Source organism: Capsicum annuum, chromosome 10 (genome assembly GCF_002878395.1).
Source record: "Capsicum annuum cultivar UCD-10X-F1 chromosome 10, UCD10Xv1.1, whole genome shotgun sequence".
Lineage (NCBI taxonomy): Eukaryota > Viridiplantae > Streptophyta > Magnoliopsida > Solanales > Solanaceae > Capsicum > Capsicum annuum.
In genome coordinates, this window is record NC_061120.1 from 109,045,575 (window position 1) to 109,117,663 (window position 72,089).

Sequence of the window (72,089 nt, forward strand, 5' to 3'; positions counted from 1 at the left end):
TCAAGGAGGTCTTTCAACTCGTCCTTAAGCTCCTTCAACTCCGCCAGAGCCATTCTATAAGGAAGGATGGAAATATGATAAGTGTCTAGAGTAAGGTCAATCCCAAAGTTAATTTTTCTATCTGAAGGGATACCAGGAAGATCTTCGGGAAAACCGCAAGGAATTAATTAACCGCAGGAACATATTATAAGGAAGGACCCTCCGAGTTAGAATCTTTAACCTGGACTAAATCGTAAAGGTATCTATCCCTTGGAAATTAATTTTTAGCCTCTAAGATATGATATTAATCTTCCCTTAGGCTTTAGGGAACCCCCTTCCCACTCAATCACCAGATCATTAGGGAATTTAAACATGACCTCAAGGGTTTGACAATCAAAAGAGGCATAGCACGAGTGTAACTAGTCCATCCCTAATATGACATCAAAATAAACCTTGTCTAACTCTATTAGATCCACCTGAGTTCCTCTGCCACCAACAGATACCACACAACCCCTATAGACTCTTCTAGTAACCATAGAGTCTCCTACCTGAGTAGAAATAGAAAAGGGATCTGGAATACACCCAGGACCAAAACCAAAATGAATATCCACATATGGGATCACATAAGAAAGAGTGGATCCTGGATCAAGTAAGCAATATATATCACGGGGATAGAGTTTCAACATACCAGTAATGACATTCGGAGAAGCTTCAGAGTCCTGATGAGAAGTAAGAGCATACCAGAGATTCTGCCAAGTACTGGTACCAAAAGAAGAACAAGCACTATTTGGTACAGGAGTTCCTAAAGAGGCAAAAGGAACCTTATTTGCACCCAAACAACATTTTCTAAAGGGAATTTCTCTAAAATGGACAATCTGTCCATATCTAAAACACCTATTCTTTCCTTCATAAAAAAAACCATGGTGCAATCACCTATAAAATCTGCAAGGATGATGGGATTGAGCCCACTGAGCCTACCAGTCTAAGGATGGGCGTATATTTCCCTAGAACCATCGCCACTCAGAAAACATCAGTCATTGGAGAGACTTTGGGTAAATAGTATTATCCGTAGAGAAGGAACTAGAACTCCCCCACTTTTTCATAGACCACTTTCCATCATACCTTCCATTTTGTTGCTGACCTCCTCTCTGATTAGAAAATTAAAACTTTTTACTCTGCCTCCATTATCTCTGTATGCTTCTGCTTCTCCTCCCCAACCTGTTCCATATATAAAACCAATCTGGAGATGTCCATGTCCTTGTTCAACAAGGTAGCCTTACTCTCTATAATTAAATCACGGGATAACCCAGATGCAATTTTCCTTATTGTGTCCCTCATGCTAGACAATAATTTAGGAGCATACCAGGACAGGTGATGAAATTTCAAGGCATACTCCTTGACCATCAACCTGCCTTGCTTCAGATTAACAGATTTTTTTGCTTTTGCCTCCCTCAGCTCTTGAGAAAAGAAGCAGTCTACAAAGCCACTAGAGAAATCACCCTATGGTATAGATTCAAACTCTCCTTCCCTAGACTATTATCATTCCTCATACTATTGGTACGCTATATCCTTTAATTAATAAGCTACGAACTCCACATCCTTAAAATCTGAAGTATCCATAACCCAAAAAATCTTCTCAATCTCATCAATAAAACCTTAAGGATCCTTCTCAACCTTAACACTAGTAAAAGATGGAGGACTCAACTTCATATAGTATCCAACCTATATGGCCTCAAAAGATAGAGCACTACACTTAGAATAAGAAGCTACCAACTTTGCAAATATATGAATAGACTAATAAAATTAAATATTCGACACATAAATTTGAGGAGCTCAAGAAGGACTAGAGGGGACTGGTGGAACTCTAGAATGGAAATCAGGAACTAGACCCCTAGACCAGGTCTATACCCTTTAAGTGGGGCGAGTCCCATCAATACTGCCCTCAAGTGGGAAAGTGAAGTTTTCATGAGCTTCAGATCATCTAGGAGGCATGATCTGAAAAGTGAGCAAAAAAAATTTAGAGTAATCCTAGACCTTAGACTTTATTTCTCGAAATAAGACAACAATAAAGGGAAATATTCCTAAATGTCTCATAGCCTTCCTCTTATAAGTGTGTCAAGCTACACACCCATAGATGAGACTCTATTCGACACATATTTAAGGACACCTAACTGACCATCAACCTAGAGCTCTGATACCATCTTTTCACAGCCCAACTAGGGCCTGGACATGATGGGTATCTCAAGTCCAACAAGGACTAGAGAACAACTTGAAATACCTAAAACATCTGACTACCTAACACCTCTTTTTGAATGAATTTCAAACATGCAACAAGATAAGAGAAATCAATTTTAAATACATTATGATAAGTCTACAACCAAAACCGACCAAACCAAACCATCCAAACCAAACCATCCAAACTAAACTATCCCAACTCAACAGTAGGTAAAACACAGCCTCTAACAAATATGTACCAACAAAGTGTCAGTACATGCCCCTGAATCTTATAATGAAAATTATAATGATCATGTGAACTCTTCAATTCTAGATTATAAAAAGAAATTGATGAAATAACTAAGTCTTCTGGAGGAATAAAAGCTCACCACATCACCACTAAAGACCAAAAAACCAGGCTGATCTACCTAACTCTGGGCAAGAAAAGTATAAGTTGCTCTACCGCCTACATCGCATGGGAATCTAGTGTCCGAAGATGGTTGGTAAGGTAAATACTAGCATATACCCAGGAATAAAGATAAAGTAATATCATCAATTCAAAACCAAGTTAAATCAATGCATATAACCATATGCAAGTACATTACATAGGTATCTCATACCAGGATAGGGATAAATTTTAATCATGAAGTAAAATTTTGAAATTGGACTTTATAGCTCAACCATCATAACAAGAACCCATGGGATATATGGGTTCAACTCCCCTTACTAAAAAGGACCCAGTACATGTTAGCCGCATGTACCTTAGAAAAATTATGGAAAGCTAAGCCATACATGCAATTAGTCGTCCCCAAATATATCAAGTATGACTCACACACATAGGTTATCAAGACGAAACCTCATGTCGGAAAACACGAGTTTCTAGTACAAGTCATTCAAGACCTACACCTTCACGACTTCTCTACATAACCTCGATAAAGCCTAATTTAAAACAAGTTGCACATAATCCTAATTATTGATCAATGAACCAACCATTAAGGCATACATAGGTATCGTCATAACCTTCACTTTCAAGTTTAACTCCATGCCATAACAATCATGTTTAAGTTGGGGGAACGCTCCTTTTTAGTTCATAAAATCAATTTTGAGGAATACCTCAGCCTCCTTTAGTTCATTAAAGAAATAGTTTGTGAAATCACAATCCCATAGGATTCAATTTAACACCATAATAAAATAATTCAAATTCCCACATTCCTCATAACTAAAAGTAAGCTTCATGATACGGGGTTAGGGCTATAACCACTTCAAAAGTCACAAGTTTAAGAAATCACAATTCCCAAGTTTATTCACCATACCCATGTACCTACATGTTCAAAACCATATTTAAAGCATGAATAACGATAATTAAACCATGGGAAAATATTGTAAAAAAAAGCATTCAAAACCCCCAACCCTTGTTTCAAACCAACATCAATATCTTATGAACAATACTTTAAATCATATACGTTTACAAAAAATTAATAATGAGGGGAAAGTAACATGCCTTAATCACCAATAAGTATGGAGAGTAATCACCCTTGGAAGCCCTAATTGATTAGTCACTTGAAAATCCTAAGTGTTCATGACCTTGAGGATTTGGGAATGTTTGAGAGGTTATTTGAGTTGTTTATGAGGGATAAAGATACCCTAAAAATGTTATAAGATGTGATTTTCAAGTTGGGCAGAAGGGAAAATTTCCATAATGCTCTCAACTTAAAAGCTAAAAAAGTGTCACATTTGACTATGAGTCAACTACTGACTCATAGACACTCCTCATGACTCGTAACCATAAGTCATAATAAGGACAGTGATTAGGACCCCCATACACTGTTAACTTTAGTACTCAACAATCTTACTCATATCTAGATCTTATGACTCATCGAGTCTAGTTGTAGGAAACACAGAACCCAAATAGGTTAAATATTAGACATCCTATGATTTGAACATATAACTCATAACTAGTCCTTGTGACTCTTGGTATGCCACTTGGACTTAGAGTAGAACCTTTCTACTATGTTTCTAATTTGGTTATGACGAGGGTCCCTACAACTCGTAGTCACATCTCTCAACTCATCATCACGAGTTGTGACCAAGGCAGTGAGCCGAAAGATCAAGAATTTTCAAGGTCCAAAATCTTGGGGTGTTAAGAATGCATTGATAAAATTACATATCCCTGGAGATAGTAACCCCTAGGAATTTTATAGATTTGGATGCCTGAGGAAAATGAACACTAACTAGCCTTAGGAAAAGGGAATTACCTCTTTTTATTTTTTAACAATAAGTATTGGATAGAATTCTAAGTAATGGGAGTTTAGGGTCTTATTAACCCCAATAACGACCCTTGAAAATACCAAAATAATGCAACTTTTAATTTATAAGAGTGGGAAAACACTAATATGTCCCTTAAAATTTCATAACTATAAACTATAGAAAGGAACATACGATACCTTCCCATGATTGTGGGAAAAACTAATGTTTTTGGTTGAGGTTGGGACCTGGATGTGAACTCTTTGAACATGATCATCTGACCCTTGGTACAATTGTTGATCTACCTATAGTTGTACCTTGGTTTGTCTGTTTGTCTGTTTGTCAGTTTAGGGGCATCTGTGGGAATCACGATCATGTATGAGGATCGTGGTTTGAAACCATAATTATGGTTCCTTTTTTTGGAATGAGGGTAAACTTTGACAACTTTTAAAATTTGGGGTTCTCTCAATGAAATAAGACAATTTTACGGTCATAAAATGTAACCATAATTGTCGTTGGACTTTTGGTATCTCACTATAGAGTAGTGCTTTGCTGAAAAGGACAAAACTTCATAGTTTGCTGTTAGAATAAGTCAAAGATGGATGAATTAGAAAGGTAATTCAAATGCCTATTAATTGGTGGGCCTGGACACAAAAATTCATCATAATCTTGAAGTTATACTTATTTGAAGTTGATTATTACTTTAGGAATCAATTTATAAGAGAGGTTTTGGCTTGTTTATAGGCTAGAGGTTTATTTTGGCCTTGGAACATGGACAAATATCCTTTTATTCTATCAAAATATTAAGGATTTACCTTATATGTATGTAATACCCTAATTCTTGAGCTTTAGACTCTCTAAGAGTTGAGTAATTAATTAGCCATGTTATGGAAGTGATGTATAAAAATCTAGTTATAATAGCCCTAACTATGACTTATTATGATGCATAATAAGTCATTAGGAAAGACTCTTTCTCATAATAGAAGGTTAACTATAAGTTCATCCCCTGACCACAAGTCCTTATCACGACTTTTAATGTCAAATAATGAGTCATTATGAGATACTCATCATAATAGTAGTGGATGACAAGATTTTTTATCCTGAGGTAATGGATCTAGGATATAAGACATAGTAAGACATTACGAGTCGTTACCGAAGTCGTGATGATTATACCTGATTTTCTGTAATATTTTAATTAGGGTCATTTTGACTTTTTTCTTTCTTCACACTCTATTCAATGACTTAAAATCTTTTAAATGACCTCTTTGTCTTTATTTATTAAGATTAAACTTACTCCTTTCCTCTTTAACTCCCAAGGTAAAAGATAGCAAGGTTTTATAAGGAAATATAACATTCAAGCTCCAAACTTCAAATTCCCTTCAATTTCCTCTATGTTGCTCATCTCTAAATCATATTTTTACATTATGGAACTTGTTTTACTCAATATTCATGTGTTTTTAATGATGAGTTTGAAATTGGGTTGAGGGATTTTATTGTGATTACTTGAATTACTTCTCCCATTTATTAAATTTATTATTCATGCTTTAGTTGATGGTTTTTAGGGTTTAATGGATGAATGGTTATAATTATTAGAATAAAGAACATGGGTTTTCCCAAATTGATCATTTTTGTTTTTGCTTAGAAATGATATTAACCTCAACCTACCTTTATAACTTTTGTTTTAAACATGGAATTTGCATGATTTAACTTACTTTTGGAATATTGTATCATATTAAAGGGGTAATAGATAATAAAAGTAGTTCTAGAATGCCTTTGCTGGCAATGGTTTTAATTTTAAAAAGAACTTGGGAGTCTGTGGTTAAATAGACTAGTCTGGCATAATTGAATGGCTTAAAAGCAAATTGGTATGAAGATACCATGCTGGAAAATGTCTTACTAAACACTCCTTGATAAATAGTTTGATTTATATGTAAATTGTTTTAGTTTGGGCATAAAGAGAATTTTGTAGCTCACCGTAAAAATATAGTCTCGGGAGGGTCGGTACTAGAATCCATGTTTGCTGACGTAGGGGTTCTTGAGACCCTGTACTTGGTGCACACTTTATATTTTTGATGGATATTTCTTTTGTGTCTTTACCTTTTCTCAATTTCCTCAATACATATGGCTAACATGCACTCAGGCCATTCTGGTAGGGGGAGTCAGACCTATATAGATCATGGGTGCTTTTAGGATGGAGCGAGCTATATGGTTCAAGTTAATATTTTGAAATCTCATGCTCATATACCTTGTCCCTGCCTTAGAATTCTATATATGTCGGTATAAATATTATGCATATGGTTTTGACTGGTTTCAGGCAATAGCATTATTTTATAACTTTTTCTTTAGTTACATGACAATGCTTGTCCCACTGACCATCATTGAATGCTATATCATTTCATGATGTAGGCTCCAAAGAATATTCTATTACTCTTGTACAATGTTAGTTGGTATTGTATGTTGGTCTAGTTGTTGTAAAGTGGTGAGCCTCCATCTTTCAAAAAGACCTGCCTTTTTATTAGGTTTTTTTCAAATTTTGGGAATTATGTATATTTGTTTGTCATGATTGGGGACATGTCACAACCTAGTTTAGTATTTTTGGTTTAGAAGCTTTCATGGAAAGTGTTAGGATATTACTATCATTGTTTTATGGCTCTTAGAACTTGATTGGACTTATTTATATTTATTATATATATTTTTGTTGGCTTGCATTTTCTAATGTTTTTATGGTCTGTATGTTAGGCTAAGGGGGTGGTCTCTAACCCATGGTGGGCATGAGATTCCTTTCATGTCTAGGCCCTAGTTTGGGTCATTACCAGCTTGTTATTAGATTTAGCTTTTGGGTCTTTGGGTGTCTACAAAGTCATGTCAAGTAGAGTCCCTTTTATTTGTGTTTATCAGGCCACACTTAAAATAGTGAGGATACGAGGGATTTAGGATTATTTTCCATTTTTGTGTTTTATTTTGGGATATAATGTCTAGTTACCTTTAATTTTCCCTAACTCCTAGCTTACTCGCATTTAATATCATGCCTTCTTAAAGATCTGATGATCATAGAAACTCTATTGGGATCCTCTATCCCACTTATGAATTTGTAGAGGGAATTCTCTATGTTTATAGAGTGTAGACCCAATCTAGGGTCCCTACTTCAAATTGTACTACTCCACATAGGGTTCTATCGGTCCCTACTAGTCCTCTTCAGGCTTTCAAGGTAGTGATGCTTATGCTAAGTCCTCTTAGGAAGATATTTCTAATATGGAGTTCCATTAGTCTATTCATAATCTTGCTCAATTATTGAAATCACAGTCTCGTCAATCTTATTATGTTGGTCCTCCTGTTAGTTTATCTGAGGTTACCCAGGTTGGATAGTTTATGAGGTTTAATCCCCTTAATTTTATAGGATCTAAGGTTAAGAAGGATCCTCAGGTTATTATTAATTGAATGGTAAAGATTTTTAGGGTTATCATGCTAGTTATTTAGCGGGTGTGGAGTTTGTTATCTATCAGTTAAAGGATGTAGCTTAGTAGTGGCATAAGGAGTGGTAACTGACTAGGGGTGATAACTCTAAGGCACAGGGTTCCCAGTCTCAATCCAGTAGAGCTTAGTTGGCCCATATTACTCTCCTTGTCAATTTTAGAGGCCACTTTATCTTGGTTATTATGAAAAGAAGAGAAACTTATGTTTTAATTATGGTCAGACTGGTCATATAAACCAAAATTATCATATAGCCAAAGTTGCCACTGGGGCTAATAAGGTTCTAGTCGCTACTTCAGGTACCGGTACTACCCAAAATTGTCACTATGATCTTGCTACTCATCAAGAATTTGAGGCATCCCTTGATATTGTCACTAGTATGTTACAACTCTTCTCTCGTGATGTTTACTCTTTGATTGATTGAAGTTCTACCCTACTATATGTGACCCCTTATGTGTCTTTACACTTTGGTTTTGGTGTTGAAAATATTTTTGACCCCTTTTCTATCTCTACTCCAATGGGTGAATTTATTATTGCTAGAAAAAACTATAGGGTTTGTATGGTGTCTATCTTTTATTGGGAGACATTGGTGTATTTAATAAAACTCGAGATGATTGATTTTGATATAATCTTGGGGGTGGAATTGATTCATTCATGCTATGCTTCTATGGACCGTAGGACCTGAAAGGCAGTTTCTATTTTTCTAGTGAGGCAGTGAGTAGATTAGGGGGGAGTTCCTTAGTACCTAAAGGGAGGTTTATTTCCTATCATAGAGCTTAAAATTTGATATCCAAAGGGTGTCTGTATCATGTAGTTCAGGTTAAGGATTCTAATTCTGAAAGTCCCTCCTTGCAGTCTATCCCTACGGTTAATGAATTTGTTGAAATATTTCTCGATGATCTTTCTGGGATTCTTCCCAATATGGAAATAGGTTTTAGGATTAATCTTTTATTAGATACCCATCTTATTTCCATTTCTCTTTATAAGATGGCTATGGCTAAACTAAAAGAGCTAATGGAGTAGTTTAAGGATCTTTTTTATAAGGGTTTCATTCGGCCTAGTGTTTCTTCATGAGGTGCTCCCATACTTTTCATATTAAAGAAAGATGGGTTGCTTCAAATATGAATAGACTATCAACAATTTAATAATGTCACTGTGAAAAATTAAGTACCCCCTCCCTTGGATTGACGATCTTTTTGACCAACTTCTGGGTGCTAGGTGTTTTTCTAAGATTGATCAATGTTTGAGCTATCACCAGTTGAAAATTTGGGAATTTCATATTCCTAAGACTACTTTTTAAACCCAGTACGGCCATTATGAGCTCTTGGTTATGTCATTTGGGTTGACTAATGCTCTAGCTACTTTCATATATCTAATAAATCAGGTATTCATACAGTTTCTCGCCCACTGAGCCATCCCTGGATACTGCATCATTTCATAATATTGGCTTTGAGGGCTTTTCTGTTACTCTTTGTACAGAATTAGGTAGTATGGTGCATTAGTCAAGTTGCTGTGAAGTATTGAGCCTTCATATTTTAGAAAGCCTTTCTATTTCATTAGGTTTCTTTCCAGTTTTGGGAACTATGAATTCTCTTTTGTCATTATTGGGGGCATGTCCGAACTTGGTTTGGGATGTTTGGGTCATTGAGTTATGTCTCTTAGAACTTTATTAGACTTATCTATCTTTATTATTTTTACTTTGGTTGGCTTTCGCTATTTACTTTTATTGTTCTCTGGAGGTTAGGCTAAGGCAATGGTCTCCGTCCCATGATGGGTTTGAGATACTTGTCATGACTAAGCCTAGTTTGGGTCGTGACAATGTACTTGAAGCATGGTTCAAGTCTATGCTTGGATTTTTTGGGGTGTTAGAGATATTAAATAGACTTGAGATTGACTCTAATTTATAGAATTCCTATAATTTTATCGTAGTAGTTCCAGTTTGATTCCAGCACTCGAGATATTATTATGATTTATTTCCAGTATTTACTATCAATTTATTCTCAGATTTGGTTAGAGTTTGGTTTTTTTTACCTTAAATACTACTAATTCAGGTTTGGAAATCCACTGTATATTGGTAAGATTTATGATTATGGTTGGGAAGGAGTGTTAGGTAGACATATTACCCATGTTGGCTCATGATACATTCATTATTCTTATCATCTTGTCCTTAGATTAGTTTTACTCTATGTTTGTACCCACTGTGCTTATGGGGGATCAATTGGGCTTATTTCTTCTTGTTTGTGCCTTCTAGGATTATTGGCTCCAATTAGGTTATAGCTAGGCTATTATTATCGCTTGGAATTAATTGTTTTCCAGTTTTCCCATTTTCCTAATATAGCATATTATTTCCTTTTTTGCCCATTTACTAATAAATTAGGCTTACATTCCCGTACTTTATTCATGTTTTTACTATAACTTATCTCAGTCGACCTATGATGCCTACTGTGTACCGGTGGTTTTGGTACTAATGCCATATTTTTACATCTTTTTCCTTAATGCAGATCTGAGTATAAGTTACCACTATTGAAGACATCCTTAGGTTTTGTTATTGTTTAGAGATGGGGTGAGATTTTAGATCCGGGAGTTGATCCTCCTTCTTCTGCTATTTTTGATATTCTTATTTTGTATATTCAGAGACTAATGAATATTCAAATAGTGTCTAGTACTTATTTTGTCTTAGTGGTCTTGTATTGACCTTACCAAGTATTAAGGGAACTTATTTTGGTGTTTTTGTCCTCTTGCCCTTTTGTATAACATGCATATGTATGTATATATATATATATACATATTTTCTTATCTATTATTACTGTAGTTATATTGTTATTTTTTTCTACTACCCATTATCCCTAACTGTCAAATTCAGTTATAGTACGAAACTCAGATAGTTCCACTAGATTCAAGGCTGTCAGACACAGTAGCTCATGTATTAGAACTACAATTTTAGTCATGTCAATTATCAGTAAACCATGTATTAGCATACAGATCTAGATAGCACGTACTCACGGTCTTAGTTATTATGCATGTATGTTTGTACTCTTATGTTCATATCAGTCAGTCAGTTAGCATTGTTTATGCATGTAAACCCTTTGCATTTAGCCTACCTCACTCGTATACTAAGTACACCAGTTGTACTGACGCATTTCCGCTATGGTGCTTTCTTTTCATGTTACACCATAGGTTCAGAGACATGAGTTCCAGAACAATAGTAGCAGTTACAATCCAGTATACAGAGTTGCAATGAGTCCTCCTTATTCGAGGACTATATGATCTGATTCACTTACTATTTCAGTTAGTTTTTTTTGTTTATGGAGTTAGTTGGAGACATGTTCCTTCAACTCCTTATTCAGAAAATACTTAGAGGCTTTCCTATTTAGTTCATATTTATTTTAGACTTCAGTTGTCTTGGGTATTTTTCACCCACACGGATGTTATGTTTTGACAGATCCTTTATTCAGTTGAACCTTATGGCCTACATGTTCAGGTTTTCCGTATTATTACATGTATATTATACAGTGTACAGGTACAAATATCAGTCATGGGTTAGCTTGTGGTCCTTTGGGGTCATAAGCACCGTGTAGCATTCTGGTTCAAAAAAATTTGGGTGTTACAGGGAAACACCAATAAGGGTTTTGAAAGCTGTTTGATATACCCATAATACATAATCAAACTTCCTTACCCAACCCATACTATTGACATTTGTGGTATTCACTAGAATAAACTTGATATCTCAATTGGAGACCTCATCTTTCCCGATTGTTTGGGATGATAAGGCATATCTACCTTGTGTCTCACATGATATTTCTCAAGTAAGGCCTTGAATAGATGACGGAAAAAATGGAATCCTCCATCGCTAATAGGTGTCCCATGTCTGGAGAATATGTTCTTTTTCAAGATAGCTGTGATGTTTTTCCTTCAACGTTGGGAAGTGCAACTTCCCCCACCCACTTTAATACATAGTAATAACCACCAATATATACTTCATTCGATGCGAGCTTACAAATGGCTCCAAAAAGTGAATACCCGAAACTCCAAATAATGTGAGCTTAAGGATATGTCTTCGCGAGATGTTCCTTTGCCTTTGACATTGGTTGCACGCCTTTCCATAATCATAGGAAATTTTGTTAATAGTGGGCCAGTAATATATAGGTTACAAGATATTGTGTGCAGTCTGTGTACCTCCATAATAACCCCCAACTACTGAGGAGTGATATGCCATTAAAATACACGTTATCTCTACCTCCAGAACACATCTTCGAATCATCCCATCTACACAAACCTAAAACAAGAACTACTCATCCCAAAAGTGCTTGCTCACCTCATGCATGAACCTCTTTATCTTCTCAAATGACATATCTTCGGGGACTAGTTCAATTGCCAAATAGTTGGTAGAATCTTCTAACTTAGGGATTAAGTCTTATGATGCTTCCAAGAGTTGCTCTTAATTTTAGCATTGCCTCCTCCTCAAGGAGTGATAAATGGTCGGCTACCTGAATTTTAGTTTTTTGATTATTAACCTCAAAGTTCAATTCCTACAATAGCAGTGCCCATCTAATCAACCTTTCTTTACATCTATACTTTCTATAAGATATCTACGTGTTGTAGGATAAGTATTCATAAAAATTTTTGTGCTAATAAAGTAAGACCAAAATTTCTCGAATGCAAACACAATAGCGACCAACCTTCGTTCAGTCACTGTGTAATATTCTTCTGGGTAACATTAAGTTCCTTGAAAGCATAGTAGATGGAATGTAAGTTCTTTTCTCACCTTTGACATAGGAAAGAACCTAGCATAACCCAACTAGAATTGCACTTAACCTTAAATGGCAAAGACCAATCGGAGACACTATGGTGGGTACTGAAATCAACTTCTCTTTTAGACACTCTAACACTTTTAGACAAGCTTAATCAAATACAAAATTTAAATCTTTATCCTATAAATTCCACAAAGGATTCATAATTTTTGTAAAACCTTGATGAATCATCTTTAGAACACTTTATGACTCAAAAATTATGAATAACCTTAATTGAAATTGGTGGAAATAATCTATCAACCGCCTCAATCTTTGCCTTGCTGACTTCAATCCCCTTCATAGATATTTAAATGTTGTGTCCCAAGAATATTCCATTCTTAACCATCATTAAATTGTACTTCTTCAAGTTTAGCACCAAGATACATTCTTCTAATCTCCTCAAGTCATTGGCAAGATATGCCAACGATTAATCAAATAAGTCACACACAGCTTAAATTTCATCCATGAAAACCTCAATAGTGTCCTTCATTATGTTATAAAAGATAGACATCATACAATGTAGAAAAGTGGTAAGAGTGTTACACATACCAAAGGACATCATTTAAAATGCAAATGTCCCATATGGAAAATTGAAAGTGGACTTATCTCGGTCATTGGGGGAGATAGAAATTTTATTGTACCCCAAATAACCATATATAAAATCATAACATCCATTAACAATAATAAATCAACTTCCTATAGTACATACAAACTCACTATTTGGTGACTAGTATTATAGGAACTAGCTCGTTCATCTTATTGGGAACCATAGTGTTTTCATGGCACATATTGAACTGATTAACCCATTTGATATCAAATGTTGAATAAGCCAGTACTGCATCTAACTACTTAATGATCTCTATCTCCATAACCTATAGCATGGGTCGAGTTAATATCATTGGTTATCAATGTTATGTATCAAATTTGGATCAAGTCGAATCTTATAAGTATAAATCCTAAGTTGAATTCCAATAATGCCCATAATAGACCAACTAGTGAACCTTCTGAAATTATGAACAATATATACCAAGGCCTCAACTTGCAACTCTAATAAATTAGCTGCAATGGTGACTTGGAAGGTATTTTTCGCTGATAAAAACACATAATGTATATGAGAGGGGGGTATTGAGCTCCCAAATAGGAAGCTCCTTAATATATAGTTTAGCTGGAGGGCTCACTCTATTCATTAGATCAAGATCTAACTTTTTAGGTGCATAAATGTATGAGCCCCTACCAACAAGTGTGCTCACTATCTCAGCATACTACTCCATACCATTATTATAAAAATTCATTATTATTGATGTAGGTGCATCAACAATGAGTCTTTCCTTTTTAAGGACTACCAAATCATCATTATCTATGGTATCTATCACAGAGATCACATGCATATCTTTTGGATGCTTCATGTATATTCATATATTAAAAGTAACTTACTCATTATTCAACCAAAACTTTATCAGTGCTATTTCCATGTCACCTAATACACCACTAATCATGAGGAAAGGTCTTCCAAATATGATGGGAAACTTAAAGTCAACCTCACAATCAAGAATCACATAGTCATCAAAAATATGAAATATGCTACCTTTACCAACATATCACACAAGATTTCCACTCGCTTCTTCATAGTGCAATTCACCATTAGAAGTTTCATAGAAGTCGTTTTAGGCTATCCCAACCCCAACTGTTTGTAAATGACAAATAGCATCAGGTTAATACTAATATCCAAGTCACATACTACCTTTGTAAAATTCAATGACCTTATAGTACAAAGAATTGTGAAGGATCTTGGATCTTCCTTCTTCTCAACTAAAGAGGAAGAAACAATTGCACTACAATGGTGCACATTATCCACAGGCTCAAAAGTAACTTTCCCCATCTTGGTCACCAAGTCCTCCATACATATTACAAAGCCAAACATTTGTTCTAGAGTCTCCCTAAGAGGAATGTTCATTAATAACTCATTAAGGATGGAAATAAACTTTTTATATTTTCCCTATTTGGCTTTTTTCTTTAATATTTAGGGAAAAGAAAGAGGAGGCCATAGAATGGGATTTAATACTGGTATGACCTCATTATACTTACCTTGGTAAACTTTTTATATTTTCCCTATTTGGATTTTTTCTTTAATATTTAGGGAAAAGAAAGAGGAGGCCATAGAATGGGATTTAATACTGGTATGACCTCATTATACTTACCTTGGACCCTTTTCAGCAAATAGAGCCTTTTCAAATGCGTCTTCAGTCACCACTAAATTCTCTATTTGACTATCCTCCACATCATCAATGATCACTGGGTCATTTCTTTTGTTATAAACCACAGAAGTAGGTGGATCGGTGGTAGCCTTAACGCTAATAGATATCATTCTTAGGGTTTTGGGTGGCATTTCTGAAAAGTGTGCTTGATTAAAGCTAGATCCAGCAGCGAATGTCTCCCTAAATTATTTCTCAAGCGGCTTAATAGAGGTCGTATGAGATAACTTTTTAACTAATCCTTGAAATTTTGTCCCTAATCTCTTTAAGGAAATTCTTTTAACTCTTCAGCACCTTAACAAGTTTTGTGAAAAGATTCCATCCTTGAATTTAATGATGTAGCATCATAGTTTCCTGGTGGCACGTACAATCCACCCTTATCTTTATAAGAATCTTTCATCTTCCAATCACCATCTCTATCCCTACTCCTATATCTATATCTATACCTATTGTGGTTGTGTTCATAATAGCTCATACCTTGATTTCATTGACTAGAGTTAAAATTGTATCAATTTGAGCCTTGGCCCTTGGCTCGGCTACCCACCACCTCTCTTTCAAGATATTTTTCTTCTTTCTCAGAATCTGAATCTTTATATCTAGAAGCCTTTCCTCATGCACCCATTACATTGTCCTTTTCTACTCCAGCTGCTATGACTTTCTAAGTAAGAAACCCAATCTCTATCCTTAGTTGTGACACCTCATGAATCACTACGTCATCTAGTTCTCTTTGCTTATTTGAGGCTTTAAAAGAATAAGTACCAACTGACTTAGCTGCCTCCGGAGTATGCCACCCTTGGTAGATTTTTATGATTTACTCGAGGATCTCTGAAGTATGTTCCCATCATAGACTCATGAACGCACCATCTCTAATACTGTCTACTACAACCTTAGTATTAGAATTAAAGTCTCTATAGATAATCTCTAACCAGTTTCAGCCAATAATCATATGATTTGGCACATTCTATAGCATCTTCTTAAAGCTCAGCCAATTCTTGTATAGTGCCTCTGAATGTAATTAACAGAAGTTATAAATCTCATCTTTCATTTGTAATATTCTAAAGAGTACAAAAAATTGCTCTAAGGAAAAAGTCCTCAACTCGATCCAAGTAGTAATGGATCCCTGAGGAAACTCACCTAACCATAGAGTAGCTACTCCCATTAGAGATAATTGAAATAATAACAGTCGTATAGTCTCTTTAATTACTCCATATACACTATATAAAGTGCAGATCCCTACAAAATTCATAATATACATGTTTGAATAATCCTTAGGAAGGCCAATACATACAGTTCATATTCAAAATTTGGATCATCACACTCATGATGACAAGCTTAATTCCTTAAGTCAATTCTTATGGAATGATTGCACATGTCTAAATCCGCTCAAGATATCCCAAAGCTTTCTCTAGATATTGTAAATAGTCAAATAATATTGGATGGAATGTTGTCCCTAATTTTGTACAATCTATCCCTCTCATCAAGTGCAGCTAGGAGATTAACTGTGCAGTGACTTGTTCGGTAGTTTACGGAACCTCATTCTTAAGTGGCTAATTTAAAGAGGCTGGTTCATCACGAACCCTCTCAAGTAGGGATCCATAATGATGAACTCCTTTCTTTATTCATAGATGTTGTCTTGGAGTTTTCTCAAGTTCAAGATCAAATGAAATTAGTGAGTTTCCTTAACTCTGAGAATGGAGAATAACTGTTGTTTCCCTAGAAATAGTAGAAAAGTAAAATCAGCAAAAAAAACAAACCATCAAACATAATCAATCAACTCCGTAGTTGTATTCCCCAGCAACGAAATCGAAATTTGATGTTTCCCAAATTACACCGCACAAAAAGTAAAAGCTATTGTTAAATAAATATAGAACCTAAAAAGGTTGGGTTCGAACTAACTCAACCTGACCAGGGGCCTTTTCATAATGGGTATACCAAGTTTAACCAGTACCGAGGACCACCCTCAATACCCAACCCAACAGTCCAATGCATATCCTGAGTCAGATTAATTCTTAACTATAACAAGATAATGTTATTACATAATCCAAGACTCTAGGATAGGTCGATATCCATAACTTTCCTAAACAAGTACAACCATCCCAAACCAATTGATAACCATAACCAGACTGTAAAGTAAATTGAAATAATAACCAAACCAAGTTCAATAACATAATATAAAAGGATAGAAAAACAAATAATATAGTCAACAGGTATAATCCCAAATACAAATACAAATACCAACGCTAAAACCGCTACCATTCCTGCCTATACCAACCCATAGAAGTTCCACGAAAGCCACTAACCAAAAGAAAATCAATATTTGGTTGGGACATACCCCAAACAAAGCCAAAAAAAATATAAATAAATTAACCAAAGTATATGAACATGTCCATAAAATGAAATAGAGCCTTTTGGAAAGATGGAAGCTAACCACTTCAATTCAATAATTGATCCCGAAGTTAGATCGTTAAGCAGTAGGAGTATAACGGACATTTTTTGTATTGCTTAGGGATATAGCAACCCGGAGATGGGTTAGTGGATGGATGCTAGAAAGAACTCAGGATAAGGATAAAATAATGTCAACAAGTAAAACCAAGTAAACTAACTATATGCATACAAACCATACATATATATAACTATGCCGTGAAAGGCAATCGGGTTTAGCATTCATTTGAAGCCATTAACCTGGGTATGTGTAGATTATCCGTCCATAACCACATACAGGATATATGGGTCCAGCATAGTGAACTAGCCCTTATGTGTATAGCCGCACAAACAGGAGATACCATTAGAGTTAGGGATTCTCATGTACCTTTAACCTCCATGATACATATCTAAAGTGTGGTTAGAGGATTCTTATATACCTCATAGTATCATATAAGGATGCCATAACCTACCTCTCATGTTAGCAACTATGAGTTTCAAGTGTTCATTCATTGAATTCCCACCTTCACTGTTGTTAGCTATGATACCCATCCAGTATTGCCTAATTGAAATAATTTCCAACTAACAAAACCTTTATTATTGACCAAGTGTATATTTATTGGTACAGTATTAATGAATATAACTTGAAAGTATTGTCCTTAGCTGATCTTCTAAGGTAAAGAGATTCACGTGTACCCCTTTATCAAGTTAACCTGGGGGAGTCTTATGTACCACACAAGTGTTCCATTACTATGATTGCTTGGGAGATTCCATTTTACCCCAGAAGAATGATTGATAAACCCAAAACCATTCCATTTTCACCATTCCAAACAATTTAATCATTTAGAGTTCCATTACCAAGTTTAAACCATGCATAAGTTCCATTAAAAATCCAACAATGTACTGAAAACATTCTCATAGACATTTTATCAAACATATTAGGGGCATAGTATTTCAAAAACCAAACCAATTTCCAAATACACATTCCAATGCATCCAATTTTCCAAAAACACCACTAAAGCATATAAAAAACATAATAAAAACATGGGAAAACCATAACCAAGCATTAAAGCCAAAAACCCCAAATTATATTTGAAAACCCAAAAGTTATACAATATCTAAACCATGAAAACATTATATAAAACCATGCCTCTGTTGGAACTAACAATGAGGGAAGTGAACGTGTCTTTACTGAGAAAATGATGGAGAGAAATAATTCACACAAGCCCCAAATTAATCCTTAAGCTGAAGTCCTAGCTTTGTTTATCCTAGAACTTTTGAGAGCGTTAGAGACTATTTTCTAAGTTTTAAAGAATAGAATAATAGGGCACATAAACTTCCAACTTAGTTAAAAATCGTGGGTCCTTATTAGGTTAATTAGGGAAATGTCAAAATTTTCCTCGCATAAACTACACCAAAATCCCATTAGAGGGAAACAACTATCCATACCAGTCGTACCCTCCAATACGAGTGGTACCCACCGCTCGTACCTAAGGCCATCTCCCATAGACCTAATAATGTCTAAGGTACAACTCACCGTAACCTATGTCATATCCATGCATACGACTGGTACCCATGATCCGAACCCCTGGCAGAATAAAATCTAAAGAGGATTGAACACTACCCTACATACTAGTTCATGGTATGACTCGTACCCTGTCTTACAGCTCATGATGAGCCACTCATACTCAAATCCAACTTACTCTTCAAAGTCTAAGATTAAATGATTGAAAGACCCAAACTTAACAACCCTTTTCCATTGATTGGACTTGTACTACCCAAGTTATATTCATTCCAGAAACCTAATCCAACCTACTAACCAATACCGATCTACATACGACTAACCCATACCACTCGTATCTTAGTGTATAAGTCATTTCACTAGTCGTATCCTGTCCAGAGACCATATATACAAGAAAATTTTTTTAGGGCTAGAAACCCAGGGTGTTTCAGTCTACCCCACTAGGAACACTCTTTTGCGAATGACGGATAATGTAGGTTAAACACAAGCACGATTCATTTGCATTATCAAATATCAATAAAACCTTTAACCAAGTTAGAAAATAAAGATGTAAAGATATTAACCTTTTCTTTAAAAAAGTTCGAAAACAAAAGTATGTTAAAGAGAACATACCTTCCACACGAATCGCAGGAGGAAAAATAGATGAGGATATTTAGACTTTATATCCTCTTTCGCTTTCCATGTTGCCTCTTCCACCTTGTGGTTTACCTATAGAACCTTAATCGAGGCCACATCCTTGGTCCATAGATAACAAACCTGCTGATCTAATATCTCAATCAAGATCTCACCAAAAGAAAGAGAATCCGAGTTACCTAAGCTCTCCAAAGAAACCACCGAATAGGGATCACCAAGACATTTCCCCAACATAGATATATAAAATATCGAATGAATGGAGCTCAAACTAGAAGCCAACTATAATTCATAAGACATATTACCAACTCTCCATAAAATCTCATAAGGACCAATAAACTGGGGACTGAGCTTCCCTTTCTAACCACACCACATTACTCCCTTTATGGGAGATACCTTTAGAAATATCTTATCCCTAAATACAAACTTCAAGTTTCTATAACTTACATCTATGTAGGACTTTTAGCGACTATGAGAGGCCTTAATCCTATCCTAAGTCACCATCACCTTTTCCATAGCCTTATAAATAGATATCGAGCAGAAAATATCTTCCTTACTAAACTCAAACCACCCAATATGAGATCTACAGCTTATACCATACAACGCCACAAGAGGGGTAATTCCAATACTAGAATATTAACTATTATTATTAAAAAACTATATAAGAGGTTGATGCTCAGCCCAATTACTATCATAGTCAATTACACATGCCTAAAGCATATCCTTCAATGTCTAAATAGCTTTCTTTGCTTGCCCAACCATCTGTAGATTAAAAGAAGTACTCAAACTCACCTTAGTACCCAATCCCTTCTTAAAAGACCGCCAAAACTAAGATGAAAACTACAAACCATGATCAGAGTAAACTAAAATAGGTACCCCATACATCTTTACTATCTCACAAAGATACAACCTCGCGTTGATTTTCGTTAAAAAGGTAGTCCTCACTGGCAATAAGTAAGCAATATTGGTCATTCTATCCACAATGACCCAAATCAAATAAAATTAATTGCAAGATTGAGGAAGACTTGTAATGAAATCCATATTGCTTACCTCGTATTTCCATTTGGGTAACTCAATTTCTTGATATAACCCAGCAGGCATCATGTATTGTAATTTGACTTGTTGTCACACTATACACTTTGGCTAAAAAGTTAGCCATATTCCTCTTCATACCATTCAACTAATACACCTCCTTGAGATTATGATACATTTTAGTAGAAATGAGATGAATAACATAGCGCGATACATGCGCCTTAGAAAATACCCTTTCATGCAAACCATCCACATTAGGAACACAGAACCTCTCTTTGTACCTCAATATACCATCAGCACTGATACCGAATGCTATTACCTTTTGCCCACCTACATCAAACTTAATTTTCTTTAAGATAGGATCCAGCATTTGTTTTTTCTTGATTTTCACACGAAGATTGAACCGTTTCCTAAACTAAAATACCACCATCCTTGGAGTTTAGAAGATCAACTCCAATATTAGCAAATCAGTGAATATCCTTCACCAATTCCCACTTCTTATTTTCCATATGAAATAAACTCCCTATAGATAACCTGTTAAGAGCATCCGCAACAACATTATCTTTACTTGGGTGGCATTGAAGACTCATATCATAGTCCTTGAGAAGCTTGACAATGCTTTACTTACTCACACTATTAAGGGTTGAGGCACATATTTTCAATAATGTAACTGAAGTTGGAGTCGAATCCACAAGGAGCGAATTATAAATTTCAAGTCCTATGGGTGCTCTAATTACTAAAATATTATGCGGAATGCTAACAAACATGACCTATAAAATAAAATGAGGGGATTTAATTGTAACAATTTTTTAGTAACAATGCACGTATTTGACACTTCTTTTTATTTAAAATCAATATTTGAGGAGATCTTAGGATTGTGTCTACCTAAAGATTAGCGTGTGGGAAGATGATAGTTTAACATGAAACTTAGTTACTAGCTAAAGGATAGGCAACGTAAAAAGTCATTGTGATCAATCTTTCAGTAAAACCACAATGATTTTACCCATTGGCTCTTTCAAGCACCTAACAAGTGTGTAATTTATAATCAACCAAACCAACAATCAAGCATCCAAATTTCTAGGATGATGCTCTAGACATGATTTACACACCAAATACACTTATTTCTAAAATTGAAAAAGGTACTAAACCATAGGGTCAATTGTCCACCATTGCATTGTCCCAGTATAACCCTTTTTCAAGGATGTTATGGGTTACCTCAAGTTTACCTTCATCCCCTTTTCAAGGATGATGAAGGGTTTCTAGAGTTTGGGGTTTACACCCATCAAACCTTTTTCGATATTGGGGGTTTTAACCAACTAATTCTAACTCAAAAATTCCAACAATAGTGGAATCCATACTCAACAACTAGAAATTCTACAAACATAACAACATGCACAGTCAATTACACTTTAGATCAACATAATTCCAAGACTAATTTACTTAGCTAATAATAAAGTAGGTAAAGAAATATGTACCATAAGGATTATCCAAAGCATTCATTCTTCACAAAATACTAAGAAGTTAAGCATCCATAATTAGTTACATACTTGTCCAATTAAGGTTTCTTGCTTTGAATTCCAAAATATCTATGAGGTAAGCAATACCCAATAAACAAAGAGTTTTCCCTATATATGGTTTGGTATTCGTCTATATGATTTTACAAAATTTCCCTAGGTCATATTCCCACTGAACTATATTGCACAGGTTTGACCGCAATCATGGTTGCGCTCTACGATCGCATTATGCTAACTATCATTACTTAATGCAACCTAAGGACTATTATGGTAACTGAGGGTGAACTACTTCAGGTCTCCAGCTACACTTTGTTTCCTTCTATTTGATACCTTTTTGAGCTTCAATCCACATCATTTTTCCTTCTTAACTAGATACCTACAAAATATAGATATTAGAGTACTTAAATCATGTTGATGTGTCATCTTGTAACCCAAAACATGGTAGTGTGCATAAATGTTTGATGCAAATGAGTGGTAAAATAACCACACATCAACACCCCAAACTTAAAACTTTGCTTTCCCTCAAGCAACACCACTCTTTTCTATGAGACAATTTCACATGTATGCCCTCATTCTATAACCCAATGATCATGATGACTTAAACTTGATTGCTACCACAAAAAGCTCTTCGCACATGGCCAAAATGTTTTCAAATACACCCCTCAATAAAATAAAATATTTGAAAGTTGCATTAGACTTTGGGGAGCAACCATGTAACAACTACTAACACTCTACAAATTACTCGTTTGTTGACTACAACCATGATATACTTCTTTTTATCTCATTGTGCAGAAGATGATAAAATCACCAACGTCAACTTGTTCACATGCCTCCTCACAAGAAAGAATATTTCATACACCTAGATACTAATCATGAAATAAGGAATTTTAAGTGAAAACTCTCTCTATCAAGTAGTAATCAATGTTAACAAGTACCATGCCATAGGCTTGCACCTATTTTCAATCGCCACTATAATGACCACACTCGGTTGGGAATCACAAAGAAATTTTTATCTTGTAATGTAGGTTTAGGGCAGAGTAGGTTATCAACTTAGGAAATTAGGACTAAACCCTCCTTTAACTTCTACATCATATTGTTTTCACTTCTTGCAACTGAACCACTACATTTTCTTTTACTATTTTGCATTTTCTTAGTTTTCCCACTTTTCCCTTTTTCTCTTTTTTTTTGTGCATAGATAATGCCTTTCTTTACTTTGTGGGATTATTTCTTTCTTTATCATAGGAACTTTGTTATGAATTCGTGGCACAACTGCATCTCTTTCCATTTCCACCACCCCTAACTTGGACTTTTAGCCTCAACTTGTATTCTAAAGTTTAAGGAGGGCAAGGTTTAAAAGAGGACAAATATAGGGGTCACGGTTTGTAATATATTTGCAAAAGAAAATTCCAAAGGCTCAAAGAAGGTTACTAGGGGTAACTCCTATGTATTCCTAGGCTTTTTAGGCTAAAGAGGGCTTCCAATATCAAAAAATGTCCTATGATCATTTTACAAACCAAGCAAAATCAAAATTTATCTTTGATAGACTAAAGGGGCATGTTCTAGATGGTACGAGTACACCTGAGATGTAGACAATTAAGCTCTCACACATTTCATACGAATCTTGTAAAAGAGGGTTCAATTGTTCCTCCCACTTGAGACAAAGATGGAGTATTCACTATTTTCTAAAGTAAATTTTTAGAGTCATTGAAAGAGGAAATGTTTTATCACAAGGTTGCTCACGTTCATGCCCTCAAATTTTGCAAAAATTTTGGACGAAAGAGGTTGTATGTTTTACATCCATAGTATGCATAATTTACTAATCATGGAAACAACGTATGTTAGTGTCTCATATTGTGGCTCTAATACAGACGGACCACTAACAGGGCTACTCAGATTTTGCCAATGGGTATGAATGCAATCCCAATTTATAAATACCATAGGTACTCAGAATTCCCTTGCATTTATGACCCTAATGCCATGGGTACTCAGACATCCCCTGTATCCATGGATAAAAAGCCAACCACGATGATTTCACCTTAAGAATTTCTTCACTCAATCTAACGTAGGGAAAAGCACATTGATTAAAATAAAACTAAAGTTACAAACTAAAAAGAGTAATTAATCAATGCAAATATGGGCACCATTAGAGTGGCCGAATGTTACAACCCAAATGAAAATATCAATCATCCAAAACAGCAGAAAAATATGTAAAAATTTCAATAATACAAGCCCAAATTGAAAGAATAAGAAATCACCCCCAACTTAAAAGGTAGCAGTGTCCCCACAGCATAAATTATCAAGGATAAAAGAGGTAAGGGTTCTCCCTGAAACTGCATCATGGGCAGATTTTACTCTCAAATTTTGTATTATCATAACTCTCTTTAAGATGAGTCCCTTCGAATGGGGCCTTATCATCAATTTCCACCAAAGAGAAAGGAAGTCTATTTCGGGGTTTTAGCACCTTCAATAGGACATTCACCCCCTTCTACATCTTGATAAAGAACTCATTCCTATACTTCTCTCTTGTAACCATTTTTTATGTGCAATCTAGAGGTCTCGGTATGACTCCACCAAAGAGAAGTAGGCTTTCTCAAGCTTATCAAGGGTAACTTATTGTGTTTTTTGGTCCTCACTAGACTTCTCATAATCGCAACATGACACATATGAATAATGGGTGGTGGAAGTCTCTCCCGGTCCTTGGGTAAAACTAGACACAAGCTGCCTGATGGCTATAATATCAACTCAATCTCATCAAGAGGTATGATAGTGGTTGGCCTATGAGACTGAGACTCTATACATGCCAACTTTTCTAAGTCGATCTTTCTCTATTTTTGTTTTTTAAGGTGCGCCCTCTCTTTGATTCATCAAGAGGTAGATGGGAGCACTAGGATGCACCTATGTATCACTAGCATACTCTTCAACCCCTTCTCTCCTACAAAGCTCATTAATTAAAGAGAAAAAAAAGAGATGCATACCATTGTGGTTCTTGTAGCGGTCTATTTTATTGACCACAAGCCGACAAACATTGAAAGAGATGCCCTTTAGAATGCAAGTAACCATTTGAGCATGCGGATCTAGGAATGGTGTCATATGGGTGCAAGGAGAGACTTGCCTACAAATAATGTGCAACCATATTAAACCCTCAGAACTGAAGTCATTCATGGAGATGTTGCTTTTAGTCTTTGCCCAAGACACTACCTTTTCGAGGCATAGCCGTTGTGCCAACCAATTCCACATTTTACACCCTTTGGTTTTGAATTCACCCTTGTCTAGATATTGGATCCCATAAACACCATTGATTTTCTTAGCCCTAACTTTCATCGATTTTCCTCGAATCTTAATAGTCACATTGAATGGGTCTGAGAAGGACACTTAACTGATGTTGCAATAAAATTCACTAACCAATTGTTCATTTGCAACACAGGGATCCAGGATGAAGCACTGCCACCTTGTGGCTTTAATTTTGTCATGAAATACCGGTAGTTTCTCCGACATATTCTCCAAGAAAATACCTCTTTCTAGGAACAACTTTTTCCTCGAAAGATCATTGTAGTAGTGCGTGTGGAACTCCGGTGCCATGAAAAGGATGTGATCAGACTTTTCTTAAAAACACTAAGCACACATCATATTAACCAATGACATTTTATCAAGCAATGGTACCTCATTATTCACTAAAGCTCATTGAAATGGTGCTTGATGAATCTACGATAAAATTTTTGGAGTGAAAGATTTTTGTCATAGTAGTGAACTTGCTTTGGTTACCGTGATCACGTGCCATGATCGCGATCACGTTGTTGTGATAATGGATTATGAACGTGATTGCAATACCTAAGGTTGGTTTCGTGCCAGCTCCCCATGTTAAAATCTTTTCCAAGTTTTTAGGAAACTATCATTCTCTACAATGTTGATTTACATGAAGATCAGTTGAACAATGTGAATAAGCGTTTGAATATGCCCTTTCAAATAAAAATATCACTATTTAAAGTTCATTTGGGAAAAGTGTCAAACACTTGGTATGCACATATCATTTGTTAAAATTTTTCATACATTATTGGTTACTTAAGATTTCACCACTTGTGTGTACACCTTATTCAAGAATCCAACACCAAACCAACACCAAGTATGACAATATGGAAAGCATAACAATCTAAACTTTAGACCCTCTCTTAATCATGCATTTTAGGGCCTATTTTATAAAAAATCATGGATTCATGATATGTACCGGAGTTGTGATATAAGAGGGATGCAAGGATGCTACTTGAGAGCTGACAAACTCAGCCAAAATCTAGCCCAAATTAAAGAGTATCATCATGAAAGAGAGTGTGAGGGAAATAAGGAAAAATTAGGGATTGAGTAGCTGAAGTGATCGCGACCACAGTTAGGTAGTCACGATCGAAGATATGTGGGTGACCATGATCGCACTTGGGGACCACGATCACTGTAATAGAGTGCAATTCTGCCCCCCGATATTTCCCTGTTTATCTCTTTGATGAATGTTTACCAATTTTTCCCTTGTTCTGTTTTCAATGCAAAATTACATACTTCCCCCTTTCCAATCTCATCCAATACACTCCATCATGCCAAAAATGGATGAGTTATTCATATTCAGAAGATAACATCAATACTATAAAAACATGAAAAAATGGTTACGAGCAACTTCCGTAGCATTTGTGTGTTGCCTCCTACATACCTCATTAGTTATCGTTGTGGCACAACGTCGTTCTTCTCCAACCTCAAGGTGGGTCATTAAGCCCCTCCTCATTAACTCTCTCACTTTCAACATAAACCATGAATACCACTTGAAACTCTTAGCTTGTACTACCTTAAGTGACTCATACAACTAGGGTACTCTTGGTAATTTAGGTGACCAAATATGCCTTACAAAATTGGGGTTGTCACATAAACGAACAGCGGTTCATTTTCTAGCTTAGGAAAGTGCGGGGCATTACAATATCACCCCCTTGGGGATATTCTTCCTCAAATGTGGACAATTAACAGAAAACACAGTGGAATATTAATCTTCAGGATATCATGTGTAACTGATAGAACTGAATCACTGGATCTCATGAATAATGAGCTACTGAACTGGTCTGCAAGTGGATGAATCCTCAAGAAAAATAACTATATGGCTAAGATAGAAATGAGAGTGTTAACTTATGTGTAACCATTACTTTGCACTAGATCTGATCTCATGAGAAAGGATAAGAGGTTTATAACATGAAAACTCGGGGTATTACAACATCCCCCTCTTGGGATCATTCGTCCCCGAATGATAATAATTTGAAGAAAATACTAGGAAGAGACTGTGATACTACCCAGGATACTTACGAATTGAATCATGACTTAATATCTTAAACTGAAACTGATGCATGAACTGACCTGAATTCACAATTTAATTAGACAGAAACACATTGCCTCTTGGAATATACATACGTATAAGACTGCGGATAGTAAGACTAGTTGGAAAATTAAGAATCTATAGGAGCTTATCTCCTTGCTTGCTAAACTAGATTACAAGCTATATGGATTGGATCATACTGACTACCCATACTCAAATAGAGTATTTCTTTAGCACTTTTCTACGAAATTCTATTGGCATTAGGGAGCAAAGAATTTTGGGCACACTCTGGACAAGATATTTACCTAAGGAATTACAACATCAGCATAACTCTATAGCATGGAATATAATTATATAACTCATAAACTAGGATAGGATTGCTAGGTCGTAGGCAATGCAACTTCTTACTTTCAATCTTTGCATCACTTCCTAAATGATCTCTCAACTATATTATTCCCCTTAAATACCATACTCATTTGATTCAACGTATAATTCTCATATTGGCACTGCGAAATATTTCTACTATGGTCCAAACTAAACTAAGTTCTCTCACCATGATCAAGACTAACACTAAATCACAAGGTACAACATGCCAAACCACAATACTAGTCTAAATCACAAGGATCAATATTCTATATCTTCTTAGAGCTTACACCCTATTGACTAGTTTAAAACTGTTGATTTGGATTCACTAGTGCATATTGCATTGATCATCTTACACCCAACATGACATTCAAGCCTATCATTAAAAATAACATATAACTTTAAGGCAAATACCCCTAAAGGGATACTTGGCATATTCTCTAAACCTTTATCAACAACAATTTTCTTGCACTAATCTTAAAAACATACACACAATTTCTATCTAACCATGACATGTATCAAAGACTTGGCCTTAATCTTACTTCACACTTTAGCCTTAGATAGAAAAGCATAAATAATCTTTCTTAATGAGGGTCATCAACTCTCTCACATATAAACCATTACTTATCCACTATCATCACCACTATCTTAATATAGGAAAAGGTCACCAAAGGGCTAACACATATGAACCAAAAGCACAAAAACTACAATACATAACATTAACACTTATCTTTGTCCTGACGAATAAAATATCAATGCCATGGATTCATTAAAGAAATCGACGCTGAGGACATGCATGATATAATGCGAACTTCACTAGTATCATGAGTTTAAAATCTGGTCATACTTTGAAACATGAGTTTATACTTATCATAAGCTATTCAACATAAGACTGGAGTTCATAGATTCATAAGAGATAACTCGAATCACAGAGTGATGTTGTTACATGCTTACTAGAAGCTGAGAATGGGCTTGAGCACACATGATAGTCATAAGCATAGGCATGCGGCATGGATTTGTCAAGAAAGTGATGAATTCTGTGTTGTAATGACTGAAATCCAAGGAATACTCTAGAGTAAGAAAGGATCACTATCTCATCATAACTCATTATTGACATGTATCACAATCTAATTCTCAAAACTCGGTTTGGTTCTTCACTAACCATCTCCCCCTTAGGTCAAAGCTGGTATTCTAACTATGATGGTCTACTCCATATCCTCGATATTAAGCCATAATTTCATCATTCTATTATCTACACATAAATGCTAAACTCACAAGAATAAACTAATTTCAAACTTACCAACTTCATTCTTGAACAACCTATCCATATGCTATCCTTACTTCCTAGCTTCAATAATCATCATCAAAGACTTACACTATCATTTGCAACTATATCTATATCTCTAATCACATAATCATAGCCTACCAAGATCACACTTCTATACTTATATTTTTTCTCAAACCATGAGGATAAAATCATACTAAAAAGACTCAACATCTTCAATCATAACTCCTTAGCTTAGCTATCAAGAACAACATAAATTATCTAACTAGCCTTTCTCCACCTAGAAACTCAATGTTACTACTAACCACACAATATGCAATAATCCTTAAAAAAATAATGCAGCCTCATAGCACCTTGGGTACACCTCTACACCATACTTAATTACGAACACAAAATCTTATAATGTTACATACACTATTCAGGCCTACTAGATCACCTCCATAAAACTATCATCAATAACCGAACCATCATCTATTTAAACTTAACATCTAGAGATAAATATGATTTACAACCCAATCTCACAGACAATTTTCACTTCAAAATTATAGAACATAGCATTTAAGGAAAAACTAGTACACAATGACAATCGATCATAACCATATGGCCTATCTTATTCATAATCTGTTAACACATCCTTCTTCTTCACATCATTACTATTTACCAATCTTCATACCTAAATTACTTTCATAGCTCTATAAATTTCAACTAAACTTCCTCTTGCAATCTCAGGAAAGCCTAAATGTACAATACTCAACTACCAAGTACTTTCATCAAAACCTATACTTTCCTTGCACAACAAATACCATCAATAACTCTTTTCATACTTCAAGCAAACAACAATCCACCTTAACTAATAATCTCCTTCTCTAACTTTCACTAAACTAACAAAAAAAGATATATCACTTCATTGCTAACTTAATCATATGCAAAAAGAAGATTTAGTTGTACATACACTTAATAAATTACCCATACCACATTTCTTGTCACTACATTTCTAAACCGAAACTTCCAACCAGCAGAAAAAGAGCAAGATAAACAACAAGTTACCAGTGAATCAAAATAGGCCTCACACGGCTTCAGTAGACTTCGGTTTTGTGTTTTGATTAAGAAAATTATATGAATAACAAAGAAACTATGCCAGTGAATCGAAATAGGAGTCAGACAGCTTCACTTGACTTTGATTTTTCATAAACATAATGACAACAAGATTACATAATACAAGAGATAGAAACTTGACACACCACTTTTAATGATCTAAGAATACACCTTACTCTATCTTAATGGAATAACTCGTAAGAATTAGGGAATAACTTGAAATTTGAGGGACTTGTTTAACACTAAAAGGCTCCTCTCAAGCTGCTTTATAACTTCTGAAACTTTTACTAGCAAATATAAGAGCATTATCTGGAGAGGAACTGGAACTTGTTGATTATGCTGTCTCAAGAATAATACATAGATAAGGAAGTATAGATTATCATTATGGATTCTGAGGAGAAATTTTAAAGCATATCTAACTTGGGATTAGTTCACGATTTCTACAGGCTAGATAAAGAACTTTAGTTTTCAAAACTGAAAAGTACTATTAGGATACTTTTGTAGAACTCTTACAATTCCATAACTATCTGTGGAGAATTAAGATCAACTATTTCTGATACCTTGTAAATAAGGTAGAGATGGGCTGACTAGGGTAAGATGAGAATCTATATAAGTTTCTTGGAGAACTTTTCTATAGTACGATTTAAGACTTGAAAGAATGGAGACATTTCCTAATTGCCTTGTAGCCTCTCAAAGAAAAGTACAGACGTCTCCATACCATTCCGCAAGAGTCTACTAGACACGACTTCATAGATACCCTAGGTCACTTGAACTCTGTGCTTTGATACAAAGTTTGTAATGCCCCGAAATTAGGTCCCGAGATGTCACACGGTGCTTAGGATCACAAGTGACCCCAAGCTAACCCTTCTACTGGTATAACTCATAAGCAACTGAACAAAAAGTATAAATCTATACAAATCTATGGAAAATAACTCTTTTCTGAATATGATATATACAAAACTAAATTTACAAGATTACAACTCTTCTTTTACAACCAAAACTGAAATGAAATACATTAAGTTCTAGTGACTGTCTATGAAGCCTCTACTAGTATTGACCGTAGCTAGCTGGGTCAGGACCTCCGACAATCCTAACTCAATACGGATGGATAAATAAAATACAACACTTCTCGAACTGTCTAACTAACTCAAGCCCTCTAATTAAAAGGACTCATCACCTATTGATTGGATGCCGTGAACTGACTAGATCTGAAGATGTACACTATACCTTGTACCTACATTCACAGAAAATATAGCCCACATATGAATATGTGGGTCAGTACCATAGAAATGTACCGAGCACATGGGGTGCAATGTATATATAAAATAATATCTTAATATCATCACAGTTTATAAAGTTATGCATGCTAATATAAATGACTCACTTAGCTCAAATTAAAATCATCATAATCATAAGAGAGTAAAATATATTGGGTGAAACATGTGAGTCATCATAATAAATCTCAATTTACTTTCATATCGATTCCAAATCATCAAAGATATAAAATGTAATAACAATTCTCTTTGGAATATATGTTCATTAAATCATTCAAAAACAATGACTTTCTCAAACTCAGTCTTTCAAACAAATACGTTTTCATCTCAGATAGAAGAATAAGACTTTTCTTATTAGATAGGAGAATACACACACACACATTGGGAGTGTCTTACAACCGACATAATCTATATGAGCTACATGTATTCCAATGTCCAAACCATATTGGGGAGAGTTGTTCTATCCTTATCATTGGAGTAGGACCTTAATCTTTTGTTCACTAGTGATCACTAGATCAATTAGCCTTAGGCTCACATCCTATGGGGGCACGTAGTTTTAGGGAAGTACCAATCATAGCTATATCTCCTACTCGGTGCTAAAGACTACTCTCAAACTGAGCTCAGATCATTTCAAAAGAAAATCCACTACAACGCAATTCAACAATTCATATCGGGAGCTATAGTGCTACCCCTTTTTCATAATAAATCAACATCTGGATTTCTTTTCTCATTCGAGTTAAAAAATAACTCTTTCATGACCAAAAGGTCAAATAATTCTAATATCAAGGTGTGTATAACATATTACTTCACCAAAGATCATAATCTCAAAGAGGGTTTAAATCCCATATATCAACACTTGAGTAAAACATTTAAAGATTCATACTTTATATAGCAAACAAGTATAACTCATATGAAAATCTGAAATTCAACTTGAAACATGATATTAACCTCAAAACTCAAGGAATTTATCTTTAAGACATCACAAAAATATCATAGTTTCTTGAACAAGAATATAGGATAATAGTTTCCATCTCAAATTCATAATTAAAACAAGTAAAATCATGTATCTTCATGAATTTATTCAAATTTTTGGGCACAAGAATGAAATGATGTTCTTATTGAAATCCCCACATACCTTTATGGTAATGGATTTGTTGAAAGATTGGACCCTCAATGTTAATTGTGTAACCCTAGTTATTTTTCTACTTTCGTGCTCTTGGATGATGAACTTAGACTGATAATAGGGTTATGATGTGTTTAGAATCTATTAAATTCATAATGTTAAGTTTAGGGGTGTGTAAGGAGTGCCAAAAGAATTAATTGCCCTTAAAATAACCCAAAAATGGAGCGTTTAAGTCACTTGAAACCATAAGATATTCGCCACATATGATATCGCATATATTTACATAGGCTCCGCATATGATATCACCTATATTTATATAGGATCCGCATATGATATCACCAATATTTACATAGGCGCCACATATGCTTTCCAGTGGCCATCTACAATTGGTTAGGTGACGCAATCTAATTTGTATAATCATAACTCCTAGCTCGGGTGTCGGATTTTGGTGAAATTGGTATCATTGGAAATCTAATTCGATTCTCTATAATTTTGTGGGTATAAATATGCAGAAATACCATATATTTATCAAGTTATGCTCATTCAAAGATGACCCTTGCAAATTCAAACACGAAAACTTGATACATTTTGAAACTCTTAGCTTGTACTACCTTAAGTGACTCATATAACCACACTTGACACATCATAAGCTCTCTTATAACTAGGATACTCTTGGTAATTTAGGTACCCAAATATGGCTTACAAAATTAGGGTTTTCACATAAATGAACAACGGTTCGTTTTCTAGCTTAGGAAAGTATGGGGCATTACACCTGGTCTAATGATATTTCATCCCTAATCATCACGCATGTATAAAAAGAACATGCTTCTTTATTAAATGGTTTTTGAAAAATACAAAGAGTCAAGCGAGGAAGAAAAAAACCCATTTCAATACTACTCATGTTCTTAGCTTTTTATGTATGCTTAAATAAAAATTGTTCTTGAGTGAGTTTTAATTTGAAAATGAATTACACATGTTATAAAACTAATGAAATTTTATCTTTTAGTAGAGAGTACTTACATAGAGTTGCCTAAGTTTGATACTTATTAGAGTTAATCAGTGTAGAGGGTCCTTGGCAGAGTTGTCAAGTTAAGCTTTTAGTAGACTTATTACAAGCGAAAGGAGCCTAGAGTTAGGTTTATTGAATACTGTAATCAAGATTGTATTTTGGACATCTTGTGATGGTAAGCCGTAGTTTTTTATTTCTTTATGCAATGGAGTTTACTCATTGAAATCTTGTGTTTTTACTCTTCCTTCACTGTCTTTCAATTCTTGGATACTTTTCTATATTTTCCCTGTGATTGACTTTGAGGGACCAAATACCTCAGGGTTTCAAGAAGTAATAATTGTTTTTTTGTTGGATTTGTAGTCAATATGTGTAAGAAACTAGGATTGTGTTCCCTAATAACATCATAACTCCATATCTCTCCATACTCTAGTGATTTCTTTTCGTATTTCGGATGATGAATAAATAGGTTATGTATCCACCAATCAAATAGATTTTTCCCCTTGTAGATGACTATCCCCAAGCATAAATATTCATGTGTTATGTATGTTGCATTATTGATACCCTATGTATGATCCCAATAGAGTCATTTTTATTTACTGACTCAAGGCTAGTTAAATAAAGATAATTTCTAAAGTTATTTTTTATTCACTATTCCTATCCAATTACGGTTGCTAAATTCTATGATGCTGATAGGACTAGTTCTAATATGAGTAATCATTAGAACGCAACCAAAGTTAAAGAAATAACAATACATGCCCCACCAACCGTAGAGAATCACTTTGTATTTTGAACACTATGTTATTAATTCGTAATGATTCGTGTGACCCTAGCTATGGTGATCAACTTCTAATAATTGTAAGCACACAAGAAGAATTGATAATTCTCAACTCACTCCTATATTTGAGTGGTGAGGCGGTCATTGTCAAGTAACCCAATGAAAATTAGGGTCGAATCTCAAGGATTGAATGCTATAGACTTCCAACCTATGGGTACTCAAGTTACTACAAGGATACATGAAATATTAAATGGAAATAACATGTATAAGCAAATGGGGGGAACTGGTCAAAAATTCTTCACACAAACGTTAACCAATATGGGATAAATGCTATCTTTGGTCAAAAATCAAGGTTTTAGAGGAATCTTGGGATTATGTCTCCTTATAGGTAAAGTATGTCGGATAATGTTGGTTTATCACGGGTTTTAGTTGTTAATAAGTAGATAGACTAGGTCAAATATCTGTAAGGTCAATCTTTTCATAAAACCACAATAATTTCACCCATTGGCTCTTTCAAGCACCTAATAAGTTTGGAGTTTATATAGCTACCCAAAACCTCAACCAAGCATCCCTATTTCTAGGATAATGCTATTGACATGAACTAGAAGCCCTAAATTCTTGCTTCTAAGATTGAAAAAGGTAGTAACCCATAGTCTTAGTTATTCACCATGGCCTTGTCGGCCGATAACCCTTTTTCGAGGATGTTATAGGATACCTAATATTCACCTGAGTCTCTCTTTTGAGAATGACAAAGGGTTTCTAGATCTTGGACCTTTCACCCATCAAATCCCAACTCATAATCTCAAGTAATGATGAAATCCATACTAAACAACTAAAATCAAGGCAAACAAAAAAATACCCACACACAATTACACAATAATTAAACATAATACCAAGAATAAATTACTTAGCTACTCATGATGAAATTAAACAGAGATATACCATGTGGGTCAACCAAAGCATTCATTCTTCAGCTAGATAATAAGAAATTTGAGTCTCCAAAGTTGATTACATTCATACCCAATCAGGGTTTCAAGCTTTGAACTTCAAACTATATTATGAGATAAGCATTACCTAATAAAGAAATGGTTTTTGCTTATATATGATACGGGATTCGTCCATAACATTTTACTATTCTACCCTTGGGCCAATTCACGCAGATCTGCAATCGTATGTATTATACCACTACTGCCGATAAGTGATCACAATTAGGTTCCATGACCGTTCTTTGCTGACTGCCTAGACTAGCGGCGACCATAATCCTGATACAGTGGTCACATTAACCGAGGCTGACTTTTACAGGTTTCCAACTGCACCTCTTCTACTTTGATTTTCTGCATTATCTCCATTCCATATAGGCTCACCTTTTTAACATTATACCTATAAAATATGGGTGTTACTCCACTTAAATCCGTATAATGTCCCATTTTCTAATACAAAATATGGTAATGTGTATGTGAAATTAGTATTAATTAGTAATAGGATTAGCACTCATTAAAATTCCTAACTTAGATTGGCTTGCCCTCAAGTAACACTCTCTCTTACCAAAGAGCTTTTTCATGTGTGCCCTTATTTTTGTTCCCAATAACCACGAAGACTCCAACTTGGTTGTTACCTCAATAAGCTTTTCACTCATGTATAGAAAAATATTAATAGTGCCCCTCATCATAAAATGGAGTGATAAATGATACAATGGATCTTCGGGGTTGACTATGTGACAATTACTAAAACATCAGAAGTAACTCACAAGTAAAACTCAATTATGTTATACATCCACTAATCTCATTGAGCGGAAATTGACAAAATCACCCACCTAAACTAACTCACATGCCCCCTCACAAGAAATAAAGGTTAACACACCTAGTTACCAATTATGAATTAAGGAAAATTAAGTGCAATCACTCGCTCTCTCAAGAAACTCTCTATGTTACAAGTTTCATGCCATAGGCTTGCCCCTAATTTCAATCATCACTACAATGGCCATACTAGGTTAAAAATCGCAAAGGTCTTTTTGAGCTTGTAATGCAGGGTAGGATAAAAATTTTGGATATTAAGGCTATACCCTCCTTGAACTGCTACATCAAATTTTCATCACTTTTTTTTATTGCTCCACTCCTTTTTCACTCTACTACTTTGCGTACCATTTCTTTTTCTTGGCTTTCTATTTTTTCTCTTTTTTTAATACAACCTCCTTTTTTATATACATATAGCTAAAGCCTTTCTTTCTTTCATGGGATCATTTCTTTATTCAAATCCAAAAAGCTTCACCTTCTCAACATTATATGGACTTTCTTAAGACTTCGTGGCCTAACTATACTTCTCTCTTTTAACCACCCCAACTTAGGATTTTTGCCTCAATTTGTATTATCAAGTTTAAGGAGGATAATGTTCAAGAGCAGATGAATAGATGGATCACCACTTGTAATGCATTTGCCAACAAAAGATCCAAAGGCTCGAAGAGGATGGCTAGGGGTAACTCTTACGTATTGGTATGCTCTTTAGGCTAAAGTGCACTTCTAAAATCAAAATACGACCTATCATCATTTTACCAACCAAGCATAGTTAAAAATTATCTTTGAAAAAATAAGGAGGCAAGTTCTAGATAGTGCAAGTACACATGAGATGGAGATAATTAATCTCACATCTGTGGCATGCGAATGTCATCACGGGGATTCAATTGTTCTACTAGCTCGAGAAAAAGATGGAGCATTCACTATTTTTTCAAAGTTAACTTTCAGAGTAATAGGAAGATAGAAAATTTTGTCACAAAGTTGCTCGCATTTATGCCTTTGAATTTTTACAAGGAAAAAAAAATCCGGGCCAAGAGGGGTGTTTGATTTGTACCCAAACCATGCATAATTTTCTAGTCATGGAAACAACCCAAGAAATCATCTTACATTGCAAAATATAGTATGGGTGAAATTCTTCATGGTTACTAAGATTTCACAAATGGTGTGAATATGAGTCCCAATCATTTATGCCATAGGTACTAAGATTTCCCTTGCATCTATAGTTAGAAACTAAAACCACAAATCAAAAAAACAAGAACTAAATAACTAGTCCATGTAGGTGTAGGAACCATCGGAATGCCCAAATATTATAATTCATTAAAAAAAATCAGAATTATCCAAAAGAGCAAAAAAGTATGTAGAATATCAATAATACAGGTCCAAATCAAATAAATAAAGAGACACCCCCAACTGAAAAGGTAGCAGCGTCCCCACTGCAGAGATAGTTAAGGATTAAAGAGATAAGGGTACTTCTTGAGTCTACATCAAGGGTTGCTATCACTCTCAAACCCTACATCATTACCATCCACCTCAAGATCTGACCACTCAGCCGTGGCCTCTTTATCAGTGTCCACCCAAGAACTAGGAAGCATACTTTGGGGTTTCATGACCATCTATAGACCCTTCACACCTTTTCGTATCTGGGAAAAGAATTCGTCCCTCTTTCTCTCTATAGTGATCATCTTTTCATGTGTGCTCTGGAGGTCCCGATGTTATGCCTCCAAAGAGGAGTAGGCTTCCTTAAGTCGATCATTAGTAGCTTTTTTCTTCTTTTGGTCCTCCTTGTAATTATCATAATCATCACATGACACATATGTGAGATGGGTACAAGAGGGCTCTGATGGCTCTTGAGTTATGCTAGCCTCAATCTCTTTAATGGTTGCAATATTAACTCTAATATCTTTAAGAGGTCCCAATGTGGTTGGCCTATGAGTTTTAGTTTGGCTACATGTTGGCTCTTCAAAGTTGATCTTTCTTTTCTTGATTTTTCCAGGTGGGCCCTCCTCTCAAATTGTCAATAGGTTGATGGGGGTGCTAGGACGCACTAATGTATCACTAGTATACTACTCCACCCTTTTTCTCTTGCAATGCTCAGTAATCGAGGAGGGGTAAAAAAGATTTGTACCACATTGGTTTTTGAAATGATTTATTTCATTAACCAAAAGTTGACCAATATTTAATTGAATGTCGTCTAAAATACAAGAAACCATAAGAGCACTTAATTCAGGGACTGTTGCCATGTGAGTTCAAGGATACACTCCGATACAAATGATGTTCAACCAGATTCAAGCCTCAGAAGTGAAATTATTCATGGAAATATTTCTTTTAGTTTTGGTCTACGAGACTTCCTTTGTGGGACATAGCCGTTATGCCTACTAATTCCCTGACTACACCCCTTTATATTGAATTCACCCATGTCTGCCTGCTTAAGCCCATAAACTTCATTGATTTTCTTGGCCCCAACTTTCACCAGCTTTTCTCAAATCTTTACAATCATATTGAGTGAGTCCGAGAAAGATACCTCACTAATATTGGCGTAAAATTCCTAGACCCACTATTCATTTTTAAGGCATGGATCTAAGGAAAAACATCTACACCCGGTGGCTTTAAGTTTGTCGTGAAAGGATGGTAGTTTCTCCAGTACATTCTCTAAGCAAATTGCACTTTCCAGAATCAACTTTGTCTTCAAAAGATCTTGAAGTGGTAAGTGTGGTACTCTGGTTCCATAAACCGAATGTGATCATACTTCTCTATGAAGTTTTCCTGGAAGCACTAAGCACCCATTTTATCATTCAATAACATTTTAATCATATAAGATGTTCTATATTGATTATTAAAGTTCAGCGCATTAGGTACTTGTGTTTGCATAGGCCAAAATTTGGAAGCAAAGGATTTTTGGCATGGCAGGAACATGTCCTCAATTACTGAGATCGCTGGTTAGGATTGTGTTCTTGTTACCATAGTTATGGTCTTTGAGCGCAATTGTGACACTAGAGGCTTGTTCCATACCAGCTCTGCATGTTTGACTTCCTCCTAGTTTCAGACTACTAGCATGTTCTCCAATATGGGTGCAAATGAAGATCAGGTGAACAATGCTACAAGAGAGGGAATCCACCCTTCAATAGGACAACATTACAATTGAAAGTTTATTTGAGCAATTTATCAAAGACTAGGTATGCACATCTATCTTTCTACTTTTTCCACATACTATTGGGTACTTAATATTTCTCTTCTTGTGTGCACACCTAAATCAAGAAACCAACACCACAACCATAATAATTAAGACCATATGTAAAGAATAACCCTCACAAATTTTAGGCCCTTTCATAACCATGCACTCAATGGCCTAATTTCAAAAAAGAAAGTAAGGGTTCATTTCACTTATTGAAGTTGTGATGCAAGAGAGATGTGCACAGAGGCTGTTCACGAGCTTATAACTTGGCCAACAATGTAGCTTAGATTTGAGAGTATAATCTTAAAAAAGGAGGTTGAGTTAAATAAAGGAGTCTAGGGGTTAAATTACAAAAATGACAGCGGCCGCAGTCAGGTGCCGCAACCGCAGGCAATCGTATAACTGCTATTATGCACGGCGGCTACGATCACGATAATTGAAAGCATTTTTTGCTCCCCTATTTTCACCTGTTTATCATTTTACTCAATATTCACAAAATTTTCCTGCTCGGATTTTCAAAGTAATCCTTCATACATAACCCTTTTCAAAGATCATATAATACAATCCAAAGTACCACAAATGCATGGGTTATTCAAATGAAAAAGATAACATCAACATTCCAAGAAGATAACAAAAAAGGATACGAGATACTATCATGGCATTTGTGGTTTTCCTCCCACCTAGCGCCTTATTTATCATCATGGCACGACGTCTTTCTTCTTCCAATCTCATGGAGAATTCTCAAAACCCTCATCTTTCACTATCTCATTTTATACATCCAGAATGGATACTACCTGGAGCTCCATGGTATTCTTCTTTGACATGTAAATTTTGAACCATACCTCATGTTGTTTCACTCGAAATTTCATTTCCCTCAACTTTAGATCAATAATTGCTCTCCCATTAGCCAAAAAAGGATGACCAAGAATGATAGGCCCCTCTTAATCCATTTCACAATCTGATACAATTAAAATCCATAGGGAGAATGAATTTTTCCACCTTTACAAAGAGATCAAATAATATACCCACCGACCTTTTTATGGACCGGTACGCTATCAAAAGTTACATCGTGGTTTGTGGAGTGTCAAAGCCAAGTTTCTTACAGATGACGTACGTTATTGGGTTGATTCTTGCACCAAGGTCATAAAATTATTTTGAAATCTCATGAGTCCCAATGGTGCAAGGGATAGTGAAGGCTCCGAGGTCATTTTTCTTTTCTGCAACTTTCCTATCCATGATAGCACTACACCCATGAGTAAATTTTATGGTGTCACCTTCAATGAGCTTCTTCTTGGACTTTAACTTCTTCATTAACTTATCATATCCCAGAATCTCATGAATTGCTTATAGTAGTGGGTTATTTATTGAAAGATTGCTAAGTTTTGTCATAAATTTTCTAAATTTCTCACTCTCTTCCTTTTTGTGGAACCGTTGAGGTAATGGAGGAGGAACATGGATGGTTGCCTTTGCTTCTCCTTGGGCTTTTCAACTTTAACCACTTTATCATCACTTTCATCTATCTCTTTCTCATCATTTTCTTTTCTTCTTAGAGGTGTAACATCCTTTGTCTTGGACTTGTACATGGACATATTTTCACTCGCATCCACTCTAAAGGGCTCTTCAAGTGCTTTCTCACTTCTAGTGACAATTTCTAGGACTTTTGTTTTATTTTTTGGGTTAGCAATTGTGTCGCTTGGAAGTCCACCTCTAGCCCTTGCATTTAGTTAAGTAGAGATTTGCCCTACTTGGGTTTATAATTGTTTGATAGAGGCGGAGTGAGACACCACCATTTTGGAAAGTACGGAGAAGTCACCATTCAAATCATGGACCATTTTATTCGTACCTTCAACTTTACTTATGATTTGTGCCAAAACATCTTTGGTATTGAACTTGTTGGGGTCAATGACATTTAAATCCATGTCCTTAGCCCTATCATTTGGAGGAACATAGCTATCATAGTTACATTTCCTATCTCTCCAATCTCTAACTCGGTCTTAATCTATTAAAGCTTGACTCCCACCTTTCCTTTGATAGGTGAGGCGGGAACCCCTCGAGTAGTTTACCAAGTTCTGAGTTTCTTCATCCAAATTCTTTGCATCATTATTGTCTTCATAATTCTTTGATGTTATAGGGTTTACCCCTTTCGCGGGTACTCGTATAACATGTTTCGTTAGAAGATCAAGCTGGGTCATCATTGTGGTCATATTTTCCTCCTTCTCCACTTCTCATTTTCTTTGTTGATTGTTCACCATAAGGGTAGTAGAAGGGGTCTTAGGAGCATCGGTATCACGGTTGTGCCACCCCCGATTTTGTTTGGATACTTCACCAATCAATTGGGAAGCTGCAAGATGATACAATTTTAGAATAGAGCCACCCGCCGCGTTATCCACAACCTTTTTATTCAATGGGTCAAGATAACACTCTTTTGAGGATGTTATAGGTTACCTAATATTCACCTAAGTCCCTCTTTTGAGAATGACAAAGGATTTCTATATATTGGATATTTAACCCATCAAACCCATTCGAAAATTTTGATTTTTCACTCATCAAATCCCAACTCATAAGCTCAAGCAATGGTGAAATCCTTAGTCAACAACTAAAATCCATGCAAACCAAACAATACCCATGCACATTTACACAATAATAAAACATAATCCCAAGGTTAAATTATTTAGCTACTCTCAAAGATAGTAAAGAGAGATATACCATGTGGGTCAACCAAAACATTCATTATTCAAAAAAAACTAAGAAATTTGAGTCTCCAAATTTGATTACACACTTACCCAATCAGGATTTCAAGCATATAATTTAAAACTATATTATGAGACACACATTACCAAAATAAGAAATGGTTTTTGCTTATAAATGATTTGGAATTTGCTCATAACATTTTACAATTCTGCCCTTGGGCCAGGTCCTGCTGATCCATGATCACTTGTGTTTGACTACTACCATGGCTAGACGACCATGATTAGGTTTTGCTACAGCACTTTGCTAACCGCCTAGACAAGTGGCATTCACGGTCCATAGACAGAGCTTGCGGTAAATGAGGTTGACTGCTTCAGGTTTCCCATACTATATTTTTGTTTCTATTTGCTCCCTTTTTATCTCCATTTGACATATGTTTACATTCTACCATGTATACCAGGAAAATGTAGGTGTTAATCCACTTAAATCCAAATAATGCCTCATTTTTTAATACAAAATATGGTAGTTTGTGTGTAGAATTTGTATGAATGAGTGGTACGATTATTGATACACCCAAATTACAACTCTCTTACGAGAGAGTAAGCAGTCGCTGTCAAATATAGAACACAACCAGGTTGGGTGTCAAATCCCATAGGGAATACTGTGTTACTAAGTATTGTAGTTGTTACTGGACTGTTGGTCAGAGGTTCCTTAATGGGGGTTTTGATTTAAATTTGAAATGATAGTTACAATATAACAATGAAGCAATATGTGTATTAATATTTGATCAGAGAGAATGACAAGTTAGGGTTATGTCCACCTTGTAGCTTTTACTTCTCTATTAACTATGAGTAATAAGGATTTATACATGCATGTACTTATAGGGAGATGTATTCTAATTCTAAATCCAAGGGTTTCTAAACCATCAAGAATTTATTCACCTTAGTTCTCTCGAATCCAAAGTGTCTCGAATCCAAAGTGTATAGCCAATCATACGAACTCTCCAAGTAGTTAATCCTGCTAAGGTATAAATGTGTAAAATAGAGGTTGGAAACTCTATTTTCTTGTCACCACTCTCTTTTAAAAATAGTAATGTTTCTATTGAACAAGTTATTGCAATAATGGCACATTTCCTATGTTTGCAACCACGAGAATTCAATCATAATAAAGAGAGTAATGATAATTGGATTAACACATCATAAATTCAAAAATCCATAGCAATAGAGAGTATACTACAAGGTTTCTATAACCCTAACAAATAAACTTAGCTACTCATGAATAAAACGAAAATTACAAAAGAAATATTCATCATACCAAAACATAGAATGATCTTGGTGGAGAAGATGAATAGCGAAAAAAAACAGAGAAAAACATTTCTCTCTCTCTCCTCAAGCTAAGCCGCTTTCTCTTGTTTTCAAAATAATACAGAATGTGAATCCTCAATAAAAATTCAGCAACAAGCCTATTAATAGCCTTCTATATCATAATTTCCTTCTAAGTCCTCAACTTATTGTAAATGACAAATTTTCCCGGGAGAAAGTTCCCATGCATCACATTTGGTCCAGATTGTAGTTTCTAGGCACCACATTTGGTCCAGGTTGCTACTCACTCTTGTGTCATATGCCATCCGCATTCCATAGTCCCATAATGTCTTCATCTACTTCATTAACACCTGAAATCATGCTAATCACACCGGTTAGCTCAATTACATAGAAGTAGAGTAAAAACATAATAAACTAGGCACTTTGATCTCTAAACATAGCTAAAATATGGACAAATTATGGTTTTTAGGCATATAAATACACCCAAAAATCTCACAATATAATTTTGTAAAATATAAAGCAATGTGTAGCCTCCTTAATATTAATAAAAGTATTTATAGAAAAAAAAATCCTATCATAAACAAAATAGGAAATCTAGATTTGTAGTATCAAAGAACAATAACATATGATCGTGGTTAGAACCCACGATCGTCTTTTGGTGTTCGCTGTTTGAATCATGGATTTTCATATTAAAATCATCATTGGTACGTTTCTCAGTATGGGTCTATGTTTTAGACCTATGACTATACTATGTTATTGTCTGATCATACTTTGCAACTCTTAGTCTCCTACCCATGACCTCATGTTACGATCGTTACTTCAATGTATGATCATGGGATGCTTCCTTCTGATCTTCTTTTTCTTGAACTTAAAAAATCCTATTTTTTAATCTTCCTTCCTATGATTAGATGATAAAATTGTATTATTACGTATGATCAGGGAAACTTCTTATCTGATCACTTTCTGGGAGTCCTCCTCGAACTCTACTAAAGATAGCCTTTGTCGACTGCTGTCAAATCTCATGATCGTGCCTTCATTCATTTGATCTTTTTTAAATCCAAATTTCAAAACCTTCCTTCCCTGTGCCTTTTTATTCTACAAACACTATAAAACCATTAAATCCATTAAAATTCCCTCGTACTTTCAATTATTAATAATTTTAAGCATCTTAAGTGTCGTAAATTCATGAAAAAGCAATACTTACAACTAATCATGGATTATAAAATTACCCTTGTAATATCAAACATATACCAATGTCTTTCAACTGGAAGAAACACTTCTTGGTTAATTCTCTCAAATATTAGCTAGTGCCAACACATAAGGTTCTAGTCTATGATTACACTTGAAATTTTACCATTTCTAGTATAAAATTCATTAGATGGTTCATAAGTCCAAAATCATGCTAAATTAACCTTTCCCAATCTCAATTAGCTATTTCAAGCATTATTCAAAGTCGGTGAACATTTACCACTCTAATTACCTTTATCAAGCTCAATTAAAGAAGAAATCAATAAAGCATGAAATTAATTTAAACAAGCCAAACCCATTTATTCTCAATTATCTATTTCAAGCATTAATCAAAGTCGGTGGATAAGTACGACTCTAGTTACCTTTATCAAGCTCAAATCAATTAGAAATCAATAAAGCATGAAATTAATTTAAACAAGCCAAACCCATTTATAAATCAAGAGTAATAAGAAATCAATAAAGCATGACATTAATTTACACTAGTCAAACCCATTTTTGGGGTTCCTTTTGGAAAGGTTTGGGATTAAACTTATATACTATCTAAAATATAAGTTCAATCAAAATACTAAATCCTAAAGGAATTCTAAATGTACAACATATTAAACAACACTAATCTTAAAACTAAATATATTATGTCAAAATAGTCATTATTGAAGAAAATTGAGTTGTCCTAATTTGGTGAGTTTTTTACAACTGACATACTTACTATTAGATAATGATGTCCAACATTAAAACATTTGAGAGGGGCTACTGTCTGCCTTGTTCAGGAATAGAGCATATCTATCTGTCTATGAATCAACTATAAGACTCTTTGGATGGAATGACTCACCCAACTTTTGAGCAATTCTTAAACCCACGCTGGCAACATAGATATGGGACAAGTTTTATGTAAACCCATTTCCTCTAGATGCTAAATAATTCACATAAAACTAATTTTATAATGATTTATTATCATAAAATATCATGAAAAACTTTGAAGCCATATGGTGAGTGTTTGCTCAAAATTTGATATACATCTATTCAACTATGAATGTATGCTCACTTTTATGAACTCCACAAGTTAATTCTAAATATTAAAGTAATTTAAAATTTCCTTAAAACATATTTACAAAATAATCATGAAATAATTCGTAAAGAACATCACACAAACTTTAAGAAAGTTATAAATTAAATCTTCAGTGTTAATAAATAGTCTAACATGAATTACAAACCTAGGGTTTACCAAATTTCATAATATGCTATCGATTTTCATGGCTAAATAATAGTAAGATCAATCGATGAAGAAGAATAGGTGAAATTATAGACATGAGGTTAAAACATTAACTTCAAACATCTGTTCATCAATTTTCATAGAGTATTTTAATACTCTTGGAAAATCATTCATAACATAGTACAAGACATAATATTAAAATAAGGAGATTGAAATCCTAACATTAAATTCAAGTAGCATAACTTTTTAAATCATGGTGTGAGGATCAGTTGGTTATCCTTATAAAATTCTTACGTACCTAAACTAATGTTAAACAATTGAGGAGGAAATCAAACATTGAGGAAGATCTTTCGAGAATTCAGTTCATGAAATCTTTGTTAATCTTTCTTGAAAACCTTAAGATTAAGGCAAAAAATTCACTATGACTTTGTATCCAATTGATGAAACTAAGTAGGATTATTCTATTAACTAAGATCAAGACTCAGTTAAAAGTTTATCATAACCAAACTAGCTAACTATCTATCAATGAAGCCTCTACAACATGTTAAGTAATGTTCACTTAGAGAAGGTGCTTGGCTACATTTTTGTAATAAAATGGACAAGTAACTGAACTTAAACTAATAACCATGTCTATGTCCTCTGGATACAAGGAGGACTCATATGGCTAATAGAATGTCTTATCACCAGCCTAATTCTGAGCATTAGAATCTACATCATGAAAAGATGTAATGCAAAAAGACTAGCAATACGATTGAATGGTACACAAGATAAAAATTGAACATTAAAATAATATAATACTTAAAGAATCAAAAAAGTTGAATATATCAAAGTCTATATTTTAATTTAATGGCTAGAGTCAAATCTAAGTTATATTATATCAGATGGTCATTTAAAATATTTCAATAAACTAATAACAGAAATAAACTATTATCTAAAAGCTAAAACTCATAATAAAACTAATTAACTGACATATAATATCTTAATAACTGAGACTAAGAAATATGTAAAATAGAATATATGTAGATTATTATAAAACATCGCTAAAAAACTGGTAGCCTGAAGCCACAGATCATCCTTGTAAAAATTACTATAAATTGAGGACTTAGTAGATAGAAATGTATCAAACTAAAACTTAATCTAAATAGCTGAAATACTCAATGACTAATTAATACTAATTGAACTAATAAGCCGAATCAAAAGACAAAATCTTGAAGAAAGTATGAAAGTAAATTATTGTAAACAAAATTGATCTTAAAACTAAACATATAATGTAAAAATAATCATTCTTGAAGTAAATTTAGTCTTTTTGATTTAAAATGTTTTTTAGAACTGGCATACATTGTGTGAGCTCATAATGTCCAATATCTAAACCAGTTAAGAGGGATTCTTTAAGTCTTATTGGGGCATAAAGCCTATCTATTTATTTGTGGATCCACAAATGAGCCTCTTGGGCTAAGAGAAGTCACCCAACTTACGTACGATCCTTACACCTACTGGTGGCAACGTAGTTATGGGTTATGTGTTATCTAAACCCATGTTTTTTTGTTTCATAATCCTACAAAACCTATCTTTAAAATTATATATGATCGTAAAATATATAAAAACTTTCTAAAATCGTAAGTTGACTATTTTCTTAAAATCTAATATGTAACTATTCTACTATGAACCTGTGTGTAATTTTATGAACTTCACAAATAAATTCATAAATTTTGAGGTATTTAAGTTTTATTTAAAAATTTTTCTAAATAGTCATGAGTAAATCTCATGAGGACATGATAAACCTTAAGAATTTGCAAAGTAAACATTCAATGTTCATAAGAATTTTAGACATGAATTATAAATCAGAGGTTTCAGGGTTGACCAAAATTTCATAACGTGTTATATATTTTTATGGCTAAATAACACTTAGATCAACCCACGGAGTGGGATAAGTGAAATTATATACATAGGGTTTAAAATTTAACTTCAAACTTTTAATCATCAATTTTTATAAAATACAATAATCCTTTGGAAAGTATTTCATAAATTAATTCAAGACATAAAGAATTGAAATTTAGGGATTTAAAACCCAAACTTTAAATTCAAGTATCATAACCTTTGAAATCATGGTGTAAGGATGAAAGGATTTTCGTCGATAAATTCTTGCATACCTAAAATGCTATGAAATAATTTATTCTTGGTATCTTTATTGAGTTTTCTTGAACATACAAAGATTAAAGGGTAGGATTCATTACGAATCCATATCCAAATGATGTAATTAATTGGATAAATTCAAATTGTGTAAGAGAAACTTACCATAGTGTTGCATGATAGAGAGAAAAGAGAAAACCAGTACTAAACTGGAAAGATATCAAAAAATACATTTTTATAGGGGAAATAATTCAAATAATGATTATCATTGGGTCCTTGTGAGAAGCATTATGCTGGAGTTCAATAGGATGTGAGGCCGCACAAGGCTTCCAATGAACTTGGAAATATGACCTTCTATATCTCTTGGTGCGCATTGGGTGTTTATGGAACACAATGTGGTGTGTGGACGCACACAACTACATAAGGATTCTAGTGAGTTAGCTAGATTTCTACCTTTTCGTAAAATGTTCTTAACTTTTTAATCCATTATCTGATTAACAAATGGTTGGTGGGGTTGGAAAGAAGACACAAAAACCTATAATTTTATAGTTATTATTCCATGTAATTCTTTATAGTCCGAGATTAATTCTCATTTGAATTTAAGTCAAGTAAAATTGTATATAGAAAATTAATTGATAATGAAGCCTTCATCTCTACTTTATTCTAGGGACCTAATTCATATCCGATAAACTTTCTGCACTTAAGGATTGACCTACATTTTTATAGGTACTGTAAAAATTTCACTGGGTTTGGGTCTATCAACATACCTATTTTGGTTTAAATCTTATACTAAAGTTTGATTTGTTACAATCATTATTAAAAAATATCCTCAGAAACACATTATCACGTACTGCAACTCTGAATTATGACTTGTTCCTATAAAAGATCTTTTTTTGTACTGAACCCACTCTATGAATGTTTTCCTAACTTTGACCCATCCAAGGCTTATAGCTATAATTCCAAGTCTGATACTACTACTTCATCAATATAAAGTTGTTGAGCCATGAATCGATACCAATTCCATACCAATCTTCAAATGACATGATTTGACCACTCTTCGAACAACTCTATGCTAATGTTAAAACTTAGACAAAATCATTTATTACTCCAAGAACTTATTTTACATAAGAATCTACCTTTATACTTCACGAAACATTTATGCAATGCTGATCTTGGGTGTATTTATATGGCTAAGTGCCATAATTTAACCATTCATAGATATGTTTTGAGAGCAAAGTGATTGGCTTTATATATTTTTATTTTGATTTTATTGTAAATGATCTAACCTACAGGATTAGTATAATAGGTGTAAAAGAGGAATAATATGACATAAAGGGACCATGGAATTGAGAGAGCATAAGACACAATTAAATTAGTATGTTAGAGGCAAATTGACAATACAAAATATAACCACAGGCTATTTATTCAGATAATTAAGTATTGGGACTAGGGATTTAATTAAGTAGACTAATAGAAATACCCAAAGTTGAGTTTGAATGGAGATTCTATAATTTTAAAAGAGAGAAAAGGCGACTATGACAATTTTTAGAGAAGGGTTCATCTTGTAATCAACAAATAACACCAAAATATCTTTTAAGTTTGGTATGATTAGTTCGATTGATTTGATGTTCTTTTTATTCATCAATTGTTAAACTTTCTAGTTAGGGTTACAGGATCCTTGTAATTTACAACCTACACTATGGGTTTTTGAATTCATTTTACATTTGTTTCTTACATCCTAGTCTCTTCAATTGTAATGAATTCTCATGGTTTCAAACATTAAGAGTGTTCCATAAAATGTAGCTTGCTCGAGTAGAGAAGTTATTGTTCGGAAAAGAGATTAGACAAGGAGTTAAAGTTTTCAAACTCTAGCTTTTAATTTAATGCCTTAATCGGATAAATGAGTTGGGAATTGCGTATAATTGCTTTAAACACTTTTGGGTAGATAGAACTAAAGTGAATATTTCCTTGACGTTAGAAAAATTCTTGGATTTAACTTTTAAATATGTTTCTCTATAAGTACAATATATGTATGAATTCATAAAATTCATAGTTGGAAAGTATTGAAATAGCAAGGTGAAGATAACTCTAGCTTGCTATTTCTCTGTATTCAAATACTACAAGACGTGTATTATTGTTTTCAAACTAAAACTATTAATTCATTATTTGAATTAAACCACCTTTTTATTTTGTGGAAACAGACAATTAAAAGTCAAATAATCTACAAAAAATATAATTAGTACCTTATTTCCTATGGAATTCGACCATAATATAGTTGGGTTATATATTTGATAACGACTACTTAAACTCTTGTAAAAGAGGAATTTGGGTGTATCAAATTTTAGCATCGTTACCGGAGAATACGGTTGTCAATTAAATATATGTGTGTAAATTAACTCTTAGTCAAGTTTACTAATTTTACTTTTATTTGTTGCTTTTGATATTTCCAAGCTATCTATTGTGCATATCACAAAACCAAATGTCAGGAGGGTCATTATTAACTTTCAACCCAGAAACTCATAGAATTAGTAGCATGGATGAACAACAAGAGGTTGCAAGACTGGCTGCTTTGACAAATGCACAAGTTAACAAACAGAATGTTGGATCATGAGGACTTTGGATATGATGAGTTTATTGATCCTTTGAATAGGCGTTGTTCTGAAATAATTGTATAAGAAAAATCAAAATCGGCAAGTAAGAGGTAGAATACACCAATAGCCTATGGTGCAATTCGATTTAGATAATGATGATAACGCTGATTTGGATAGAGCTAGATGTACATGACCAATCATCCCACCACCATTGGCTCTTGGGGTTAAATTTAATATCATAAGAACAATAATCCAACTACTCAACTTGAAAGGGCTATTTGATGAATTATCTGGTATTGATCCGAATCTGTATTTGGTGAATTTTATCATTTTTTTAAAATCATTTAATAATTATAGAGTGGGAAAAAATTCTATTCGTCTGAGATTATTCCTACTTTCTCTTTATGGGGAGGTAACTCTATGGCTGAATGAGCTGCCACCTAATTCTATAACAAATAAGAGTAAACTGAAAGGAGCTTTCCTAGAAAGGCTTTTTTTGCCTTCCAGGATATTAAAGTGCATGGATGAGATCAGCAATTATAGGAAACTACTTAATGAAGCTCTGCATAAAACATGGATGAGGTTTAAAATGAAGTTGATACAATGTCCAAATCATAAGTTGACTGATGAGCATTTGATAAAAACATTATTTATTGAATTCAATTACAAAGTCAACCGTAGACAATACTGCAGGAGGAGCTTTTATGGATCTCACTTTTATTGAGGCTGTAGAGATGTTGGATAAAATGACTAAGACAAGTAATGCTTAGCATAACAAGGATTCTGAGGTAGCAAGAAATATTTATTCTAGCAGGATATTTGTGGATCAATGTTAGAGAGAAGAATAACATGACCAAGATATAACTCACTTTAAGACATAGATCTGCATCTAACGTAGGTGTTGAAGATCCAGGTTCAGATTCTCGAATCTCTGAAGGTCTGAGATACCATCCAGGCAACTCTTCACTACTAGGTATCTTGGTGGGTTTTGAATTATCCCATGGATCTATCCCTTCCAAGATGTGATGGTGCTTTGTTCCTAAACATAGATGCTACTAATGGAACAACTTGGTGTACTCAGATCCCAAGGCAGATCCCCAAAAATGAACTTGTAAAAGTGCTCCCAGACTTATGGGTTGCAAACTACGAGAAGTTGAGAGACCATCCTTAATCTGTTTAGTCCATAGAGACAACTTTTCCCAGAAGGAGCAAGAATACCATCACAATCAGTTTCAGCCACTCACACATAGTAAAACCTCCCAAAACCAGCTTCTAAATCAATATGTACCAACTTTCCAATGAGGTTCCACTGGTAGATGACCCAAAGTTTGTACGCTGGTTCCTAGAAAGCTATATGGAAGAGCATGAATGGATACACTACTTCAATCATGATGGCCGGTATATTGTGTGGCACAAATGTCCTTTCTCCTAACATTGTCCATTGAAGTTGAATTCCAGATGCCATATGTGTCAAGGAGATACGTCACCCACTCCACCAAAAACTAAACCTACCAAAACCAAGAAAAAAGAGCCTACAACCAAACTGTTCTTGATGTATCACTCTAGCACCGGTTAGTCAGATGATTTCCTATAAAACAAACCCTTCAAAAAGGATAGCATGAGTCACACTCCAAAAAAATAGCAAAAGCTATTGTCTTGCCGTTCGGAGAGAAAATGTCCCTCAGCAATACCAAAGCAACACTTAAATAGTAATCTAAGAATACCATGTGCCAAAATAGGATGCTATCCAGCATCAACCAATCATGAAGAATGTTTCTCACTCTCATAAAAAGTTGGCAAAAAAAGTTGAAGGAATGAATAAGAAAGCAGAGCAAGCATCTACTCAGCATGATAGACTCATCCGCCAGTTAGAACTGAGACTCCAATCCAAATAGTATGATATATATCCGCCAGGCACTTCACTATATCATTTCTTCAACAAGCAGAAAAAGGAAATGGATACTCTAAAAGAACAAATCCAATAGCTGAAAACGATAGGCTTTAGCCCCAGAGAACCCACAGTTCACAACATCGACCAACCTTATTCCCCGTATCGCTACATACATACTCTCTGCGAAAGATAAGACACATCCTTCCCACCCTACTTCAAAATCCCATATATCAATATCCCCAAGTTCTTAAGATGAAAAAAAGGAGTTAAATATTGCTAAGAATGTTTGGGGAAGAAAGGAAGCTATCACTGCTAAAGGAAAAGTTGATAAAACCAAGAAGCAGTCCAAGAGAAAAATGGAATCCGACACAGACAAAGGGACCATGATGATATCAGACCACGAGATCACCTTCTTATATAATAGTCTAATAATTGACAAGCCAGAAGATCTATACAAAGATAAATAATGAAACACCTTGCTAAATGATGGCCTTCTAAATGACACGTGGTTGTTGTCCTATCGTTATCCAGATGCTGATCCAGACAAGCTCGTCCCCAATCTGTATGGATTGAATATCAATGAGGATGTCATTCTGGATCCACAAGCCACACCATTTCTTGATATAGTTAAAGAATCTCTGAAGTGCAATGAATTGATCTAAGATGTTGACCCTATTAGTACTGCTTTAAGTAAAGAAGAATCTTCTGATGCAGAGGCATACTCTGATACCGATGATAACTTTCTAACCAATGGATACGTGGAAAAAAGCAAGAAGTCTGTCGATTTATAAGAATATATTAAGGACACTCTTGAATCCTTAATTGAATCTCTAGAAAAAGACTATCCACCAATAAACATGAACCATTCCAAAGAATCATAGGTATTTGATATTATCCATGACAAAGATAAGATGACAGATGATTCAATCCCAAAAAAAAGGCCAGATCTTGGTACAACAACAAGAAAAACCATAGGAACTAGATTTCACATCTTCAATCTCGATGATATTAAGATTCCAGCCTGGCCCCAGCAAATTCATGACTTCTACACTTGGGTGGCAACGAAAAATTAGGATGAACGAGATAAATACATGATACTCTCAAAATTCACATCCTGGTTATCTGGCATACTTAGAGACTAGTGGAATAATATTAGGGTTTCTAATAAGAACACCAATCTGATATCCCAAGACTTTGATTACAACATCAGGATCCTGCATAAGGTATTCAACGGAGACACAGGTTAAAGACAAGAGAATTTCCAATGACATCTCTTCAAGATGAAATGCCTATTGTTCGATAAAAATGTCATTAATATCAATTTTTAGAAGATGAAAAAGATCTGCATTAAGTGAGGTAGAGATCCCAGCCTAAAGTAAGCCTTTTTACTATTACTGCCAAATATGTTAGCACGGTTTACGATAATATTTATGAAGGAGAAGTTTAAGTTCATAACTTTGCCATAGATAGGCTACATACGACAGTCCATCTTCCAGGCTCTGGACAACATGTGCACAAAGAGGACTGTACTGAAGTAGATCATCCAGAATAATCCATCCCTCTATCGAGCATGCAATAAGGATAACCTAATCACTTAGTTTGACTGCTTTTTCTCTCACTGCAAGACAAGATCAAAAAGCGGCTGCTGTTTAAAAGGTTTAAACTACCAAGGCCTCGACATGATAGGTGAAGTGTTATTCGGTAAACCAAGTATTTCATATAAAGGATCCCAATAAATTAAAAAAAAATAATGGTTGCATCGTCGGTAGAAAGCCTAGCCACTTCGCCAGAATCTTTCCTTAAGCGAAGAAGTCAAAGAACTCCATCCACCTATTTAAAAAAATAGCCGATCATGTAAGAATCTATCTCAGCAAAGAGCACAATATTGATTCGATGTTCTCAATAGAAAAAGAATCGACGGAGAACACTCTCTATGCTGTTGATCTCTACCTAATATCTTTCAATAGAGGAGAAAACTAGCAGTAGGACAATCAAATCCTCATGCTCAAAATGGTCGGGTTTCTATATTCTGGGTTAACTGACTTCCCTATGAACCTATTGAGAAAAAATATGCATCCCTTCGATCTATCCACCCTCTCAGAAAGAAAAAACTTCTATGAGCTTTAATTGTTCATAAAGTATGGCGAATTCATCCTGAATCCATTTGGAGTACACCTAAAATATCCCTTCTACCATGTATTCATTGCGCTGGCCAATAACGTCCCGCAAGAACTCCTATGGCTATTCTGGTACTTGTGCTAATAGCACTATATTCTGATGGAATCAAAGTGTGATGCCTTTAGAAATTTCAAATGAATCTAACGTACTGTAAAGAGATTCATGTAGTGGTTCAAGATGTGAGGATACAGGATTTGATACTTTAAGGATTCTTATGATGTAATGATCTTCATGCTGCAAAGCCCTGTAGGGACCACAGACTAGAACGTCCAAGCTCAGTTGGAAATTTCACTCCTTTAGAAATTTTAGTGTCCATACTCTGTTTGGAAGATGAATATTATGAAGTGTAACGATTCATTTTCCTGTAGAAAAAATGCTTTTCAAAAGTAATTTGGCCGTTGGAATAGGGAAAGTGGAATTACACCAACGACCATCCCCACTGGAATGAAGTATGATGAGAAGCAAAAGAATATTATCCAAAATATGAATTCACAGGAGATAAAGTCACCAAAATCCATCAAGAGCATAAGGCTGATAGCTCCCTAACACGAATGTGAAGATTCATTATCCAGTAGAATAAGCTACTTCAACAAATCGATGATGAGAAGCTTGGATGGCCAAGAATGCCTCAGGAAGAAGAATAGAGTTGATGAATAGATGAAAGAAGAATACCCAAGCTCGTCACCGCTGGCACAATCTAACACTATTGTTTGAGAGATGATGTCAGGTTACATGTTCAAAAAAGTTACCCTTTCTAATGGGTTACCCTTTCCAGTGGTTACCCTTCTCAGTGGATTAACCTACTCTCCAAGTAAAAATATTAGATGGGTTACTCTTACTAGTAGGTTACCCTTATCTCCAAGGAAACCCTCCTTATTGGGTTACCTTTTCAAATGGTATTTTTTCATGAAGCCGCTTACTCACCTGATTGAACATACTATAACATTCAAACAACATAGTGTGTTTTGTTTTTATTTGGCACCCCACATCTTAGTGGGGCTCGGTGTGAATAAAGATAAGACTTATCTAGTCATAATAGATGAATCTTATCCCTTCCAAAAGGATAAGACTTATCTAGTCATAAAGGGTAATGCTTATTCCTTAGCTGTTAGGATAGGATTGTAATATTTTATTTCATATTTATCCAAAAGGATAAGACTTATCATTTCATAAAGATGTTTGTTGGATAAAATCTCTTGTTGTTGATTTCTCTCTTCAAAAAGGATGGGTAATTTGATACTTTAAGTGAATGTAGAGGGTTAAGGAAATACATTGGTGAGGTACTTGTTATGACTAAAACATGGAACTTCAAAGGTACTTTCTATGTATATTAAATAAAATTGAATTTATCCATACGAGATAGATGTCTATGTCCTTTCCAAATATATGAAAGAAAATTGTATTAGTCCATTCCATAGCTTTCCGAAAAGATTTGTTATCTTAGAATGAACACGCAGATCTGAGGTCTGTCTTAATATATCTTTTGTTCCATGAATTCTTAAGGGTAATAGGCCAGGGAGAGCCACTGTAAGACTTATTTTAGTCATATATGGAACAGTATTATACTAAGGAGATAAAGGATTTCATATATTCTAAGACTTGCAAAGTCATGTCGACCCACTGAGGGTTGAAAATTTTTGTTGCAAAGTCATACTGTCCGGATATGTAGATGATATTTAAAAGTCAAGCCATCCCTTTAAGTATTGTGAAGGCTTTGTTTCTAAAGCAAACCTTCCTTATGGATGAGTAGCTTAGTCCTAGGAAAGTTGTGGCATGTCGATTGAAATTTTTGATTTCATATGGCATGCCACCTGTATGGACGTGAATTTCCTGTAGTGTTTGAAAGGTTAGTCTCTGTGTTTGTGCTGTTGTCTGATGCTTTGAATTCGTATGGCATGCCGCCTATATGGTCATGAAAACTTTTTTCATGTTAGGTATTTGAAGTCTACTGCTATGCTCTTAGAATGTTTCGACAGCGATTCTTTATGCCTCTCTACCTCCTCGTCAATTTGAGTTACCTTACCAGATCGATAAAGAGAAGCTTAAAAGGTTAAGAACACCTCAGGAAAAAGCACAAAGTAGATTGGTAGATGAAAGAACAATACGTGAGTTCACCGCCATCAGCATCAAGCTTACCACCGCCATCACCATCCAAAGCTACTGCTCAAAAGATAACGTCATATTAACTGTACAAGAAGTTACCTTATCCAGCGGGTTACTCTTTCCAATGGGTTACCCTCTTCAGCAGACTACCCTTTTTAGTAGGTTAACCTTCTCTTTAAGAAAACCATGTCAGATAGGTTACCCTCATTAGTGGGTTACACTTTCTAGTGGGTTACCCTCAACTCCAAGGAGACCCTCCTTAGTGGATTACCCTTTAAGATGGATTTTGAAGCTGCTAACTCAACTACTTTGATGACCAAGGGCTTATCCACCTGCTTGTAAGATGCCTGTGAAGCTGCTGATGCACCTGCCTGCAAGTTGCTGACTCAACTGCTTGCACATACTATCACATGCAAACAACATAGTGTGTTTTTTTTTATTTTGCCCACCACATATTAGTAGGACCAGGTATGATAAAGATAAGTCTTATCTAGTTGAAACAGATAAATCTTATCCCTTCCAAAAGGATAAGACTTATCCGTCATAATGGATAATTCAAATCCCTTAGCTTTTATGATAGGATTGTAATATTTTATTTCACGTGTATCCATAGTCTAGCTTATCTAGTAAGCTTTCTTCTCCTATAAAAGAAATCCTAGGCCTTTAGGTTGAGGGCATCATTCTCTCTACTTAAAAACCTCTTATATAGTTTTCTTTTCAATAAAGATGTTTATTGGCTAAACTTTCTTGCTCTTTCTTTCTCTCTGCTAAAAGGATGGGTACTTTGATCCTCTAGGTTAAAGTAGGGGGAAAGTAAATACTTTGGCGAGGTACTTGTTGCTACTTCAACATTAATCTCCGAGGGTAGTTTCCATGTATATGAAATAAAGTTGGCTTTTTCCAAACAACGTAGATGTCTATGTCCTTTAAAAGTATATGAAACAAAATTGGCTTATTCCATGCCATATATTTCCAAAAAGATTCAATAACTAAAAAAAACATGAAAATCTGAGGTTTACCTTAGTAAAGTTTTTGCTTTGCGGATGTTTGAGGGCAACAAGTAAGGGAAAGCCTCTCTAAGACCTATTTTATTCATATACAAAATAGTCGTGTACTAAGAAGACAAAGGATTACATGTTGTCTAAGACTAGAAAAGTTATGCTGACCCTCTGAGGGTTGCAACCTCTTTGTTGCAAAGGCAAATCGTCTGGATATGTAGCTGATGTTATAAAGTCAAGCATTCCCATAAAGGGTTTTGAATGCTTTGTTGCTCAAGAAAGATGTTCTTATGGATAAGTAGCTTAGTCATAGGAAATTTGAGGTGTGTCAATTAACAACTTTGATTTCATATGGAATGCCACCTATATGGATGTGAATTGCCTGTTATGTTAGAAACGTTAGTCTCTGTGCCTTTGATGTTGACGAAAGCTTTGACTTCATATGGTGTGCCACCTACATTGTTGTAAAACTATCTTTCATGTTGGAAAGTTTAGAGTATTTTTCCAGCAGCTTCGACAAAGAACTTTAATGATGCAGGTCGTACTTTGATATCGCATAAATTTCCTTTCTTTGGACATTAGACATAGAAGGCTGATTGTGACAGTAGAATCTGCAAAATAAGGGCTAAATTGGCTACCCAACCTGGGATGCTCCTAGCGCCCTTCTCTACATCCTATCCCATTAATTCTTACCCATCACACAACCAATCTGCAAAGGATTACCTAACTCGAGACCCATATTACAATATGTTGTCTGACCAAAAGGTGCTCCTCACCAAATTTCAATACTTATTAGAGCACTTGAAGATAAGTTGGGAACCATCCGGTCTGAACAATTCCCACTAGGAACTCCATAATATCTGTTCTTTCCCAACAACATAGGAAATAACCTCTCTTGAAGAACAAATCTACAATATAAAAAATAATTGCACCATATTTCAAAAGAAATATGACCGTGTGATACTACAATAGGATAAAGTATCTACTATATTTCCATACGGATATTCTCCACAGGGATTAGGCCAACCTTATTCACCTTGTTCATCCATGCAATTCACATCAGCTCAAGAAGATGAACAAGAATATAAGTCTAAGTTGACAAGGAGAGATGCCATGACATAAAGTGTCTAGATGATAAGACGTTCTAGCCGGGTTCCATCTGATGCTAATAAAATCGTCTCTACACATGCCCCCGTCTTTGATAATTAAGCTTATGTAGTCCTAGTTGATGATCCTGAGATCTAAATAGCAGAAACCCAATATGACGAGACATCAGAGGTTCCTCTTATTTAAAGAGCATCACAAGATTGTGATCCTTAAGAATAATTGCAGGATAACAAAATTGATCCGGCACATATAATGATCGCTAGGTGCAAACAATATTCTATCACTGCAGATGATCTCTTGAAGATCCTTATTGAATCCTACAATGGCAAACTGGTATATCTTAAAAAAGGTTTCTCAATAATATAGACAAGGTTGTTGCCTTGATCCACCTCATTCAAGTTCACCCGAGTCTTGCTCTTCCAAAGGATTACGACCTTTTGCCAAAAGATCCATCTCACCACATAGACTCTCATCCTTCTAAGAATCATAAAGAAACTTTACTCAGCAACCTTATGTTCGATGAATTTTCCTAATCTGTCAACTCTCATTATATTCATAATGATCTAGCTATCAAGCTATAAGGGTCCCCTAAGCTATCGAGATGACAGGAAACACAAGAGCTATATACAGTTCAGATGGGCCTGAAAGAAGAAACCGCCGAACAAAGAATTGATTATTAGGAAAGATTCCAAATCCTTTAGGAAGAATGAACTAGGCAAAGACAAATACTTCATCTACCATGAAAAAGGACACTTTGTAAAAGGATGTCCCAAATCCAGAAAGGCAATGAGGGAAACATGAGCCTCGCAGAAAACTGTGGCTTATCCTAAAGATCTTGATGATCCTCATCAAGCTACTGAAGATATTTATAAATAAGCATTAAACGTAGATAAAGGAATGTCCGAGGACATCTTCATTAATTGGAAATCATAACTCTTCATTAGTAGATAGTCATCTGATGCTAACGATGACCTCTATACTAGTGAATGTGTCAAAGGTAATGAATATACTTTGTAGCAATCATTCTAATTGCCTAAGGAGGAATGTCCATCTATGTCAAAGAAATACTCTTGTAAAACAATGGTCTCTCAATCAGTCTCTAAGCAATACAGGCTAACTAGTGATTCATACCTAGAGTGGAGGCAAGATCCAACAACAGAGGTGGAGGAAACCATTACTTAAACTCTATCCCTACCTCAGGACTTCAGAACTTGTAGGAGGATAAGGAGTCTGGCTAAAACCATGATACTATCAAACTGCACATCTAGATTCTCTGAAATCCTTATATACTAGTGGGATAAAGTTAGGATCATGGATAAAACAAATTATCTCACATGCAAAGACTTTGCCGCCAACACCAGAATCCTGTTGGAAACCTTCTACAAAGATACGAGCTTATACTAGCAGGCCATCTTCCAGTTCTTAATTCTTATTATGGAAGGAATAATCTTGTTATGGAGTTTGATTGCCCCTGTTCAAGTTGCCAGATGAGATCCTAGTAAAAGCTATTGATCAAAATATTCAAACTACCCAAGTCTCCAGACAATGAGACTAAGGTAGTATAGCAAACCAGATATTTTAGGCAAAGATACCCAGCATATTACCCGAAGAGGAATAATTTTTTCTTTATCTGTAGAAAGCTTGGTTACTTTCAAGAAACTTTCCTTAACATAAGATGTCGAAAGACATTGTCCACCTCTTTGAAGAAATAGATAATCATGCTGGAATTTGTCTTAATAAATAGGATGACCTTTAATCGATCTTCTCGCTGGAAAAAGAGCTGACAAAGGACACCATCTTCACCATAGATGGTTAGGAAGAATCAGAAGATATCAATATTGATGATCTCTACCTGATATCCAACACCAAAGAAGACAATGAGAAATTAGCCAATCAGTCTCTCATATTCAACACATTAGGAATAAAATCTTTCGGAATAGCAGGTTGCTCTCTTGATCTGCTTAACAACTATATGGATCCTTCAGATCCTTATATCCTAAGATAAAGCTAGACTTTTAATATCCCTCAGGTATTCAAAAGGCACAAGAAATCCATTCTGAACTAGTTTGGAAAACATTTGATAGATTTTTTCTGTCATGTGTTAATTATACTAGCCAATAACTTCCAGAAAGAACGTCGATGGTAATTTTGGTACATTTTCAATCTGTACCCTATCATCGTGGAGTTCAAGGTTATGCTTTACGACATTGTGATCAAATTTAATTAGCTCCAAGAGGATTTATGTTATGGATTTGAGGCTTCAAATATTCCTGCGATGCAATGGTCTTTATGTTGTATAAATTGGTAGGAATCATAGACCATGAAGTCTAAGCTTAGTGGGAAATTTTACTTCTCTAGAGATGTACTAATTTAATTCTCTCTCTTAATGATAAATGCTATAAAGAACAATGCTTCACTCTTCAACAAAACAAATGCATTCCAATGTAAAGGGACTACACCAATGATGAATCCAACGAACAACTGTAGAATACCGACCACCATATGAGTTCAAAAATAATGAAGCCACAAGCATACGAATGAAGGCTCTACCTCAACAATGCAAAGATCCATCCAAATAAACGAGTTACTTTACAAGATCGATCAAAAGAAGTTTGGAAGGTCAAGAATGCCTCCAGCAGAAGCACAGAGCACATTGGTGGATGGAAGAAGGATACGCGAGCTCACCTCTGCCGACACTATCCGACACTGATGCCTAAAAGGTGAAGTCAGATAACATATACTAGAAGTTACCCTCTCTAATGGGTTACTCTTTCTAGCAGGTTACCCTATCTAGTGGGTTACCCTTTCTAATGGGGTACCCTTCTCTCCAAGGAAACCCTATCAGATGGATTATCCTCGCTAATGGGTTACCCTTTCTAACGGGTTACCCTCACCACCAAAGAAATCCTCTTTAGTGAGTTTCCCTTTCAGAATGGTTTTTGTCCTGAAGGTTATGACTAAGCTACTTTAATGATAAAAAGTTTATCCTCCTGCTTGTAAGATTCCTGTGAAATTTCTCATGCACCTGCTTGTAAGCTGCTGAATCACTTGCTTGCACATGCAATCACTTGATAACAGCATAGTATGTTTTTTTTTATTTTGCCCCTCAATATGTTAGTAGGACCTGGTGTGAATAATGATTAGGCTTATCTACTTATAACAGATAAGGCTTATCCCTTCCAAAAGGATAAGACTTATACAATCATATCAGATAACGCCTATCCCTTAGCTGTTAAGATTAGATTGTAATATTTTATTTTATGTTTATCCATACTCTAGCTTATCTAGTAAGCTTCCTTCTCCTATAAGAGGATGCCTAGTCCTTTAGGAAGGGGGAATCATTCTCTCTACCTAAAAACCTCTTGTATAGTTTCTCTATTATCAATAAAGATGTTTGTTGGCTAAACTCGCTTGCCCTTGATTTTTATCTTCCAAAAGGATGGGTAATTCAATCCTTTAGGTTGGAGTAGGGGGTGAGGAAATATTTTTGTTAGGTACTTGTTACGACTGCTACATGGAAATCCGAATATACTTTCCATGTATATGAAACAAAGTGGCTTTGTCAACTCAACGTAGATGTCTAAGTCCTTTCCATGTATATGAAATTAAATTGGTTTTGTCCATGAAATATCTTTCAAAAAATATTTGGTATCTAAGAAATAACACGTAGATTTGAGGTCTACCTTAGTATGCCTTTTTTTTGTCAATGTTTGCAGGTAATGGGCCAGGGAGAGCCATCGTAAGACCCATTTTAGTCATATACGGAATTGTCTTGTACTAAGGACACAAAAGTATTTCATGTGTTCTAAGACTTGCAAACTAATGCCAACCTACTAAGGGTTGTAAAGTCTTTGTTGCATAAGTAAATTGTCCAAATCTGTAGTTGATGTTTCAAAGTAAACCTATCCCATTAAGGGCTATGAAGGCTTTGTTTCTAAAGCAAGCCGTCCTTTTGGATGAGTAGCTCAGTCATAGGAAAGCTGTGGCATATCGATTAAAAGCTTTTATTTTGTATGGAATGCCGCCTATATGGATGTGAATTGCCAGTCATGTAGGAAAGATTAGTCACTTTGTCTATGGTGTTGATGGAAGCTTTGACTTCGTATTGTTTGTTTCCTACATGTTGGTGAAACCATATTTCATGTTGGAAAGTTGGGAGTCTATTGCCAGCTTCCTGGCTACTCTAATCGGCTGTCTTTAATGCCCCTCTACCTTCCAATCTATTTGGTATCAGATCTATCCCCACTCATAAAGGGAGGAGAAAGCAGAAGTTTGTTTCCATCTATGCTGATTGCAAACACGTGAGCTAGCATTATATTTTTATTTTTCTTTTATTTTTATATATTCTTTTACTCTATTTTAGTTGTTATTCCAAGGTCCATTCTTAGTCTTTGCTTCCAATGTTTCCTACCAAGGTCCTATAAATATTAGAGTCATGGTATTTCCATAACCAGAGTCAGTGTTTTCTAGTTATCATAGTCTGCATCTTGTACATAATCGAGTCGTAGTTACTTTCCTTAGATTTTAATAACAAATATTTGTTTTGTTTTGTCCTTAGATATTTAGCACAAATATATAGGGTCAGTCCATAAATACAAAAAAAAAAATTCATTTCATCGAGTCTTGTCCATAGGACCTTAGAGCCAATGCATCAAGTCCTTATAGTCCAAAAAACAAAAAAAAACATGTCAACCACAGAGTCCTTGTCTAGTTCACAAAATCCTTTTGTTAAAATAAACATGTCAATTGCTCCTATTGATACACTGGCATGTAAAATTGACTATCTCTATGAAGTAGAGATGCGACCATCACAAGAACATATGTGTACCACATCTTCACAAAAAACCTATTCAGTTGTTGCTAAAATGGTGTGCAATCCCTGGATGAAGATCCACTCTATCGTCCAAGAAAAGCTAAAAAGAATTAAGGAATATGTTACTACAACACCACTTGTCTAGCACCCTACTTTGGTAACTCCAGAGGAACTCTTCATATCACTATAAATGCTAGAGGACATTCGACAACAATGGAAAAGTCTTGGATTTACTAATCTCGATATTGGTGTTGTACGAATTGCGTTGACATATCCGGGGAAAAAATGTCGGCCAGGTGTAGCGCGTCTTTCCCTTCTGGATAATAGATTCAATAAGTACAAACATGTGAATTTAGCTACATCAGAGATTATTTTGAATGATAGTATAGTCTTTGTGACCATGTTCCCCAACTTCAACATATCATTAGCTAATCCATATCAAAAGAAGGCATTGAAAATCTAGGTCCAGATTCTCGATGCTCCATAGGTCAGAGGTATTGCTCAGGCAACTCTCTAATATCAAATTACCTGGCAAGTTTAAAACCATAACATTAACCTATTTACTACAAGTGGTAAGAACTCTTTGTTCTTGACCATTGATGCAACTGATAAAACCATAGAGTGTACTAAGATCCCGAGAGTTAATATCTATAGATGAACTGGTCGGCATTATCCCAGCTTTATGGGTCACTAAATATGAGATGTTTAGAGCCTATCCTTAACCTCTCAAGTCCACTGATGATTCTAACCATCACTATCTCAAAAGGCTACCAGTACCACCTTCTACATTCCCATGTATAGCCAAAGTGATTATTTTTCAGATGTAAAGGACCTGATAACTATCATCAGGTTCCTCAATGGCTTTATGAAACAACATGATTGGATAAAATACTTCAATCTAAAGGGTTATACTCTGATGTGGCATAAATACCCTTTCTCATGACATTTCCCAATAAAGACTGATCGTGACTATAGAATTTGTAAAAGAAAGGATATAGTGGCTACTCGATCCGAGGTCAACATACTGATGATTATGACACTACCCTATTCTAAATCCAGGCACATAAATTATTACCCATCAAACGAACAATATAAAAAAAATAACCTAACTCGAGCTCTAAAATTACCACATGCTATCAAATCAGAAAGTGTTTCAACTACCCCCCAAATTGCCATACTTATCAAAGAACTCAAAGATGAGTTGCAGATCATCCATTATGAAGAATGACTGCTCAGAACTCCATTCCTGCTTTTTCTTGCCCAAAAGCAAAAGGCAATAACCTATCTTGAAGAAGAAATCCATAATTTGATATACGATTCTCCCATATTGCAAAATGAATATGACCGTGACTTACTAAAATAGGTCAAAGTATACTATATTTCCATATAGATATTCTCCATAGGGGATAGGATAAATTTTTCCACCTCATTCATCCATGAGGTGCACTTCACCTCTAAAATATAAATAAACAAAGAGAGATGCCACGAAACAAAAGATAGAGAAGAAAAGATATTCTAGCTGGGTTTCCTATGATTCTTATAAGATGGTATCGACATATGCTCCTGTCATCCATGATCTAGCTCATGTAGTCTCAACTAATGATCTTAAGATCCAAAGAACAGAAACCCAATATTATGAGCCGCCGGAGGATCCATCTATTTAGAGAGCATTCCGTAAATATGAAGAACAACAGCAAGAAAACCAAAACATGTCAGTTATTCAACACATATGATGATTGCAAGTGGTGAACCAAAGTTCACCACCCCAGATGATGTCTTACAGATCCCTGAAGAGTAATCTCAGAATAGTGGATAGGTCTCTCTGAAGTAGTGTCTTCTCAAGAACAATGATAAAGCTACCCATTTTATCATCCTCAATCAAGTTAACCCGAGTATTGTTGTTCTAAAGAAGATGGGCTTATCCCAAAAGTTTTATCTCACTAAACAAACTTCCATCCTTCTGAGAAGTATAATGAAACTTTATTCAGAAACCTTATGTCGGATGAATGTTCCTAATTTGTCTACTCTGATGCTATACTTGGAGATCCAGTTCTTAAGATAGAAGGTTGTCCCTAGGTCTAGAAACATCAGGCAAGACACAAGAGAAACATGCAGTTTGGATGGGCCAAAAAGAAGAAATTGTCGGACAAACTATTGATAAGAAAAGATGCCAAATCCTCCAGAAACAATGATCCAGGCGAGCATAAGTGCTTCATCTTCCATGACAAAGGACACTTTACAAAAGGATGTCCCAAATCCAGAAAGGAGTAGAGGGAAGCACGAGCCACAAACAAAGACATGGCTTATTATAAAGATCTTGATGATCTTCATCCAGCTACAAAATACATTCACGAATCTTCTTTCACCATAGAGAAGGGAATATCTTTATTAGTTTCAAACCATAACCCTTCATTAGTAGACGGTTATATATTGCTAACAATGACCTTTATGCTAGTAAATATATCGAAGGTAATGAAGATGATTTGCAATAATTGATCTAATTGCCTAAGGAGGAATGTGCATTTTTGTTAGAGAAATACTCTAGTAAACCATCGGCCTTTCAATATGTCTCCAAGCAATACCAGCTGATGACTGATCTAGTGCCAAAATGGAGGCAAGATCCAACAATAGAGGCGGGGGAAAACATTGCTTCAAATCTATCCCTATCTCAGGAATTCAAAACTTTTAGGATGATGAATCTGGCTAAAAGAGGACACTCCAAGATACTACCAGACTGCACATCAAGATTCTCTAAAATCCTCACATACTAGTGGAATATAATTAGGATCGTGGATAAAACCATTTATCTCACAATCGAATACTTTATCGTCAATACCAAAATCTTACTGGAATCCTTCTACAATGTGAACAATACTAGGTAGGCCATATTGTATGCCTTAAATTGTCTATGAAAGAAGAGATATGTACTAAAGTAGATTATTGAGAACTATCCATCTCTGGATCCTTATTATGATAGGAAAAGTATTGTTATGAAGTTTGACTATCCCTGTTCAAACCACCAGGCAGGATCCCAGTGAAATTTGTTGCTCAGGTGATTCAAACTACCAGAAACCCAGATGATGAGAGAAAGGTAGTGAAGTAAACTAGGAATTTCGAATGAAGAAGCCTCTCAGACAACAAGAAGAAGAATCATAGCAGCTTCATCTATAGAAATCATGGTAAATATGCCAGAAACTATCCCCTACTCAAGAAGTTAAAAGACTCTATCCACCTCTTTGATGAAATAGTTGATCATATTGGAATCTATCTCGACAAAGAGAATGACCTTGAATCAGTCTTCTTGCGGGAAGAAGAACCGATGGAGGAAAATATCTTCTCCATAGATATCTATGAAGATTCAGGAGATATCTATGCCATTGATCTCTACCTGATACCCATCACCGAAGAACATAATCGAAAATTGGCTAGTCAATCTCTCATGTTAGTACATCAGGAATATTATCTTCCGGAATAACGGATTGTTCTCTTGATTTTTTCAACAACTATATAAGTCCTTCACATCCATCTATCCTCTGAGAAAGCCAGACTTTCAACAACCTTCAAGTATTCAAAAGGTACACCACATCTATCCTGAAGCCGTTCAGAGAGCATTCGGGATATCTCTTCTTTATATGTTCATTATACTAGCTAATTACCCATAGAAAGAATTCCTATGGTTGTTCTGGTACATTTTCCATAAATATTATATCATCAAAGAGTTCAAATATTATGCCTTTCATTATTATTATCGAATCCAACTAGCTTAAAAAAATCATGTTGTGGTTCAATCCACGATCATACTGGATTTGAAGGTTAAAAAATTCTTGTGATTAAAAAACCTTTATGTTGGGTCATCATGTAGGAATCACAAGCCATGAAGACTAAGCTCGGTAAAAATTTTTACCATTGTATAAATTTCCTGATTTAGTGCTTTCTCTTAAAGATAAATGTAATGAAGCATAATGTATCACTCTCCAAAAAACAAATGAATTCCAAAGAAAATGGACTACACCAATGATTATCCTTACTGGAATGATGTCCAAAGAAAAAAAAAAGAACATCAGCTACCTTATGTAAGAAGGAATTATGAATCCAGAAATATATCGATGAAGGATCATACGCAGGAATGCCAAGATTCATCCAACAAAAAGATGTACTTCACCGAATTGATGAAGTAAAGCTTGTAAGGCCAAGAACTCCATAGGAAGAAGCACAGAGTAGATTGGTGGATTGAAGAAGGATATGCGAGATCATTTCTGTTGGCACCATCTAACACTGCCTGAAAGATGACGACAAATGACATGTGCAAGAAGTTACCCACCTAGTGGGTTAAACTCTCTAGTAGGTTACCCTTTCTAGTGGGTTAACCTTTCTAGTGGGTTACCCTTATCTACAAGGAAACCCTATTAGATAGGTCACTCTCTCTAGTGGATTACCCTTTCCAGTGTGACTCCCTATATGTAGTACATATGTTGTCCACAGAACATCAACTATCTACTACATACCCACATCTACCAAATCCTTATTCAACAGTTGCTAAAAAGGTATGCAATCCCTAAATAAAGACCCACTCTATTGACCAAGAAAAGCTAAAATGAGCTAAAGAATATGTTGCTGCTACATCACTTTTCCTAGAACCTATTCTTGTAACTCCTGATAAATAGTTCATATCACTACAAATGCCAAAGGTCTTTCCATACCAATGGAAAAGTCTTGAATTTACTCATCCCTATATTAGTGTTGTACGTGTGTTGACATATCATGGGAGAAAAGGTCAGCCAATAGTGGTACATTTTTCTATTATTGATACTAAATTCAATAAGTACCGATATGCAAATTTGGGTACATCGGAGATAATTCTAGATGATAATACAGTCTTTATAACCATGTTCCCCAACTTCAATATACCATTAGCTTATCTACATCTAGTGAAGGCATTGAAGATCCAGGTCCAGTTTCTCGATGCTATGCAGGACAGAGATGCCGGTCAAGCAACTCTCTACTTTTACATAGCCTGGCGAATTCATAACTATATCATGAACCTATTTTCTCCAAGTGGCAAGAACTCTTTATTATTGACCATTGATGCAGCTGATAAAACCACAGAGTGCACCAAGATCCCAAGAAACATATCTAGGGATGAACTAATAAGAATTATCCTAGCTTGATGGGTCACTAAATATGAGAAATTTAAAGCCTATCCTTAATCTCTCAAGTCCACTGATCATTCTCAGTACCAATATCTCAAAAGGCCACCCAAAACAACCTTCTACATCCGTACATACAGCCCAAGTAATGATCTTTCAAATGTAAAGGACCAGGAGCCATCCTCATGTTCCTTGCTGGTTTTATGAGACAAAATAATTGGATAAAGAACTTCTATCATGATGGTCACACTATGATGTTCCATAAATGCCATTTCTTAGGACATTACCCATGGAAGACTAATTATGACTGTTGAATCTGTAAAAGAAAGGATATAGCGGCTACTCAATCTGAGGTCAACCTACAGATGTTTATGACACCACCCCTTTTTAAATCTGGTCACACAAATGCTTACCCATCAGAACATCAATCTGCAAAGGATAACCTAACCCAAGCTCCAAAATTACCATATGTTGTCCAACCAAAAGGTGCTTTAGTTGCTCCACAAACTGCCATAATTATCAGAGCACTCGAAGACAAGTTGCAGACCATCCTATCTAAATAATGACTGCTAGGAACCCCATACCTACATTTTCTTGCCCAACCATATAAGGAAATAACCTCTCTTGAAAAATAAATCCAGAATCTAAAATAAGATTGTGCCTTACTGCAAAAGAAGTTCGACCGTCCCATACTACAATAGTCCAAAGTATCTACCATATTTCCATATGGATATTCTCCATAGGGGTTAGTCCAACCTTCTCCACCTTATTCATCCATGCAATTCACTTCACCTCAAGAAGATGAAGAATAATCTGATACTTAGTAGACAAGGGGAGATGCCATAACACAAGGTGTCGGGAAGATAAGGTGTTCTAGTCGGGTTCCATCTATTACTGATAAGATGTTCTCGAAACATGACCCTGTCTATGATAATCCAGTATCTATAGTCCTACTTGATGATCCTGAGATCCAAATAACAGAAACCTAGTATGAGGAGCCATCAGAGGTTCCTCTTATTCAGAAAGAATCATAATATTGTGATCCTAAAGAACAATTGTAGGACAACAAAGTTGATCTGGCACATATGATGATCACAAGTTGTAAACTACATTCTACCACTTCAGATGATCTCTTGCAAACCCCCGAATAAGAATTCCATAATAGCGAATAGGTCTCTCTGAATCAATGTCATTTTAAGAACAATAATGACAAGGTTCCTAACTTTATCAACCTTAATCGAGTTTACATGAGTGTTGTTGTTCCAAAGGATGATGAACTTATGCCCAAAGATTCAAATCCTTACACAGGATCCAATCCTTCGAAAACATAAGGAAACTTTATTAGGCAACCTCATGTCATATGAATAATCTAAATCTGTCCACTCGGATGCTATACATCAAGATCTAGTTCTCAAGCTAGAAGGGTCTCCCTTTGTCTAGATACGTCAGGCAAGACACAAGAAATACATGTAGTTCAGATGGGATATAAAGAAGAAACCATTGGACAAAGAACTTAGTATCAACAAAGATGCCAAATCCTCTAGGAAGAAATATCTAGGCAAGCACAAATGCATCATTGCCATAACAAAGGACACTTTGCAAAATGATGTCCCCAATCTACAAAGGCGGTGAGAGAAGCACGAGCCTCAGAGAAAACCATGGTTTGTCCTAAAGATATTAATGATCCTCATCCAGTTGCGGAAGACGTTTCTAGATCTACTTTCAGCGTAGAGAAAGAAATATCCAAGGATATCTTCATTAATGGGCAATCATAATCCTTCATTAGTATACAGTTATCTGGTGCTAACGATGACCTCTATGCTTGTAAAAATGTCATAGGTAATGAAGATGCTTTGCAGAAATCAATCAAATTGATTAAGGAGGAATGTACATCTATTTTAGAGAAACACTATAGCAAAGCAGCAGTTTCTCAATTAGTCTCCAAGCAATACGATCTGAAAAGTGATCCAGTCCCAGAGAGGAGGCAAGAGCCAACAACAAAGGCAGTAAGAACCATTGCTTCAACCCTATCGCTGCCTTAGGACTTTAGATCTTCTAGGACAATAAAGAATATGGCTGAAAGAGGATAATGCATCATACTATTAAACTACGCATCCAGATTCTCCGAAATCCTTACATACTTGTGGAATTTACTTGGGATTATAGATAAAATCAGTTATCTTACATTCAAAGACTTTGTCATTAATACTAGGATCCTGATAGAAGACTTCTACAAAGACGGGAGGTATACCGAGCAGGCCATCTTCTAGGCCTTGAACTATCTATACAAGAAGAGATCTGTACTGAAATAGATAATGTAGAACTACCTAATTCTTGATCCCCATTGCAGCAGGAATGATCTTGTTCCAAAGTCTGATTGCCCTTTTTCAAGTCATCAGATAGGATCTTAGTGAAAGTTGTTATTAAGGAGATTCAAACTACCCAGGCCTGTAGACAGCGAAACTAAGGTAGTCAAGAAAACCTGGTATTTTAGGCAAAAAAGCCCAGTAGATTAACAGAAGAGGAATGATAGTTTCTTCATGTGCATGTGCAGAAAGCTTGGTTACTTTGAATGAAATTTTCCTTAACTCAAGAATAAGAAAAATGCCATCCACCTATTTGAAGAAATATCTATTTATGCTGGAATCTATCTTGACAAAGACTACTACCTTAAATCAGTCTTTTCACTTGAAGAAGAACCAACAGATGACACCACCTTCTTCATAGATGGTTATGAAGAATCAGGAGATATCAATGAATGATCTCTATGTGATATCCAACACTAGAGAAGACAACCAAAAATTGGCCAGTCAGCATCTCATGTTCAACACATCAAGAATATTATCTTCTAAAATAGAAGAAAGGTCTCTTGATCTACTCAACAAATATATGGATACTTCAGATCCATCTATCCTCCGAGAAAGCTAGACTTTCAACAAGCTTTAGGCATTCAAAAGGTACAACAAATCCATCCTGAAGTAGTTTGGAGAACATTAAAAATATCTTTTTTGTCATGTGTTCATTACATTAGCTGATGACTTCCAACAAGAATTCTGATGGTTGTTCTGGTACATTTTCTATTAGTACTCTATCATCATGCAGTTCAAATATTATAATTTTTTGCATTATGATTGAATCCAACCAGCTCCAAAAACATTCATAATATGGATTTGATGCTTCCAAGATTCCTGTGATGAAAACACCTCTAAGTTGTACCATCTGGTTGAAATCACAGACCATGAAGTCCAAGTTCAGTAAGAAATTTCACTACTCTAGAAATTTCCTAATTTAATTCTCTCTCTTGAAGATGAATATTATGAAGAATAATACTTCACTCTTAAGTAAAATAAATGCATTCCAAAAAAATAGG